Source organism: Arachis ipaensis, chromosome B7, assembly GCF_059453495.1.
Source record: "Arachis ipaensis isolate K30076 ecotype BB chromosome B7, ASM5945349v1, whole genome shotgun sequence".
Classification (NCBI taxonomy): domain Eukaryota; kingdom Viridiplantae; phylum Streptophyta; class Magnoliopsida; order Fabales; family Fabaceae; genus Arachis; species Arachis ipaensis.
The window spans coordinates 32,763,838-32,835,926 of record NC_142442.1 but is presented as its reverse complement, the minus strand read 5'-3'; the positions used below and the strand labels follow the sequence as shown (position 1 = coordinate 32,835,926).

The 72,089-nt window shown below is 35.2% G+C and overlaps 2 protein-coding genes, 1 long non-coding RNA gene and 2 other non-coding genes across 7 annotated transcripts; 3 read left to right on the top strand and 2 right to left on the bottom strand.

Moving 5' to 3' along the window:
* Positions 1-3,953: 3,953 nt before the first annotated feature.
* LOC148550778 (small nucleolar RNA R71) lies at positions 3,954-4,059 on the top strand. Its single transcript, XR_015892858.1, has one exon. It is a non-coding gene; the product is annotated as a small nucleolar RNA R71 (small nucleolar RNA).
* A 4,411-nt stretch (positions 4,060-8,470) lies between these two features.
* On the bottom strand, positions 8,471-8,577 carry LOC148550777 (small nucleolar RNA R71). Its single transcript, XR_015893937.1, has one exon. It is a non-coding gene; the product is annotated as a small nucleolar RNA R71 (small nucleolar RNA).
* Positions 8,578-24,216: 15,639 nt separating this feature from the next.
* Positions 24,217-24,839, top strand: LOC107606914 (uncharacterized). Its single transcript, XM_016308917.1, has 2 exons — positions 24,217-24,683; positions 24,767-24,839. Exons 1-2 carry the CDS (start codon positions 24,217-24,219, stop codon positions 24,837-24,839), a joined length of 540 nt encoding a protein of 179 aa, XP_016164403.1.
* Positions 24,840-36,739: 11,900 nt separating this feature from the next.
* On the bottom strand, positions 36,740-39,559 carry LOC110264937 (uncharacterized). Its single transcript, XR_002351337.2, has 2 exons — positions 37,280-39,559; positions 36,740-37,015 (listed from the first exon to the last, which is right to left on the bottom strand). It is a non-coding gene; the product is annotated as an uncharacterized LOC110264937 (long non-coding RNA).
* A 6,454-nt stretch (positions 39,560-46,013) lies between these two features.
* Positions 46,014-68,428, top strand: LOC107609913 (protein ADP-ribosyltransferase PARP3-like). 3 transcript variants are annotated; one of them, XM_088493668.1, is made up of 7 exons: positions 46,014-46,337; positions 46,740-47,032; positions 47,151-47,233; positions 48,105-48,232; positions 48,299-48,373; positions 48,454-48,623; positions 67,925-68,428. In XM_088493668.1, exons 2-6 carry the CDS (start codon positions 47,005-47,007, stop codon positions 48,455-48,457), a joined length of 318 nt encoding a protein of 105 aa, XP_088349794.1. In that variant the 5' UTR covers positions 46,014-46,337; positions 46,740-47,004; the 3' UTR covers positions 48,458-48,623; positions 67,925-68,428. The 3 variants fall into 3 exon arrangements, 2 of the variants coding, with proteins under 2 accessions (XP_088349794.1, XP_088349793.1); XR_015892236.1 differs by lacking the exon at positions 46,740-47,032 and having other exon boundaries at positions 47,033-47,233; XM_088493667.1 differs by having other exon boundaries at positions 46,014-47,032.
* The last annotated feature ends 3,661 nt before the right edge of the window (positions 68,429-72,089 follow it).

Genomic DNA, 72,089 nt, shown 5'->3' with positions numbered 1-72,089 from the left:
TCTTTATACTTCAGTTTAATCCTTGAACAAAGAAGATATCCTTTAATCCTTAGTGAATTGGTGCTTTGCACCTTGAGCCTAGCCGTGACTTTAAATATTTTGTCTCAAGCTTCACTTGACACAAAAACACCACAAGCACTTGACTGGGGAACTCTCTTTAAGTTCTGATTTTTCTTTCAGTTGCTCCTAGACAGTGGTGCTCAAAGCCTTTGGCATACTCTGCTAAATGCATTTGGTCTCGACGCTAAATATTTTGTCTCAAGGGTTGCTTGACACAAGAATACCACAAGCATATGACTAGGGAAACAACTCTTTGAGCTTTTAATCATGTTTGACCTTCCTAGTCATTGATGCTCAGAGCCTTGGACCTTGCTTTTTATTTTTCTTTTGCTGTTTCTTTTGCTTCAAGGATTAAGCTTTCACTAATTTCAGAAAATTTATAATAGTTCTCTGAATTCTTGTTCCTTATACATCAACATCCCTTGATTCAAATTCAAATATGCACTGTTCATATCATGCATTCAAAATCACAAAGAACACCACCACATTTAAGTAAATAAGACTATTCTTTGTTATAAACTCTATTTCTCATGCACTACATCTTTCTCTTTTTCTTTTGAATTCAAGCTCAGTGAGCAATACATGAGACACTTTTCGAAATTACAAACAAATAACAGAATAAAAATAGCAAATTAAACTAGAACCTAGAAATTGAAATAACAAAGAATCATGCAATAACTAAGACAAAACAGCAGAAAACAGGGACATAACATAATAAGAACGGGAGGGAATATAGAATGAAAGGAGCTCAACCACCCTAGTTATCCTAGTGGCCGTTTCATTCTTCAGGTTGTGCTCCTCTGTGAAGATGATTCGCCTCCCTTTGGTGCCATTAAAATGAACAGAAAATTCACAAGCGAAGCGACATGCAACACCAAACTTAAAAGTTTGTTTGTTCTCAAGCAAAGAAAAACTGAAAAAAAAAAGACAAAGAAAATGTATGAAGGAGTAAAAATAAATATTAATGCAAAAGAAGTCGAATAGAAAAAAGACAAAAAAGATAAAAATTAAAACTTGTATATATATAAAAAAGGGGGGGAGGTGTTACGTTGGTGGGAATATATATATAAAAGAGGGGAGGGAGGGTGGGGAGGTCACGGTTGGGAAGGGGGCTAGGATTATATATAGATAGATATAGATATGAGGGGATGAAAACGTGTGTGTATATATATGTTATATAATAGGGGGAGGGGAACGTATATATATATGTATATAAGGGAAGGGGGAGCGTATGTGTGTGGAATGGTAAGAAGGGATTCATTCTCCACGTTGAATACACTAAGTTCGGCGTGAACCCAAGAATTTTTTTTTAACCCCCCACGCTGAATTTGGAGAATCCTAAGTTTAGCGTGGACCTGGCAGTGGCAATTTGCTTTTTGTCTCGCACATCTCATGCTAAATTTGAGATATTTTAAATTCAGTGTGGAGTCTTGCTTATTTGCTCTCTTTTACGTCGTTTTTCACGCTGAACTTAGGATTTCCCAAGTTTAGCGTGGGTCTTCTAACAAGTGCATGCTATTTACGTCGTTTTCCACGTTGAATTTGGGATTTTTCAAGTTCAGCGTGGACTTGGCAGAGGCAATCATCACTTTCGCATGCACACTCCACGTTGAACTTGGAAAATCCCAAGTTCGGCATGGACTTGGCAGAATCAACCTTTTCCAAAGTGGGCAAAAATTTTTCTAATTGTTCGGTTCCTGATCTAAAAATTTCTGCATGATCAAAACACACGTAAAACAAAGAAAAAACAGTAAAAACTAAATAAAAATCAAATAGATAATAAAACTAATGCAACGAAAAAATAACTAAGGATACAAAATTATCGGGTTGCCTCCCGACAAGTGCTTCTTTACCGTCACTAGCTTGACGGTCAGCTCCTCTAAGGAGGAGGATCATAAGGGCTCAGCTCTTCACCTCTCATTGTGAACTTCTTTCCTGTGCTCCCATTGATCAACTCTATATGCTCAAGAGACAGGATCCTGTTCACTGTATGAGGCAAGATTGGACATGCAGTGAATACCACCTTCATTCCTGGGGAGAAGTCTTCAGTGGGAATCTTTTTGTTTCTCCATCCCCTGGGTACTTTCTTCTTTTTGGAAACCTCCGCCTTGGTGGATGATGCATTCCCGACACCAAACTTAGGTTTGATGTCAGGAGAAATTTTATTGATTGTTACCAAAGGAGGTTTGAGCCGCAAATTCTGCTGTGCATCATCAGGGGGTTCTTGAAGGTTTGGATTAATAAGCTTAGTCTGCATGCACCTCTCTTCTTCACTTGCTGAATGTATATCTTTGAAGACATGAAAGACCAGTTGCTCATTATGCACTCTAAGCACTAATTCACCTTCTTCCACATCAATTAGAGCTCTTCCAGTGGCTAGGAATGGCCTTCCTAGAATTATAGAGACATTTTCATCCTCCCCCGTGTCAAGAATCACAAAATCTGCTGGGAGAAATAACTTACCCACTTTGACCAGGATATTCTCCACTAGTCCGTATGTAGGCTTTATAGATTTGTCTGCCATCTGTAATGCTATCCTTGTGGGTTGTGCCTCTTGGATTTGCAACTTTTTCATCACAGACAAGGGCATTAAATTTATGCTTGCTCCCAGATCACATAATGCTTTCTCAAAGGTTGTGCTCCCAATGGTGCATGGAATTTGAAAGCTCCCTGGATCCGACATCTTCCTTGGTAAGTTATTCTGAATGATGGCACTACATTCCTTAATCAGGACCACTGTCTCATCTCCCTTTAAAGGCTTCTTCTTTGACAACAACTCCTTCATAAATTTGACATAGAGAGGCATTTGCTCCAAAACCTCAGCAAAAGGAATATTTATTTGCAATTTTCTGAAGACTTCCAAGAACTTTGAAAATTGCTTGTCCTTGGTCTCCTTTTGAAGTCTCTGAGGATATGGCATTTTAGACTTGTACTCAGGAGCCTTTGGCAATGTAGGATAAGTGTAAAGAGAGTCTGGGAATGGGTTGTCCACACGATTTGGAGGGACGTGCTCTACTTCTTCCTTCTTCTCCTCTGGAGCTTCTTTTTCAACAGGCTCCTCATTAACTTGTGCTTCCGTACTTGCCACTTGTCCACTTATCAAGGCGATAGCCTTGTATTCCTCTCTTGGATTTGAAATTGTGTTACTAGGAAGGCTATTAGTGGTCCTCTGATCAATTTCATTAACTTTTGTGGCTAATTGACCCATCTGAATCTCCAAGTTCTTGATTGATGCTCTGGTTTCCTATCTAAAACTTTCCAATATTGCTTTCAAATCATTGTTTTGCTGGGGTTGAAAAGACTGAAACTGATGGTTATTAAAATTATTCTGTTGAAAACCACCCTGAGAATTATTATTAAAATTTTGTGGCCTCTGAGGTTACTCTCTCCACCCAAATTTTGGGTGATTTCTCCACCCTTGATTGTAGGTCTTAGAGTAGGGATCATTATTGGAATTTCTAGGAGCACTCCCCATGTAATTGACCTGTTTAGAAGAAGATTGAGCATAATCATAATTTTTATTTTGCATAAAATAACCTGTCATGTCATAAGGGACCTCTTGATGTGCATTTTGAGTGTTGACAGCTGAAACTTGCATTCCACTCAACCGTTGAGTAATCAGATTTATTTGCTGAGACAAAAGCTTATTCTGAGCAAGAAGAGCATCAACAGCTTCCACTACCAAAACGCCTCTCTTCTGAGGGGTCTCAGAGTTCACAGGATTCCTGTTGGAGGAATATAAGTATTGATTATTAGCAACCAACTCAATAAGCTCAGTAGTCTCCTCTAGTGTCTTCTTCATGTGCAAAGAACCACCTGCAGAATTATCTAATCGCATCTTGGACATTTCACATAAGCCCTCATAAAAGATATCCAGCTGAGTCCATATAGAGAACATGTCCGGAGGGCATTGCCTAGTCAGTAGCTTGAATCTCTCCCAAGCTTCATAAAGGGTCTCACCATCTTTCTGTCTGAAAGTTTGAACCTCCACCCTTAGCTTAGTCAGCTTTTGAGGTGGAAAAAAATTAGTCAGAAATCCGGTGATAACCTTATCCCAAGTATCCAGACTCTCCTTGGGTTGAGAATCTAACCACAACTTTGCTCTATCCCTCACAGCAAATGGGAAGAGCATGAGTTTGTACACCTCAGAATTCACTCCATTAGTTTTCACAATATCACAAATCTGCAAAAAATCAGAAATAAACTGATTTGGGTCTTCCTGAGGGAGTCCATGATACTGACAATTTTGTTGCACAAGAGTAATTAGCTGTGGCTTCAGTTCAAAATTATTTGCAGCTATTGGAGGCACCACAATACTTTTGCCATAAAGGTCTGCATTAGGAGCAGTGTAAGAGCCAAGCACTCTTCTAGGTTGCTTATTGATGAGCAGATAAATTATACGCTTTTTGACATTGTTTTTAGTATATTTTTAGTAGGATCTAGTTACTTTTAGGGATGTTTTCACTAGTTTTTATGTTAAATTCACATTTCTAGACTTTACTATGAGTTTGTGTGTTTTTCTATGATTTCAGGTATTTTCTGGCTGAAATTGAGGGACTTGAGCAAAAATCAGATTCAGAGGTTGAAGAAGGACTGCTAATGCTGTTGGATTCTGACCTCCCTGCACTCAAAGTGGATTTTCTGGAGCTACAGAACTCAAAATGGTGCGCTTCCAATTGCGTTCGAAATTAGACATCCAGGGCTTTCCAGAAATGTATAATAGTCCATACTTTGGCCAAGTTTAGACGATGTAAAAGGGCGTTGAACGCCAGTTCTACGCTGCTGTCTGGAGTTAAACGCCAGAAACAAGTCACAAACCAGAGTTGAACGCCAGAAATACGTTACAACCTGGTGTTCAACTCCAGAAAGAGCCTCTGCACGTGTAACATTCAAGCTCAGCCCAAGAACACACCAAGTGGGCCCCGGAAGTGGATTTATGCATCAATTACTTACTTCTGTAAACCCTAGTAGCTAGTTTATTATAAATAGGACCTTTTACTATTGTATTAGACATCCTGGATTGTATTTTGATCCTGTGATCTCGTTTTGGGGGCTGGCCATTCGGCCATGCCTGGACCTTTCACTTATGTATTTTTAACGGTAGAGTTGCTGCACTCCATAGATTAAGGTGTGGAGCTCTGCTGTTCCTCAAAGATTAATGCAAAGTACTACTGTTTTCTATTCAATTCATATTATTTCACTTCTAAGATATTCATTCGCACTTCAACCTGAATGTGATGAACGTGACAATCATCATCATTCCCTATGAACGCGTGCCTGACAACCACTTCCGTTCTACCTTAGATTGAATGAGTGTCTCTTAGATCTCTTAATCGGAATCTTCGTGGTGTAAGCTAGAATGATGGCGGCATTCAAGAGAATCCGGAAAGTCTAAACCTTGTCTGTGGTATTCCGAGTAGGATTCAATGATTGAATGACTATGACGAGCTTCAAACTCGTGAGTGCTGGGCGTAGTGACAGACGCAAAAGGAGGGTGAATCCTATTCCAGCATGATCGGGAACCTCAGATGATTAGCCGTGCCGTGACAGGGCATCTTGGACCATTTTCACAAAAGGAGGGGATGTAGCCACTGACAACGGTGATGCCCTTGCATAAAGCCAGCCATAGAAAGGAGTAAGACTGATTGGATGAAGACAGCAGGAAAGCGGAGGTTCAGAGGAACGAATGCATCTCCATACGCTTATCTGAAATTCTCACCAGTGATTTACATAAGTATTTCTATCCTTCTTTTATTAATTATTTTCGAAAATCCCATTACTATTTTATATCCGCCTGACTGAGATTTACAAGGTGGCCATAGCTTGCTTCATACCAACAATCTCCGTGGGATTCGACCCTTACTCACGTAAGGTATTACTTGGACGACCCAGTGCACTTGCTGGTTAGTTGTATCGAAGTTGTGACAAATTATGAATTGAGATTAGAGCATCAAGTTTTTGGAGCTATTACCAGAGATCACAATTTCATGCACCAAGTTTTTGGCGCCGTTGCCGGGGATTGTTCGAGTTTGGACAATTGACGGTTCATCTCGTTGCTCAGATTAGGTAATTTTCTTTTTGTTTTCTTTTCAAAAATTTTTCAAAAATCTTTCAAAATTTTCTCCTTTGTTTTCGAAAAAATTTTAAAAAAAATGTTTTCAAAAATATATTTTTCTTCAGAATTTTTAAGAATGAATTCTAGTGTTTCATGAAGCATGTAAAGTCTGGCTGGCTGTAAAGGCGTGTCTAAATTCATTTGGACTGAGGCTTCCAATTTGTTATCAAGAGCAAGCTAGTTGTTGCTAATCCACCTGCTGCTGTTCCTGATTTACATACTAAAGCTTGGCTGGCTATTAAACCATGCCTGACCCTTTGATTGGAGCTTTAGACTAAAGAGCATAAGATTCCTGGAATTCATATTAAAAATTTTGGAATCCTTATTTTTGTTTTTCAAATAATTTTCAAAAAAAATACAAAAAAATTAGAAAATCATAAAAATCAAAAATATTTTTTGTGTTTCTTGTTTGAGTCTTGAGTCATGTTATAAGTTTGGTGTCAATTGCATGTGCATCTTTCATTTTTCGAAAATAATCATGCATTCATAGTGTTCTTCATGATCTTCAAGTTGTTCTTAGTAAGTCTTCTTGTTTGATCTTTGCATTTGCATGTTGTGTCTTTTCTTGTTTTTCATATGCATTCCTGAATTCTTTATGTCTGAGCATTAAAGAATTCTAAGTTTGGTGTCTTGCATGTTTTCTTTGCATTAAAAATTTTTCAAAAATATGTTCTTGATGTTCATCATGATCTTCATAGTGTTCTTGGCGTTCATCTTGACATTCATAGCATTCTTGCATGCATTCACTGTTTTGATCCATAACTTTCATGCATTGCATCATTTTTCTTGTTTTTCTCTCTCATCATAAAAATTCAAAAATAAAAAAATATCTTTCCCTTTTTCTCTCTTAAAATTTCAAAAATTAGATTTGACTTTTTCAAAAATTTTAAAATCTAGTTGTTTTCATGAGTCAAATCAAATTTTCAATTTAAAAATCTTATCTTTTTCAAAATCTTTTTCAAAAATCAAATCTTTTTCAAATTCTTTTTAGTTATTTTCGAAAATTTCAAAAATATTTTTCAAAATCTTTTTCTTAATTTTACATCATAATTTTCGAAAATAACAATAACAATTAATGTTTTGATTCAAAAATTTCAAGTTTGTTACTTGCTTGTTAAGAAAGATTCAAACTTTAAGTTTTAGAATCATATCTTGTGATTTCTTGTGAATCAAGTCATTAATTGTGATTTTAAAAATCAAATCTTTTTAAAAAAAAAAACTAATTTCAATCATATGTTTTCAAAAATATCTTCTCATCCTATCTTTTTCAAAATTTGATTTCAAAATATCTCTTCTAACTTCTTATCTTCTTATCTTTTCAAAATTGATGTTCAAATTTGTTTCAACTAACTAACTAACTTTTTGTTTGTTTCTTATCTTTTTCAAAACCACCTAACTAACTTTCTCTCTCTAATTTTCAAAAATATCTCCCTCTTTTTCAAAAATTCTTTTTAATTAATTAATTATTTTAACTTTTGACTTTAAACTTTCCAAAAAATTACTAACCTTTTTCAAAAATTATTTTTCGAAAATTACAAACTCTTTTTCAAAAATTATTTTTTTCGAAAATCCTCTTCCTCTTATTCTATTTATTTATTCATCTACTAACATCTCTTCCTCACATCACTCACCAAATTCGAACCCCCTTTTTTATCTGTGTTCGAATTTTTTCTTCTTTTCTTCTTCTACTAACAATAAGGAACCTCTTTACTGTGACATAGAGGATTCCTCTTCTTTTCTTTTTCTCTTCTCTTTCTTATGAGCAGGGACAAAGAAAAAGGCATTCTTGTTGAAGCTGATCCAGAACCTGAAAGGACTCTGAAGAGAAAACTAAGAGAAGCTAAATTACAACAATCCAGAGACAACCTTATTGAAAATTTTGAACAAGTAAAGGAGATGGCAGCCGAACCCAACAACAATAATGTAAGGAGAATGCTTGGTGACTTTACTGCACCTACTTCCAATTTACATGGAAGAAGCATCTCCAATCCTGCCATTGGAGCAAATAATTTTGAGCTGAAACCTCAGCTAGTTTCTCTGATACAGCAGAACTGCAAGTTTCATGGACTTCTATCTGAAGATCCTTTTCAGTTCTTAACTGAATTCTTGCAGATATGTGATACTGTTAAGACCAACGGAGTAGATCCTGAAGTCTACAGGCTCATGCTTTTCCCTTTTGCTGTAAGAGACAGAGCTAAAGTGTGGTTGGACTCTCAACCCAGAGATAGCCTGAACTCTTGGGATAAGCTGGTCACGGCTTTCTTAGCCAAGTTCTTTCCTCCTCAAAAGCTGAGCAACCTTAGAGTGGATGTTCAAACCTTCAGACAGAAAGAAGGTGAATCCCTCTATGAAGCTTGGGAAAGATACAAGCAGCTGACCAAAAAGTGTCCTTCTGACATGCTTTCAGAATGGACCATCCTGGATATATTCTATGATGGTTTATCTGAGCTATCAAAGATGTCATTGGACACTTCTGCAGGTGGATCCATTCACCTAAAGAAAACGCCTACAGAAGCTCAAGAACTCATTGACATGATTGCTAATAACCAGTTCATGTACACTTCTGAGAGGAATCCTGTGAGTAATGGGACGCCTATGAAGAAGGGAGTTCTTGAAATTGATACTCTGAATGCCATATTGGCTCAGAATAAAATATTGACTCAGCAAGTCAATATGATTTCTCAGAGTCTGAATGGAATGCAAACTGCATCCAACAATACTCAAGAGGCATCTTCTAAAGAAGAAGCTTATGATCCTGAAAACTCTGCAATAGCAGAGGTAAATTACATGGGTGAACCTTATGGAAACACCTATAATCCATCATGGAGAAATTACCCAAATCTCTCATGGAAGGATCAAAAGCCTCAACAAGGCTTTAATAATGGTGGAAGAAACAGGTTTAGCAATAGCAAGCCTTTTCCATCATCCACTCAGCAACAGACAGAGAACTCTGAACAAAATACTTTTAATTTAGCAAACTTAGTCTCTGATCAATCCAAGGCCACTGTAAGTTTCATGAATGAAACAAGGTCTTCCATTAGAAATTTGGAAGCACAAGTGGGCCAGCTGAGTAAAAGGATCACTGAAATTCCTCCTAGTACTCTCCCAAGCAACACAGAAGAGAATCCAAAAGGAGAGTGCAAGGCCATTGACATAAGCACCATGGCTGAACCTCTAAGGGAAGGAGAGGACATGAATCCCAAGGAGGAAGACCTCCTGGGACGTCCAGTGATCAATAAGGAGCTTCCCTCTGAGGAACAAAAAGAATCTGAGACTCATCTAGAGACCATAGAGATTCCATTGAACCTCCTTATGCCATTCATGAGCTCTGATGAGTATTCCTCTTCTGAAGAGAATGAGGATGTTACCGAAGAGCAAGCTGCCAAGTTTCTTGGTGCGATCATGAAGCTGAATGCCAAATTATTTGGTATTGAGACTTGGGAAGATGAACCTCCCTTGTTCACCAATGAACTAAGTGATCTGGATCAACTGACATTGCCTTAGAAGAGACAGGATCTTGGAAAGTTCATAATACCCTGTACCATAGGCACCATGATCTTCAAGGCTCTGTGTGACCTTGGTTCAGGGATAAACCTCATGCCTCTCTCTGTAATAGAGAAACTGGGAATCTATGGGGTGCAAGCTGCTAAAATCTCATTAGAGATGGCAGACAATTCAAGAAAACAGGCTTATGGACAAGTAGAGGACGTGTTAGTGAAGGTTGAAGGCCTTTACATCCCTACTGATTTCATAGTCTTGGATACTGGAAAGGAAGAGGATGAATCCATCATCCTAGGAAGACCTTTCCTAGCCACAGCAAGAGCTGTGATTGATGTGGACAGAGGAGAATTGATCCTTCAATTAAATAAGGACAACCTTGTGTTTACAACTCAAGGATCTCCCTCTGCATCCATGGAGAGGAAGCAAAAAAAGCTTCTCTCAAAGCAGAGTCAACCAAAGCCCCCACAGTCAAACTCTAAGTTTGGTGTCAAACCCCCATATCCAAACTCTAAGTTTGGTGTTGGGAGGTTTCAACAAAGCTCTGCACATCTGTGAGGCTCCATGAGAGCCCACTGTCAAGCTATTGACATTAAAGAAGCGCTTGTTGGGAGGCAACCCAATGTTTATTTATCTAACTATATTTTTCTTAGTTATATGTCTTTATAGGTTCATGATCATGTGGAGTCACAAAATAAATATAAAAATTGAAAACGGAATCAAAAACAGCAGAAGAAAAATCATACCCTGGAGGAAGACCTTACTGGCGTTTAAACACCAGTAAGAAGCATGTTTTGGGCATTCAACGCCAGAACAGAGCATGGTTCTGGCGTTGAACGCCAGAAATGGGCAGCATCTGGGCGTTTGAATGCCAGAAATGCACCCTGGAGGAGAGCTGGCGCTGAACGCCCAGAACAAGCATGGTTCTGGCGTTCAACGCCAGAAATAGGCTACAAATGGGCGTTCAACGCCCAGAACAAGCACCAACCTGGCGCTGAACGCCCAGAGTTGTGTGCAAGGGCATTTTACATGCCTAATTTGGTGCAAGGTTGTAAATCCTTGAACACCTCATGATCTGTGGACCCCTCAGGATCTGTGGATCCCACGGGATCTGTGGACCCCACAGGATCCCCACCTACCTCCACTCATTTCTTCTCACCCCTCTTTCACACAATCCCATAAACACTCTTCCCCAAAACCCTTCACCAATCACCTCAATCTCTCTTCCCCATCACCTCTTCACCACTCACATCCATCCACTCTTCCCCATAAACCTACCTCATAAACTCCACCTACCTTCAAAATTCAAAATCAATTTCCCACCCAAACCCACCCTATATGGCCGAAACCTCACCCCCTCCCTTCCCTATATAAAGCCTTCCATTCTTCCTCATTTTCACAAAACACAACCCTCTCTTCTCTTCTTGGCCGAAACACACCTCCCCCCTCTTCTCCATCTTTTCTTCTTCTTCTTCTTCTTCTTCATCTTTTCTTTCTTCTCTTGCTCGAGGGCGAGCAAAATTCTAAGTTTGGTGTGGTAAAAGCATAAGCTTTTTGTTTTTCCATTACCATTGATGGCACATAAGACCGGAGAATCCTCTAGAAAAGGGAAAGGGAAGACAAAAGCTTCCACCTCCGAGTCATGGGAGATGGAAAGGTTCATCTCCAAAGCCCATCAAGACCACTTCTATGATGTTGTGGCCAAGAAGAAGGTGATCCCCGAGGTCCCTTTCAAACTCAAAAGAAATGAGTATCCGAAGATCCGATATGAAATTCAAAGAAGAGGTTGGGAAGTTCTAACAAACCCCATCCAACAAGTCGACATCCTAATGGTTCAAGAGTTCTATGCTAATGCATGGATCACTAGGAACCATGATCAAAGTAAAAACCCGAACCCAAAGAATTATCTCACCATGGTTCGGGAGAAATACTTAGATTTTAGTCCGGAAAATGTGAGGTTGGTGTTCAACTTGCCAAACATGGAAGAGAACGCACGCCCCTACACAAGGAGAGTCAACTTTGATCAAAGGTTGGACCAAGTCCTCATGGACATATGTGTAGAAGGAGCTCAATGGAAGATTGACTCAAAAGGCAAACCGGTTCAACTAAGAAGACTGGACCTTAAGCCTGTAGCTAGAGGATGGTTGGAGTTCATTCAATGCTTAATCATTCCCACTAGCAACCGGTCTGAAGTTACTATAGATCAGGCCATCATGATCCATAGCATCATGATTGGAGAAGAGGTGGAAGTTCATGAGATTATACCTCAAGAACTCTACAAAGTGGCTGACAAGTCCTCCACTATGGCAAGGTTAGCCTTTCCTCACCTCATCTGCCACCTATGCAATTCGGCTGGGATTGACATAGAGGGAGATATCCTCATTAAAGAGGACAAGCCCATCACTAAGAAAAAGATGGAGCAAGCAAGAGAGCCCATTCATGGAGCTCAAGAGGCGCATGAAGCTCATCACCATGAGATCCCGGAGATGCCTCAAATGCATTTTCCTCCACAAAACTATTGGAAGCAAATCAACACCTCCCTAGGAGAACTAAGCTCCAACATGGGACAATTAAGGGTGGAACATCAAGAGCACTCCATCATCCTTCATGAAATTAGAGAAGATCAAAAAGCAATGAGGGAGGAGCAACAAAGACAAGGAAGAGACATAGAAGAGCTCAAGGACATCATTGGTTCCTCAAGAAGGAAACGCCACCATCACTAAGGTGAACTCATTCCTTGTTCTTACTTTCTCTGTTTTTCGTTTTCTCTATGTTAAGTGCTTATCTATGTTTGTGTCTTCATTACATGATCATTAGTAGTTAGTAACTTTATCTTAAAGTTATGAATGTCCTATGAATCCATCACCTCTCTTAAATGAAAAATGTTTTAATTCAAAAGAACAAGAAGTACATGAGTTTTGAATTTATCCTTGAACTTAGCTTAATTATATTGATGTGGTGACAATGCTTCTTATTTTCTGAATGTATGCTTGAACAGTGCATATGTCTTTTGAAGTTGTTGTTTAAGAATGTTAAATATGTTGGCTCTTGAAAGAATGATGACAAGGAGACATGTTATTTGATAATCTGAAAAATCATAAAAATGATTCTTGAAGCAAGAAAAAGCAGCAAAGAACAAAGCTTGCAGAAAAAAATAGGCGAAAAAAAAAAGAAAAAGCAAGCAGAAAAAGCCAAAAGCTCTTAAAACCAAGAGGCAAGAGCAAAAATCCAATAACCCTTAAAACCAAAAGGCAAGGGTAAATAAAAAGGATCCCAAGGCTTTGAGCATCAGTGGATAGGAGGGCCTAAAGGAATAAAATTCTGGCCTAAGCGGCTAAACCAAGCTGTCCCTAACCATGTGCTTGTGGCGTGTAGGTGTCAAGTGAAAACTTGAGACTGAGCGGTTAAAGTCAAAGTCCAAAGCAAAAGAAGAGTGTGCTTAAGAACCCTGGATACCTCTAATTGAGGACTTTAGCAAAGCTGAGTCACAATCTGAAAAGGTTCACCCAATTACGTGTCTGTGGCATTTATGTATCCGGTGGTAATACTGGAAAACAAAGTGCTTAGGGCCACGGCCAAGACTCATAAAATAGCTGTGTTCAAGAATCATCATACTGAACTAGGAGATTCAATAACACTATCTAAACTCTGAGTTCCTATAGATGCCAATCATTCTGAACCTCAATGGATAAAGTGAGATGCCAAAACTATTCAAGAGACAAAAAGCTATAAGTCCCGCTCATCTTATTGGAGCTATGTTTCATTGATAGTTTGGAATTGATAGTATATTCTCTTCTTTTTATCCTATTTGATTTTCAGTTGCTTGGGGACAAGCAACAATTTAAGTTTGGTGTTGTGATGAGCGGATAGATTATACGCTTTTTGACATTATTTTTAGTATGTTTTTAGTAGGATCTAGTTACTTTTAGGGATGTTTTCACTAGTTTTTATGTTAAATTTACATTTCTAGACTTTACTATGAGTTTGTGTGTTTTTCTGTGATTTCAGGTATTTTCTGGCTGAAATTGAGGGACTTGAGCAAAAATCAGATTCAGAGGTTGAAGAAGGACTGCTAATGCTGTTGGATTCTGACCTCCCTGCACTCAAAGTGGATTTTCTAGAGCTACAGAACTCAAAATGGCGCGCTTTTATTTGCGTTGGAAAGTAGACATCCAGGGCTTTCCAGAAATGTATAATAGTCCATACTTTGGCCAAGTTTAGACGATGTAAAAGGGTGTTGAACGCCAGTTCTACGTTGTTGTCTGGAGTTAAACGCTAGAAACAAGTCACAAACCAGAGTTGAACGCCAGAAATACGTTACAACCTGGCGTTCAACTCTAGAAAGAGCCTCTGCATGTGTAACATTCAAGCTCAGCCCAAGCACACACCAAGTGGGCCCCGGAAGTGGATTTATGCATCAATTACTTACTTCTGTAAACCCTAGTAGCTAGTTTATTATAAATAGGACCTTTTACTATTGTATTAGACATCCTGGATTGTATTTTGATCCTGTGATCTCGTTTTGGGGGCTGGCCATTCGTCCATGCCTGGACCTTTCACTTATGTATTTTTAACAGTAGAGTTTCTGCACTCCATAGATTAAGGTGTGGAGCTCTGCTGTTCTTCAAAGATTAATGCAAAGTACTACTGTTTTCTATTCAATTCATCTTATTTCGCTTCTAAGATATTCATTCACACTTCAACCTGAATGTGATGAACGTGACAATCATCATCATTCCCTATGAACGCGTGCCTGACAACCACTTCCGTTCTACCTTAGATTGAACAAGTGTCTCTTAGATCTCTTAATCGGAATCTTCGTGGTGTAAGCTAGAATGATGGCGGCATTCAAGAGAATTCGGAAAGTCTAAACCTTGTCTGTGGTATTCCGAGTAGGATTCAATGATTGAATGACTGTGACGAGCTTCAAACTCGTGAGTGCTGGGCGTAGTGACAGACGCAAAAGGAGGGTGAATCCTATTCCAGCATGATCGGGAACCTCAGATGATTAGCCGTGCCATGACAGGGCATCTTGGACCATTTTCACAAGAGGAGGGGATGTAGGCACTGACAACGGTGATGCCCTTGCATAAAGCCAGCCATAGAAAGGAGTAAGACTGATTGGATGAAGACAGCAGGAAAGCGGAGGTTCAGAGGAACGAATGCATCTCCATACGCTTATCTGAAATTCTCACCAGTGATTTATATAAGTATTTCTATCCTTCTTTTATTAATTATTTTCGAAAACCCCATTACTATTTTATATCCACCTGACTGAGATTTACAAGGTGACCATAGCTTGCTTCATACCAACAATCTCCGTGGGATTCGACCCTTACTCACGTAAGGTATTACTTGGACGACCCAGTGCACTTGCTGGTTAGTTGTATCGAAGTTGTGACAAATTATGAATTGAGATTAGAGCACCAAGTTTTTGGAGCCATTACCAGAGATCACAATTTCGTGCACCACTTATTCCCAACTGGATTTACCACATTGGCATTAACAGCATTATTATAATCCATAGTGGACTCTGCAGCCTTGTAAATATTTGCTTGTTGCAAACGCCGCCTCAAAGTCCTTTCAGGTTCAGGATCAAAGTCTAAAAGAGGTTCCTTGTCTCTGTTCCTGCTCATAAACAGACAGAAGACAAGAAAAGATGGGACTCTCTACGTCAGAGTGTAGAGAATTCCCAGTGAGATAACCTGTGTAAAATAAATAAAATAAAGCAACTAAATAAATAAAAAAATTAAAACTTTCGAAATTTATATATATATATATATAGGTAAATTAAAATAAAATTACTAGGTAACCCCAAACTTAATTTCAGAACTTAAGAAAAAACTAATTGATACAAAACATGAAAATTAAAGCCAAGAAGCAATTAAAACTAATAAAATAGAAAATTAAAAATTAAAATAATGCAAGGAGCAAATAAAACTAAAATGAAATAAAAATAAAAAAATGAAAAAAAAGCTACGAAAATAAAAGACAAATAAACTAAACACAATAACTAAGTAATTTTAAGAACTAATAAGCAAAAATAAAAATTGAAAAGGGAAATAAAAAGAAACGGACGCAAAGGGGTGTGAACAAAAAGAAAGAAAAATAAGGGAAAAAATGGAAAACAAAATGACTAATGTAAAAAGAAAACTAACCAAAGAAAAGAAAAAAAATTATATAATCTAAGCAATCAAACAACGAGTAGTTGTCAATCACAGTCAATCCCCGGCAACGGCGCCAAAAACTTGGTGCGGAATTTATAACTCACAAACTAACCGGCAAGTGCACCAGGTCGTACCAAGTAATACCTCAGGTGAGTGAGGGTCAATCCCACGAGGATCGATGGATTAAGCAACAATAGTTAAGTGATTTACTTTGTTAGACGAACAGAAAATAGTGTTTGGATCTCAATTGCATTAAAACAGTAAATTCAGAAAATCAGAAAGCAAGCAGTAAACAAGTTGTGAAATATATGGAGAAAACAGTTAAGGTTTCAGAGATATCTATCTTCCGGATTGACTTTTCTTACCAACTATTTTAATCATACAAGATTTAACTCATGGCAAACTATATGTGACTAAACCCTAATTCCTTAGACCTTTTTAGCCTCCTCTAACTCTTATTAACCGCCAATTCCTTGGTCACTTAATTCCAATTAGAGGGTGAAGTTCAATTCTAGTTATATGCCACAGAAATCCTAATTACCCAAATATAAGAGGATTATATATCACGTATCCCGTTAAGTCCAGATAATTAGAAATTTAGGAGAATTTGTTTTCAAACTGTTGTTCAAGTAAAGAGCTTTTCCAAGTTATACAAGAACTCAATTAGAACAAGGGTCATACTTCCATTCTACCCAAATTCATAAGATAAAAAACGAAAATAATTCTTGAAATATAAATCAATACATGAATTAAAACAGAAAAATAATAGTATCAATCCATACAATAGACAAAGCTCCTAACCTTAACAGTGGAGGTTTAGTTGCTCATGGTTCAGAGAGAAAACTAGGATTCTGAAAAACTGTAAATTGCGGAATAAGGTAGAAGGGAAGAGAAGAGCCCGAAGGGCTGATTCTTTTTCCTTTTATATCTAATCCTAATTAATATAAATTATAATTTTTTAAACTAAATAATATCTTTTTCTATTTTAAAAAATAATTTTAAATCTTAATCAGAATAAATAATGATCTTCACAAGCCTTCAAGTGGAGCGTGGGGACCATGTGCTCATTAAGGTCCATGCTGAACTTGGAAATTCTCAAGTTCAGCATGGATGAGGTAGTATGTTTTCTTTGGTGCGTTCGTTGAGTCCACACTGAACTTGGGAATTCTCAAGTTTAGCATGGAGTGATGTGTGATTCTTCCTTTGGAGCTTTTGATCTGGCGCTGAACTTGGAGTTCCTCAAGTTCAGCGTGGGGTTGTACGAATGCAATAGAAGAAAAGGGTATACTATTATATACCGTTGGAAAGCTCTAGAAGTTAACTTTCCAATGCCGCTGAATTCACATCAATTAGACCTCTGTAGCTCAAGTTATTTCTGTTTGAGTGCAAGGAGGTTGGGGTTGATAGCATCATTCGCTTTCTTTCTTTTCTGCTACAAAACTCTGTCAAATCCATCCGAATGCTATCTGAAATAAACAGAAATTACAAACAACTCAAAGTAGCATTCATAGTGGCTAAAGGTAATTAAATCTTGATTAAACTCAACAATTTGAATGCAAATTCACTAGGAAAAGATAGAAAGGATACTCACGCATCAGATGCAAGAAGTCCAAAAAAAAAGAAGTAAGATTGAAGAGAAAATTGATATTGAAAGACAAAGAAATACAAGGTGGAGCACAATTCAAGGTATCTTTCATAAAAAAAAATTAATTATTTTACAATCTTTGTTTTTAGGTTAGAATACTATATTTTTTATTTGGTATTTTCTATTATATCAGTACCATATATTTGGTTTTTATTGAGTTTACCAAATAGGTAGCATATCATGAGTATTTTGGCTGAATGAAAACCCATAAAACACAATATTTTCTATACATTATTTAACTGTTCACAAGTGATAAATTATTAGTTTACATTGTCTTCGTAATATGTTACTAAATTTGTTTATGAAAAAATTATAGGAAATTCGAGTGATAGTTCCAATAGTGTACATTTTGAATCGGTATTGTCCGACATTACAAATAGAAGTACTCGTATAAGTTGACTTTTGGATAAATTTTTTTGGAACTTGCTTATGTGAATATGCATGCACTTTATGTATTTTGATTTTTCTACTATTTATTCAATTATAAACTTTAACAAAAAATATATTCAAAACTAATGTCTTGAATTATCTTACCTAGATAATAACTCAACACCATATCGACCAAGGTCTACAAATATTAATCCACACTCTGCAGGTGAAAAGGAAGAACAATTTCCCAATATTAGTGGTGCTAGTAATTCGAGTAACACAAGTAAAGCATATGATAGCCCATGTCACCAGACAAGTCAACAACAGTTTCAAAAAACATCAAACAATATCCACCAGTTACAAAGCCAACATATGTTGTTAATATGCTTTTATTTCTTAAAGACCAAACATTTATTTTTTTAATTCGTCTATTAAATCAATCTTTGATATATGCTATAAACTTATTATAGATTCATAGGAGTACAAAATCGAACTACATTGCAAAAGGATGCAAGACTGAAGAGGAAGATTATGCTACTTCAAAAGAGACATGGTAAGATAACCATTATAGATTGTAATTATCACAAAGCTAAAGTTTCACTTCTTCTACCTTTAATACTACCTTCATAATATATATTTATAATTCAGCTGGTTCAAAAATTTAACCAAAGCATGATGCTTTCAGCAGGTAATACATCAATACAAGGGCATTTTACAAACATGATGATGACATGTAGCAACATTACTAACAAAGCCAATAACAATGGTAATATAATGTAATTTGCTTTTGAATCTATGGATACATTATTTTTTTATAATATAAAATAATTGATGTATTATCTCTAATGATTACAGGAATAATTACATCTAATTCTAATTTAAATACCAAAGAATTAGAAGAAGTGTGCATAGTTGAAAAAGGAAGATACTTAAGACAAAGAAAATCATTATTGAAGGAATTGGCTATAAATTTTTCAAGAAATTTTGAAGAAGTTGAGGATATTACTGAAAACACAATTGTATTAGATAATTCTGTGCAAATTGAATGCCCAGCCATATTCGATGTTACTGAGAATACATATAATCTAAAAAGTAGCAATATCAGCACTTTATTATTTACTATTGTTATGCTTTTTATAAACAAAAAATTATCGATTAGTGTACACATTTTTAAAATTTTGACAAAGATATGGTTATATATTATATTTTTTTGTATTTGAACATTGATTTATTGTAATTCTTATCATTTGATTGGTGTGCATGTAAAACTTAAACCTTGATCTTGGTACAATGAAACCGTATTATATGATCTCATCTTTTTAATTTATAAGTTGCAGTCATCGGTAATTTTTTGTAGATATTATTTTTATACTTCACATGCTGAAAGAAAGGTATATTTTTATATAAAGTATTTGTTGTAGATATAACTGAAACAAAATTTATTATCTTGGTGATTATTAGATGTGATAGACATTGCTGACCTAGAATTTTTTTGTTGGCATTGCGACACTATGATGTGGTATAAGGAGAGATCAGAGAAGTCCAAAATAGGATCCAATATTGAGTTCTCAATATATTGTATGTGAGGGAAGGTACAATTGCCATTTTTGCGATGTCCACCTCAGCTCTTGCAAGATTTAATATCTGGAGCAGACCAAAGAAGCAAACATTTTAAGGATAATATGAGAAACTATAACAGCATGTTTTGCTTCACGTCCCTGGGAGGTAAAATTGAGACCTCCATCAATGATGGGACAGATCCTCTCCAGTTCATTGTGAGTGGACAAAACTATCACAAAATTGGAAGCTTGGTTCCAATTGAGGGACAAAGACCAAAATTCGTGCAGTTATATATTTATGATATAGAAAATAAGGTCTCAAACAAGATAGAAATTTTCAGGTTTGTATCATGCATTCCAAACTGATTAGATCCATATTAAGGTAGTTCATACTTTGATTTTGGTTAATTATGAATACTAATATTTTTCAATTAATGTTTTATACAGTTCAAGAGCAACCAACAACAACATTGAGCAATCCTTGGTTCTAGACCTCAAGGGCATGATCGATCAACATAATATTTTTTTTTCTCATACATTTAGGACAATAAGAAACTACCTAAATCAAGGAGATATCACAAATATAAGGCTGCGTTATACCGGAAAAGATCAAGGACGCGAAAGTCTATAATTTACCATCTTCTAATGAGGTCGCAGGTCTAATAATAGGAGATTTTGATTCTGGAGATGCAAGACGTGATATTATAGTTCAATTAAAGTCTGGACACCTACAAAAAATTCATGAGACACACACTGTATTTATTCCTCTTCAGTATCTGATGATGTTTTCTTACGGTGAAGATGGCTACCAAGAAGACATTCCTTTGCGAGAATCTCATAGGGCTGATGAAAATAGAAAGTGACAATGTATGAGTTTAAGGGAGTTCATAGCATTTAGAATACAAGAGAGAAGGGTCGAGTATGCAACCATTGTCAATAGTGGAAGACTATTTCAGTAATTCTTGGTTGATTATTTTTCTATGATTGAAGCACAAAGGCTGACCTACTATCGAAACAACCAAAATAAGGTGAGGAGTGATATATACAAGGGGATTCAAGATGAAGTTGTTAGGGGTGAGACTCGTACTTCCAAAGCAGGTAAACGTGTCTTCCTACCCGCGTCCTTCACTGGTGGCATGAGATACATATTTAATAATTATCAAGACACTATGACAATTTGTAAGAAATATGGATATCCATACCTCTTCATCACAATGATATGTCACTCGAGTTAGCAAGGGATTGATAGAGTTAACAATCTAAGAACTGAAAGGTTGAAGACTGGCCGGATATATCGTGTAGAGTGTTTAAAATTAAGCTTGACACGATAATCTCGGATCTTAAGTAAGGAATTATATTTGGAGTGATAGATGTAGGTATTGCCCATCATTCAACCTTATTTTTAGAGAAATGTTCCTTTAGATTGTTATAAAATAAATTGTAAACTATTTTTTTATTTAATATATTGTTGATTTTTTATTATCACCCTTAATTTATCAAAGCACATATATAAAATAGATAGTTTATTTATAACATTATTTTTTTTGCCTTTTGTTATAAGGGATGTATATGGTGAAATTTCAAAAAAGAAGTCTACCACATGCCTATATTCTTTTATGGTTGAGTGGAGACCACAAGATAACAACGACAACTCAAATTGATCGGTTAATATCTTCAAAGTTGCCAGATCCTATTCGGCATCTAAAATTGTTTAGAGCTATGTCTACATATATGATTCATGAACCATGTGGTAGAGATTTCTCAAAATCTTTCTACAAGAAAGATGGGTACAACTGCACCAAATATTATCCTAAAATATTCAGTAGCACCACAGTTATCAATGATTGATAAATCACAATTTTATTGTTTATCTTGTATTGAATTAGGTGGATTTTATCAACTTTTTCCACATTTATTCACTAAAATAGCATGATTTTGTGAATTTTTCCTAATTTGTGCTTAAAAGTGAAAACACACTTTTTAGCCCTTAAATTGCCATATTTAATTCACTTTGATTTCACTCGATGCCTTGATGTGTTTGTTGAGTGATTTTAGATTTATAAGGCAAGTATGGATTGAAGAAGTGAAGAAAAAGCATGTAAAGTGGAGAATTCATGAAGAAATGAAGTTTTGAAAATCTGCCATGCGAGGCGTACGTGTGACACTCAGCACGTGACCTCATTTAATGCAAAACGCTGGGGGCAAATTCTGGGATTCCAGAGCCCAATCCAACTCATTTCTGAAGCTATTTCAAGCAGAATTCAAGAGTAAACAAGGGGAGAGCAATTAGGATAGTTTTAGTAACATGCTTTAGGTTATATTCTAGAGAGAGAAGCTCTCTCTTCTCTCTAGAATTAGGGTAGAATTAGGTTAGATTTTCTTTAGATTTAGGTTTAATTCTTGTTTTCATTTACTTTTCCTTGCACTTTATTGTTCTTGCATCTTTATTCCTTTAGTTTTACTTGTTATTTCCTTTATTTTGTTGCCTTTATGTTTATGACTCTTTGTTGCTTTTAATTTCAATTAATACAATTTATGTTTTATGTTTGTTAATGTTTAATTAAATTGTTATTGTTATTTTCTTGCATTAGATAGTTGTAGAATTTATATTTCTTGGCAATTTATTATGCTTTTCTTTTATGCCTTCCAAGTGATTGATAAAATGTTTGGTTGGATTTTAGAGTAGATTTATGTATTCTTGGCTTGGATTGAGTAATTTGGAGACTCTTAAGTTGTCAAAGTCTCTTGTTGATTGGTGATTGAAAGTTCCTAGTTGGCTTGAGCTTCACTAAATCCAGTCTTTGATTAGGACTTGTGAACTTAAGTTGATTTTGCTCACTTGACTTTCTTTCAATTGTTAGAGGTTGACTAAGTAAAAGCAATTTACACTTACCATCACAATTGATGATGATAATGAGGATAGGAATTCCAATTCTCAACCCTTGCTAGGACCTTTCTTAGTTGTTAGTTTTATTTTCTTGTTCATCAAACCCAAAAAACCCCAAAATATACCCCATAACCAATAATATGCACACTTTCCTGCAATTCCTTGAGAGACGACCCGAGGTTTAAATACTCTCGGTTTTTATTGAGTTTGCACTTATGACAAACAAATTAAACTTTGATTGAGGATTGTTTGTCGGTTTGGATCTATACTTCAATGGAATTATTTTGGAAAAATTCGTAACCAACGATTTCCTCACATCAATGATAGTGGATACCCATCGTATAGAAGACAAGACACATGAGTAGTTACTAAGAAGAAGGGAGTCCATATGGATAATAGAAATGTGGTTCCATACAATGCATATCTGCTAATGTCTTATCAAGCACATGTTAATGTAGAGTACTGCAACAAGTCAAATGTTATCAAATATTTATTTATGTATGTGAATAAAGGTCCAGATAGGATAGTAGTTGGAGTTTCAAAGGAAACTTCCAGTGGAGAGGATGCTCAAGTTATTGATGAGATCAAACAATTTATAATTGCAGATATTTGTCTGCATGTGAGGCTGTATGGAGAACTTTGGCTTATGATATTCATCAGAGGTGGCCTTTAGTGGTGAGATTAACCTTTCATTTGCTTGGAGAGCAAAATATAATCTTTAAAGATGATGACGATCTTGAGAAAATCATGGAAAAAGAGGAAGGGAAATGTATGATGTTCTCAGCATGGATAGAGGCCAACAAAAGATTTAAAGCAGGTCAAACTTTGACGTATCCTGAGTTTTCAAATCAATTTGTTTATGATAAAGAAGCAAAGGAATGACATCCATGCAAAAGAGGATATTCTATCGGGAGGTTAAACTATGTTCCACTAAGTACATGTGATATCTACTATATGAGAATTTTGTTAGCTGTTCAGAGAGGTTGCACAACATATGAGTCTACTAGGACAGTTAATGAGATTACATATTCTAGCTTTCAAGATGCTTGCTATTCCATGGGACTACTGTGTGATGATAGGGAATTCATTACAACTATTAATGAGGTAGCTGAACTTACATCTAGTTATCAATTGAGAAAACTATTTGCGATACTACTGATATCTAATAGCATTAGCAAACCAGAGCATAATGCAACTTGGACATTATTAGCTGACGGATACTATATGAGAGGAGAAAAATATTAAGAAACTAAGGTATTTTACTATATTTTTTTTATGAAGATTGAATTCTCGTATTACTTTTATTTTTATTAATAATATTAATGTTTTTATTTTGAAATTACTTATTAAATATTTTATAAAACCATCATGTGCTTTTACTATGACTAAACATGACTGATGACGAATTAAAAAATCACTGCCTTATTGAGATTGAAAAGATACTCAACAGCGATACGAGATCTTTAAGAGACTATCAATCAATGCCATATCCTGTGATGTCTGATGTTCGCCTTTTTCAGAATAAGCTAATAGAGGAGGAATTAGCATATGACACAAATGAGTTGACTCATATAAACTTATATATGGAAAAAAAGATGACTCATGAGCAAATGTTAGTATTCGATGAGATACTCAATGTTATTATTACAGACTCTGGTGATTTTTACTTCGTTTATGGGCATGGTGGGTGTGGTAAGACATTTATTTGGAATGGACTTTTTTCTGCTATTCGGTCTAGAGAAAAGATTATTTTCAATGTCACATCCAGTGGAATTGCATCTTTACTCTTACCTGGTGGCAGAACGACTCATTCTAGGTTTCCAATACCCTTACAATTACTGATGAATCTACTTATAACATCAAGCATTGTAGTTTGAAGGCTGAGCTGCTTATCCAAAGTAGCTTAATAATTTGGGATGAAGCTCCAATGCTCAATAGAATATGCTTTGAAGCACTTTGATCGGATGCTCAGGGATCTTATGTCAGTTACCGATCAACATAAGATACATCAACCATTTGGTGGTAAGGTTGTTGTTCTAGGAGGTGATTTCAGACAGATACTTCCAATGATTCTAAAAGGGAGTATACACGATATATTGTCATCAGCTATTAACTTATCCCATCTGTGGTCGTTCTGTAAGATTTTGAAGCTGCATACGAACATGAGGCTTCTAATATCTTCTTTAGATCAACATGAAGGTGAAATGAAGAGATTTGCTAACTGGATACTTGATATTGGAAATGAAAATATTGGTTCTGTTGCTAGTGATGAGTCAGAAGTTGAAATTCTAAATGATCTATTGATTACAACTACTGATGACCCTCTCTCACATTTGGTAGACTTTGCATATCCAAATTTATTGCAAAACATGTCAGATTACAGGTATTTTCAGAATAGGACAATTCTTGTACCCACGCTTAAGAGTGTCAAGAAGGTAAACGATTTTGTCTTGCAATCTTTTCAAGGATGAAAAAGGAGTATCTAAGTTCTGACACAACATGTCAAACTGATGAGAATGAAGATGTACAACAAGAGTGATTCACAACAAAGTTCCTAATCACAAGTTGACTTTGAAGCCAGAAGTCATTGTAATGCTACTGCAAAACATAGACCAAACTTTAGGTTTATGCAACGGGACAAGGTTAATAATTAACGAACTTGACAACAACGTAATTGGAGCGACGGTAGTGACTCGTAGAAAGATTAGAGACAAAGTGTACATTCATATCTTTCTAACCGCTTATTAGTAACCGCTGCCACGTGCCCATCTTATGTAACTAACTCTTTGACAGGAAAATAGGAAATGCTGCTGACTCGTCCTCAAGTGGCATTTGCTTTGCTTGGCCCAATTTGAATATCACAGCCTCGTTAATGCACGTAACATTTTATTATCAAGGATGCCGCATGACTCTGTGAACTAAGCCTTACTGATTAGGAGAAAGTATAGGGGGACAATGCAGAAATTAAATAATGTAAACAACAACCTAATAAAGCAATTAATTTCAAATTAATTATTAAAATTAAATTCTCAATTAATTAGAATAATATATTTTTGAATTTGAATTATTAGGATTAATCAACGTAACATCCTCTCATCTCAACACATGATCACACCATGTTGTCATTCCATTTTAACTCTCCTCCACCTCTACCACTCACACCACCGTTCAGCCCGACGCTCCTCTCCCTCCGTCGTTCAGCCCGATGATCCGGGCTGATCCTCTCCCTCCGCCGATCAGCCGGACGTGCTTTCCCATTAAAAATAATTGAAAACAAAAATGAATATAATAAATCCATCGCTAGAGAAACCTATATATTTTCAAAGTTCCGATATAACTAAACTAAGGACAAATGTAAAAGTATATATAGATGAATTAAAAAATTCAGATATATTAATTTAGAGAAAACAACATTAAAGGTTAACTGAATATCTTTCAAATTCCAAAATTATCCTAAACTTAAGAATTCCTATAAGCGACCAACACCGGCATATGCGACTCTTGAAGAGTGAATGCAATTAGCCCAAAATAGTTTCACAGGTTTTGACTTAGTAAAATAGAATTTGTATGTATCTAACCAAGTTGGGTTGGTCTAGTGGTTAGCTCACTAGTCCGCTTAAACAAGTGTCGGGGGTTCGAATCCCGCCTTGTGCATGCAGCAACCCATTGGCCAGCGGCAAACCCTTAAATGGAGCTCAGTACCGCGACGGATTAGTCCTTGACCTGCCGGGTTGGGGGATACCGTGGGAAACCAAAAAAAAAAAAAGAATTTGTATGTATCTACTATATGAATAAAATATTCTAGATTTAATGTGTAATATGACTACAATAACAATTACTTATAAGTCAAAATGAGTTCTCGATAAAGAAACAATAATTATGATAACTCAAAGATTTATAAGGTAATTAAAGAATGGCGGAACAATTTTTTTATTCTAAAAAAAATTAATCTTTAATAGTATTAAACTAAAAAATCAATCACAAGATTAGGGGTGTGTGATAAACGGACTTAGCTCGTCTCGTCCCGTCAAAATTCTGCTATTTGGCGGGCCAATCTTGTCCTCCCTAATGAGGCAAACTTGCCTAACAGCAAATTAATGGGTTAATGAAATATCATGACAACACTAATATTTATAATTATAAAAAATTTCTTACAAGATCCAAACATTTTTAAAAATAGAATTGGAGTCCAATTAATGAATCTAAGATACTTAATCATGTTTGATTTTAGATGGTATGAAGATAATTCATATCTAAATTATTCATGATGATGAGACGACGATGCATCATCAATCCTCATGAGAAAAAAAATTCATAGCTACCTTACCTAAATTATTTGCAAACAAAGTTTTACAAAGATTAAAATCCTATTTTGATCCTCAAATATTATATGAAGAATTAATATTTGGACAAATAAATAATATTGTAGTACAAATAATAGGCGTAAAATTTATTTATACACTGAGTTGCAAGAAAAATTAATTAAAAAAAAACCATTAGTACGTAGTAAACGAGAATTATAAGTTTTCTGTCAATAATATAGAATCGCCCAAGAAAAATCTCCCGACAATCAAAATAAGCTTTTAAGAAAATTTTATCTAACAACAGATCCACGTAGAAAATTTTATATAACAGAATACAAACCTAAATGTAAACTAAAAGAAAATTATAAGAAAAGGAAAAGTGAAACATAAAAAAAAGAGAAAGAAGAAGAAATAAATAATTGTCAAAAATGTAAAAAATAGGCCACTATGTGAATAATTACAAAATAGAAGAAAATTTAAACAAAACTAGTAATGAAGAAATAAAATAAGCAGTAATAGCCATATTAATTGATATGGAATCAAAATCAAAGACAGAATATGATTATTCGTCGAAAAATTCTAAAAATTTCATACGACAACTTCGTCAAGTTCTTTGAAAACAAAGGATATTGTCTAGGACAAGGAATATGTAGCTTTAATAATTGTATAAATCCTAATAATATAAAAAAAAAAGAGGCCTGCTACACATACAAGTCTTTTTGGCTTACAAGTCTTACAAGTCCAATAAAACACATGCATTACACTTAATTAACGCATTACACACTTCCACATTCAAGAGTAAATAAAACGCACGTTATTCATCAACTTCCTATTTCCAAAGCACGCTACTCACCATGCATTATGAACGACTCTTCTTCTTCTTCCTCCATGAAAACAATTTTCTTGCCAAATTTGAAGATAATAGAACTTCAGAAATACACCCAAACGATTACAGAAATACACCCCAACGATTACAGAAATACACCCAAAAGATTACAGAAATACACCCAAACGGTTACAGGAATTCACCCAAACGATTATAGAAATACACCCAAAGGATTACAAAAATACACCCAAAGGATTTAAGAAATACACCCAAAATTCGTTGAAGAACACCTTATGCATATTTCAGAACTCTTTCTCTTTCTCCTCTTCATCTTCTGCTGCTTCTTCTTCTTCAAAAACGATTTCAGAGCTTGATGTCAAAAAACAATGGAAATCAAGAATAACGAAGAAAGAAAACAGAGAGAAAATACGTAAATGAAGAAGAAGAACGTGCAGTAAGAAGAAGAAGAAGAAGGAGAAAGAGAAGGTAAGAAACGAAAGAAAAGAAGAAGAAGAGGAAGAGGAAGAAGAACGTGCAAAAAGAAGAAGAACGAGAAAGAAAAAGCAAGAAACGAAAGAAAAGAAGAAGAAGAAGAGGAAGAGGAAGAAGGAGAAAGAGAAGGCAAGAAACGAAAGAAAAGAAGAAGAAGAGAAAGAAGAAGAACGTAGACCTTGCATCGCGTTTTTGGGATTTATTCGTTAATTAACTTGTAAAGCATACAAGCCCTAATGACTTGTATGCAGAGCTTTTCTATAAAAAAAATCAAAATCTATTAATATATTAACCGAAAATTAAAATAGACAAAAAAAACTCTTATATTCAAAGTAAATAACTAAAAGATTATTTGTTAACGGATGAGTTTATATTACATCTTAATGATTTAGTAAAATAAAAATATACAATTCAGTTATATATCCAAGTATTTTTAGTAACTAAATTCAATTAAGTTGGTCCAAACTCAACAAAAATAATTCTCATCACACCATCGTGTATCACACATGCGTTTCAATAACGTAACTTATTCGTCTTCGTTTTCGTCTTCTTCTTTTATGTTTCCTCCTCCTCCTTCTCCTCCTCCTCCTCCTCCTCCTCCTCCTTTTAAATTCGCGCACGTAGGTTCCTCTTCTTCCCTCCTCCTCCTTCTTGTTCTTTCCCGATGCTGTATCTTCTTCTTTTTCTTTCCTTTTTTCGTTATCTTTCTCTTTTATTATCGTCATCACTAACAACACCAATATTTTGCTAACATCTTTATTGATTCTGATTCTCTGTAGTGACATCATTAAATAATTTCGAAACCGAAAATATTATCAAAACGAAACTGTTGTATAATACCAAATGAACCCAAAATTGTCCATTATATAAATTCGAATTCAAAAACACCTGCATCTCAAATGAACCAAAAATATTATCAAAACGAAACTATTGTATAATACCAAATGAACCGAAAATTGTCCATTATATAAATTCGAATTCAGAAACACCTGCGTCTCGAATGAACCAAAAATATTATCAAAACGAAACTGTTATATAATACTAAATGAACCAAAAATAGTGTTTATAAACAATTGGATTTAGCGATTGCATTCCATTCCATTCAATTCAAAATTGATTAATCCAAACCTCGTCTACTTGATTCGATTCAGAAGAAAAATCCAAATCACTCTTATTCAACTGATTTGAACTTGAATTTTCATTGTTTTGAATTCCGCCCGATCTATTTTAAATTTCTGCTTCTGATTTATTAGTAATTCGATTCAGATTTGAACAAACAGTTAAAAAATTATTTAAAGAATAAAAAGAAGAAGACGCAATATTAGAAAAGAAGAAGAAGCTAAGAAGAAGAAGGAGGAGAAGAAAAAGGAAAGAAGAAGAAAGACGAGGAGGAGGAGAAGAAGAAGAAGAGACAAAGAAGGAGAAGGAGAAGAAAACAGAGAAGGAGAAGGAAAAGGAGAAAAAGACGCGTTAAATATTTTGAACAGACGCAACATTTAAAAAGTTATTATAACAATTTAATTAGACTTAGTTAAATATTTTGCTTGAATATAAAGCTTTATTAAAAAATATAAGTTCGGTAAAAATTAAAAAAATATATAATAAATTTAAAACCCTAAAGAAAAAAACATTTTTAAAACATTTTAAAAAGAAATATAATTTCTAAATAAAAAATTTATAAATTAAAATAACAAGATATTTTTCTTAAATATAGAATATTAAAACTAGAAGGAGAAATATAATACAGGCACAAAAGACCAAAGATAGGCTAGAATTAACAGAAAAAACAAAAGGCATTATAACTTTAAAAATTTATATCGAGAATTATATTAATGAAGTTATTTTATTAGTCAGTAAAAAATGGTACACTGCTATTATAATTATAGTTGGAGAAAATTTTGAGTTTATAGTTACGGTATATTTAAGAACACATTATCAAAAATAAGGGATTTAGCCATGAAGCTCTAAAAAAATTGTGGCAATTATGTTTTGGCAATAAATAAACATCTATGGCTAAAAAAAGCAACACGTTTTTAATTAGTCATGCTTTTTATTTCATTAGCTATAGTCTTAATACTCGTAAAGATATTTTGTTAGTCACAACTTTAACACATTTAGACACGTTCTTTTTTATGACAAAATAAAAGGATGTATAACGAAATAATTGTTTCTGTCACATTTTATCCGTGACAAAATTGGTCAGGCTGAACTTTTTTGCAACACTTTTTTCCGTGGCTAGCAATAAAAGTTAAATTAAAAAAAAAACTTTATAATAAAAATGCTCCATAATATAAAATTTCATCAGATAAGATTAAAAAAAAATAATAACATTCCTATACGTATTATCCATAGTATAAAAATATGAAATTAACTAATACTTAGTATTAAAAAGCAAATATCCTGGATTACATGGGTTTAATGTTAAAAAAATATTTAAATATAACTATTACAAAATAAATATCAGACTTTGCTAAAATGACACAAAAAACTGAAAGCCTAAAAGTACCAAGACAAAATGAATTTATCAATCTCTGCATTTTTTATTACACATACAACCCACATGCAAAAATATTTTCAGATAAATAGCAAAAAGGACATGTAACTTCAGCAACTGAATTATACATCCTGTCGATACTCCAATTGCTTTGTGTGCTCCAATAAAATCTGCTAAGTAAAACAAAGATCAGGAATCAAGCTAAGAAATTAATAGGCCATGATTTGACTTCTTCGAGGATGATCAGAAAAATTAAGGTACAACACTTACTTCGAGGATGTAATTTGTAATTGCTTTGCAACTTTCAATTGTTAGTTGCATAACATTTTTCAAAATGTCAATTGGTAATTTAGAATTTATCTACAGCCAGTAAAAAAAAGAAAGAATGCACATTGGGATAACAAAAAAGAAAGATCTAACATTAATTTACATTGTTGACTAAAAAAAATACAAAAAATAAAATGATGCCAAAAAAATTAACATGAAGAAGTGCCATTTTATTCAACTTTGGCAGAATTCTTCTACTTAGTTTAAATTTATCCATATTCATACAAATTTCAATAATTACAAAGCCACAAAACTAAATCAAAAATTGAACAGTTTAAAAGAAAACACAAACTTGCATGGGACCCCAGCATCGACAAGAGCCAAAGTCGCAACATTGATACATGCAGATCTAGTTTCTACATAAGAAATATTGGGAAGAGTTAGTGAATGGTCAAAAAAATAGTCTTTTAAATAAAAAAATAAAGATCCAACAAAGAGAGAATATTAGATAAACATAAAAAAGAGCTGCTTAGGATTTCTTCCAAATTTTTTGTGATTTAGAATTGCCTGTAAAATCTTGATTTCCGCTATTTTGGGACCTTCTTTGGTGACTCAATGCTGAATTTACTAAAGATACAGAAAAACTGAACAATAGTCTGAACCTGTGAGGGAGTTCTTTCGATTTTCTAGTGAGTGGACTTTACTTTGGTGCTAAGTGAAAGTTACTTTTAAGTTTTCTGTCCAAAATTTCACTTGTATTATTGTAAACGTTCATTTAAATTTATTTCAGTTAAGTAATTGAGATTTTTAATTTAAATTAATATTTAACTATAATAAAAAAATATAGAATTATAATATATACCATATTTCAAAGACGATACATAGTAATTAGGATTATGAATTTTGGTCCGTTGGATTTAAAAAAACAAAAAAAAATTGCCGGAGAAAGAAAACATTAAAATTTTGTAACTGTTTCAAAAACAAACCTACGTTAATTTATGTTGGATATTTCTTTTTACTAAATTAATAAAAGGATAATAAAAAATAGAAAAATAAAATTTAGGAAAACTAATGCATATTGTGAATTAGGAAAAAAAATGTACTTTTTTTATCATGAATTTTATATATACTTTTAACGTTCATTCCCAGTTAATTAAAGTTATAAGTATGTACTCTTTTTATACTATTTCAAGTAATGCATCTTCGGCTACTCAATGCTGAATTTACTAAGAATACAGAAAACTGAACAATTCTTTCGATTTTCTAGTGAGTGTGCTTTACTTTAGTGCTAAGTAAAAGTTACTTCTTTTGTTTTTTTCGTCCAAAATTTTACTTGTGTTATTTTAAACGTTCATCGATGTTTTGGACAAGATTCGGAGAAGGCTAGCTAGCTAGAAAGGGAGATTGCTTAATAAGGCAGGCAGACTCTGTTTGCTCAACTCGGTAGTGACTGCGATTCCTACTTATCGCATGCAAGTATCTCTCTTCCCTAAAGGGGTAACTAATAAAATAGAATCCATGATGCGAAATTTTCTATGGAAGGGTCAAGCTGATGGTAGAGGCCTGAATCTAGTTAACTGGAAAGTGTTGGTCACTCCTAAGAAGTTTGGAGGTCTGGGAATTAGAGATCCTTTTTGTGCCAATATTGCTCTTCTTGGAAAACTAGTTTGGCAACTTTTTCACCATTCCGAGCTATGGGTTCAACTGTTGACGGAGAAATACCATTCTTCTAAGGATGATTGTTTTAGTTGGTCTCGAGGAAGGGGATCTTATGTTTGGAAGAGTATATGTCGAGCTTGGGATATCCTGAAGGAAGGTTTTAGTTGGTGCATTAGGGATTTGGAACAGAACTTTTGGTTTTCTAAATGGAGAAGAGAGGGGCGACTGTGTCAGGAGATGGATTATGTTCACATTTCTGATTCGGATCTCAGGATCTTGGACCTTTGGTCATCTGGACAGTGGAACCTTGAGAATATCTATTCTTCTCTGAATCAGTCTCTGCAGAGCAACATTAACTCTTACAACCCAGATGTTCAAGCTGGTTCAGAGGTCGGTTGGTGTTGGACTGATGCGGCCTCAAAGGTTTATGATGCTCATAGTGGTTATTTGTGGCTCAGTAAGAAGATGTTTAGTTGGGAGGATAGGGGTAATTGGCTTTGGCTTTGGCGTCAACATGTTCCGGAAAAGCACAAATTTTTGGCCTGGCTATGTCTTCGGGAGGCTCTTCCTACTGCTGCATTTTGTTTTAGGAGGGGCATTTCACACACGGATAGCTGTCCACGATGTTTCTCAGGTCAGGAATCGGTTTTACATTGTATTCGGGATTGTCCAAAAGCCCAACTTGTTTGGCAAGCTTTAGGGATCTCCGATCAACCATTGGATTTGATGAGTTGGTTCTTACATAATAGCAAACAACGCCCTTTTAGATTCTTTTCTGGTCTCTGGTGGATTTGGTGTTCGAGAAATAACGAGATCTGTCATCCTCACGAACATTGGACCACAGACAAGGTGATTGGTATGGCTTTGTCCTTAGAAAAGGAGTTCTGAAATATTTTTGAGTTGCAACGACTATCTATCCCCTCAACCATTAGTGGCTCTTGGATTCTCCCCTCAGTAGGTACCTTTAAGATTAATTGTGATGCTAGCTATCCTGGCAGTGGTGCTCGAGTTGGTTTTGCTTGTGTTAGCAGAGATTGGAAGGGAAGGTGGCAACGAGGCTGTCTGGGAACAATTGAGAGTCGTAACATTTTGCAAGGAGAGTTGTTTGCTATTTGGAGAGGCTTTCTTTTAGTATGGAACTAGGGACAAAGATACATTATATGTGAGACAGACTGTGTGGAGACTTTTACTATTGTCAATAATTTACAAAATTGCTCTGGGTTTATTGATCCTTTGGTGTTAAAAATCTGAGATATCATGTCTTGGAAATGGCGTGCTGATCTTCGGTTGATCTTGAGAGATGTAAATACAGTAGCAGACATCATGGCAAAGACTGCAATGAGGACTATTTCTTCCCAAGTGGAGCTTCCATTGCCTTGGAAGGAGTTTGAGAGTAGTATTCAGCGGGACTGCCTTTCTTAAGCAGTTTCTTGTTTTTTTTTTCTTTCTTAGTTTTTGTTTATTTTCTTTTAAGTCACAAAAAAAAAACGTTCATTTAAATTTATTTCAGTTAAGTAATTGAAATTTTTAATTTAAATTAATAGTTTTTTTTTTTTACCAAAGATAGGAGACTCGAACCCGCAACCTCTTAATTGAGTATGGAGAGACTATGTCATTTGAGCTGTTACTCATTGGCATTTAAATTAATAGTTAACTATAATAAAAAAAATAGAAAATTATAATTATATACCATATTTTAAAGACGGTACATACTAATTAGGATTATGAATTTTGGCTCGTTGGATTTAAAAAAATAGAAAAAATTATCAGAGAAAAAATATTAAAATTTTGTAACTGTTTCAAAAATAAACCTATGTCGATATTTTTTTATTAAATTAATAAAAAGATAATAAAAAATAAAAAAATAAAATTTAGAAAACTAATACATATTGTGAATTAAGGATAAAAAATGTACTCTTTTTATCATGAATTTTATAGTTTTAGCATTTATTCTCAATTAATTAGAACTATAAACATGTACTTTTTTTATACTATTCAAACTAATACATATCTTATCAATTGAAAATGGCTAAAAAGAAGAGAGAAAAAACTAACTATTGGCAAACTGGATAAGCATGTACCTTTAAAAATTAAAATTTATTACTAAGGTTTAAATTAAAAAAAAAAAGTAGATAAAATTTTTGAAAGGAAGAAAAGTAGATATCCTTTGATTTTGCCACGGTGAGCATGCGGTTTGTAGTAACAATTGAGAGAGTCCAGCTTAAATTGACTACAGATAAACAAAAAATTAATACCTACTAAATATTAAAAAAATACCACCAAAACCATTGTTAAAGCTAAAAATGATAGGATAACTATAAAATCTATTTTTCAACTACATCTTTCTTAGCTAAGATATTCCAACAAGTTATATTGGCCAACATCCCGTTAAAATAGACAAAGAATGAAGAAGTTATTGTATATTATATACTAAATCAACCTATCGAAGAGAAAGAATTGAATTTATTACACCAAGTAACAATTTCACATATTAATATAATAGAAAGAAAAAGAAAGTAAATTAACTTTTTAAACCAAGAGATAATATATAAAAGAGTATAAAAATAGATAAAAGTCCTAAAAATTCAAAAAACTATAAAGGATTCAAAAAATAAAATTAAAGAGTTATGCAGTATAAATACCAAAATATTTTATCATAGAAAATTTTATGAAATATCGCTACTATATAAAGATGATTTCAACAAAAAGAACATTTCCACCAAGACAAAATCCATCCAGATGAATAAAAAATCTCTGAAGTATAGTAGGAAAGAAATACAAAATTACTTAGCTAAAAGACTAATTAAATCATCAAAGACTCCAGAGAGTTGTATAGGGTTTTTTTTGTATTGAAAGCTTTAAAAATTGAAAGACGAGTCCCTAGACTAATAATGAATTATAAATTAAACCTTTAAGTAAGGCTTTAAAATAGATAATATATCCGGTATCTAATGGGTTAATAGTCAAATTAGTCTAAGAAAGATAAGATATTCTTTAAATTTTATTTTAAAAGATTTTTTTCAATTAAATTGGTTCTTCAAAGATTACGAATTAATCATATTTGTCCTTCAGTCACTCTATTAACAATTTTCTTTAAAAATTGATGTTGTAAAATATTAATTGATAACATATATAATACCTAATATGTCTAATTGGATATATATTGACCAATTATGGTTATGAAAATTTATTAATTTAGTCATTTTTCTAATAACAAAAATCCTATTTCTAATATGACCTAGTGAATTGATAGATTCTCCTAAATGTATTTAGTCAACGTCTAATTAAACATGTTATGTGTCATGTATGCTATCAGTTAACATTTCACATCATCAATCATTGACGAAAATTATGAGGTGAGTAACTGAAGGACAAATATGAGTAATTCGTAATCTTTAAAGGACCAATTTGATTGAAAAAATCTTTTAAGGACGAATTTAAAAAATGCCTTATCTTTTAGAGACTAATTTAACTATTAACACATTATCTAATAAAATTATAAAAGTGATTTGATCAAAAGATTAAATTATGCTATTATCCTTCACTACAACGCAGGCATTTATTACTGACGGCCATTTTAACGGCTCTTTGAAAAATAGAAATGACTGTTTATAAATTAAACAACCGTCGCTAAATTGGATGAGCTTTTATTTTTTTTTTTTCCAAAGGCAAGCATTACCAAAACTTTGGCGCAAGGTATGCATCATTCTACTCGTTAAATATTAGAAACATGTGCTTCTTACCAACCTAATTAAAAATAAATTAAATTTTTTAATATAAAAATATATACCAACAGACTGTTAGTAAAATAATTTAACACATTTTTTATTTTTAAAAATATTAAATATGTCATTGAACAAAAAATTTTCAAATTTTAAGATATTCTTGTTAAATAATATTACTGACAGTATGATCGTTAGTAACATGAGTTTAATCAAACACAGCGTTAAGAGATGTGCGTAATTATTTGGTATTTCTTAGTAAAACCCTAAATTATAATTTAAAATGGTGAAATTCAATTTTAACTTATTTTAATACATTTTAAGAAATCACTACACTGAGCTACATTATTTTCCATATAATTTTTTAGTGAATGGGTGTAAACCAATTCCAATTGATTAAATCTGAATTGGATAAGTTCAAATAATTAGGTATCAATTAAAAATATAATTCAAAAATTATAAAAATTAAAAAAATCATCTAAATACTATAAATATATAATAATAATAAAAACATTACATGATCGATTCAAATTCAACTAACTATTATAATTTAATAAAAGACATTAGGATTAGAAGATAAATTGTATACATATTATTAAATTTTATTTTATTTTTTAATTAATATTAAACTAATTGAATAATTGATTTAGTTTGAATTTTGTGATCTCAAAATTAATACCCAAATCAATTAAGATTGAATTATGATCCAATCATACCTAATTATCCATAAAGTTTATAACCAATATAATCGAATCGGGTCGGATCGGTTTTGATGGGTAATTGAGTTACCCAATCCTGTGGACACCCTCATTTACAATTTCAAGTCATAAATTAGACCAACCAAATTGCTTATGAAGCAAACATGTTCTGTACAATACCTCGCGGAAAGAAAAAGGAGTGGAGTACTCGGTGCATAGGAATGAGATATGTTGTCGCTGCTTTTGAGCTCACCTATATTCAATATCAATGAGTATTATGATTCTATACAATTTCACTTTCAATAATTAAACATTTCACAAAATGATATTCTATGCTAATTATGCTCATGAATTACATCAATTACAAGTAAAATTAAAACTCATAACATATAATAATGTTTTTTAATATAATGGCTAGGATTACTATATATTGTTAGTACATTTTGAAACTTTATTTAATACAAGGAAATTTTCTTAGCATGTTAGTAAAAAAAAAAACTCTATATATACTACTTACCATCTTTAACCAAAACCCTCTAGCTAAGGGGGCACTGAATTATTTGGCATGGAAAATAATACCATATAAAGTTTTGATCTAATAATTATCCTTGGTTGTAATAAAAAAGTTCACAATCTGATTGCTTTAATTTCCAACCTGAAAATGTATGGAAAGATATAATGAAGTAATAATGGTCAAACTTGTACTAAATCTGAAAGGGAAGTAACACACTGCTACTATGCTGATCTGCTTCCTGAAAATATGTTTATGAATAAAGAAAGCAATAGCCAGTAATCACATAAAGTTGTTCAAAGATATCTCCATTTTATATAGTACCGGCAATCATAGTTTGAAATTATAATTAATATATACACATTTTTATTTTTTGGTCTCACAATTTTTGTGACTCAAAACCATGCAAGCAATTATTCAAAGATTTCACAAAATCCAAACTACTATATATCTCTCGTGTGATCAAGCTATATATATTGGAGTTAGTTCATGAGTTGTTTTTTCTCCCTGCCAAAGTGAAAAAAGAAAAGTACTACCAAGTGGGTCACATATAGCCATTAAAACTCACAAATGCAACATTGTTCAGATGATTGCTGAATCTTGTGCAGTAAAATTTGGTACAGATATATTAATACTTACAAAAGGGTTACTATTGAAGAAGATGATGTGTAACAATCAGCTACAGTAGTTGTGTACTGGAGGCTGCTGCACCTTTTTTTCTGTTCAAATCATATATAAACATGCATAGCTGTTTTTTTTTTCTTTTCTTTTTTTTTCCTTTTTTATTTTTTTTTAACAAATGAAGGCAACAGAAAGAAGGAGCTCCCTTCAGTCCAACAACATAGAAAAAGAGGTATAGTTTTTTTTTATTATTAATTTAACAAAACAATATTCGTCTTTTTCTAATTTGTAATTGGACTGGAGGAAGCTCCTTCACTCTTGTTCCCTCCTAATGTGAGCACATCTCCTTCCTTGTAGATGACTTTGATCTTCTTGATTGACACGATTGAATACTAAGAAAATGAACACAAATCATATACCCTAAATTTGAACACTACTTAATTTGGTTGGGATCTAAATTGTGGTTTGACACTTATAGTAAAAATAACAATCTCTTCCACTAGACTTAATTATAATTCATGTTGAATTTTTTTTAATGTAGTGATAAGTAGATGCAGAATGTGTAATTCTAGAGCAAGCAAACAAATAAGAAATCAATTAATTAAAAAACTTTATTTTATTGGGAAGTCATGTATCATTAAGAAAGGATTGTATACATACAGTAACCACAATTAATAAACCAAATTAAAAGCTTTCCCAAAAATAAAGGAACAGAAAAGAAAAGAAGAGAAACGTTTAAGCAAACACGATGATGAGGGTAATATCTACATAATTATAGTATATTTATCATATCTTTTACTTATTTATTTATTGAAAAATCATGTATTCAGACTTTGTCAATTAAATCAATGGTTGCAAACCAGCTGCTAAGAAAAGAGTTTCAAAAGTTGGAAAATGTTCATCATTTTGATCTGAAAAACCAAATCCGATGTTAGTGCAAAGCCAACTAACTATAGCTATACTTATGATTAGTTAACATGAAAATTAAACAAACACAAACTAAATTAAATTAAATATATAAGTAGAAAGGGATTTAATTTGTTGGCACAAAATTCGACAAGGTTATATAATAAGTTTCAGCAAAAAAAGAACTTTAAACAAGAAAACGGGAAAAGAAGGTGAGTTTTCGGAATGAGAAACTAGCTACCATATATAGCTGCAAAAACCAGATGATGATGATTTATTTTTCCATGCAAGAGTATAAATAAATAAATTGATTAATTAATCTTACTAAGTAATATATATGCAACCAAAATTAAATTTAATTTGCATAAAAATTGGCATCAATTAAACCTATTAGGCTACACTACAAAATAAAAATCTAACATCTAGAAAAATTATAGGTAGCACAGATCACTAAGAAAAGGATCCGAAACCCTAATTTCCAGGAACATAGGGCTAAGAATGAATTAAGAAGACGAGGAAGAAGAAGCAGACAAATTAAATATCACTGGAAAATAAAAATTGAAACTGAAACTGAAGAAAAGATATCTGAAATCTGAAAAGGCTTTCCTTATTAAAGTTTGGGTAACAGAGAGAAAACGATCTTGAAGTTGAGTAACTAGGAGAAGTGCCAGAAGAAACCCTAATTCCGATATGCTTTTATTGATTTCTGCGCTATGAAGTTGAAGCTAAGAAAGACTATTGTGGAGTTATAAAGAATTGAGTCACTCTAACAATATAGTGGCCAAGAGAGAGAAAAAAAGATGACATTAATTAATTATATAATTTTTTTTTTGTTTTCCACCGTATTTTTCAACTCGACAAGAACTAATTTCTATTTAAGGGTTTGCTGCTAAAATCAATGGGTTGCTCTGTATGCATAAAATGAAATTTGAATCCCAACATTTACTTAAAGAGACTAGTGAACTAACCACTAGACCAACCCAACTTGGTTAATTAATTATATAATTTAGTAAACATTATTTGTTTTTCAATGAGAGAGGATAAAGAAAAAAAAAATTTCTTGGCCATAAACGAAGGGTCGTTGTCTTCATGAGAGTCACAGACAAGAAATTGAATCCAAGATGTAAAAAAATATTCCAGGGCAAGAAGTTCCAGGTGAAAAAAGTGACTAAATTTTACCCACGAGTAATAATGCTACATTATGAAATATGATATGTATATTAAAAATCAGACACATTTGTATATTTTAATTTACATATTTTTTAATAAAATAATTACTATTAAAAATATGATATGCTAATAAATATTATTTTGTAGCAAAACTAAAAAGTGACTATATATAATTGAAAGATGAGAAAACAAACGTAATAATAATATATACTTTACAGTATACAAATTAAAAGAAGTAATCACCGTAATCTATTTACTATGAAAATCCTAAAGAAAAACCCGCATAAATTAAACCTGCTATCAGTGTGGTTCATATATGTTATTTGCATTGCAATTACTACTACTACTGTTCGATATGCTGGCATAATAAATAAATAATGTATACTACATTTTATAGTTCAGATTTTTAATATATCATGGATGATCCATGTCCACTAATTTATTCAGATTTATTTAGTTTTAGGTGAATTGCGTATGAATTATATTTATGCACTTTTAAACAAGTGCGATATGCCACATAGTTTGTGCACTTAAATTTGCGAGCCAGGGAATCCCTGAAACGAGTCAATGATGCTTCAAAAAAAAAAAAAAAAAAAAGTACCACCATGCATGCTCTTATTGCTAGCTAGCACTGAAGTCTGTAATTAATTCGATATTGCTTAACGTTATTTGGAAAAACTACTGTTCAAACGTGAACTACTGCCTCCCTTAAAAAAACGTGAAAATAAATCCATTCTTTATCTTTTCTGCTTTAAAAATTTTCATATTTGTATATAAATAACTTTTATTATTAATATAAGTATAAACAATTTTATATCATTTTAGCTGTACAACAAAAATTGTTCACCTAATATTACTGTTTTTTAAATATAAAAATTAAATGTCAATTAGAGAAAGAATACCACAACAAATTTGAAAAGAGAGAGACTCCAAAGAGACAAGAGAAAGAATCCCTTGCATATTACCGGTTTTACTTTTATATACGAGTATGTGATAAAATAGCAAATAACAATAATTATAATAATGTCAATAGTAAAAGCAATATAATATGAGCCTAAAATTAATGTGTCTCAAATCTCAATGATATGGTTATATAATAATATAATAGATTCATGTATAAATAACTGAAGAACTCAAATTAAATATCCTATCAACAATACAAGAGATGCGACACTACTAATTTTAATCAAGTTGGATTAATTAAGTAATTATTTTATTCGTTCGCTTAAATAAATATCAAGAGCTCAAATTTAATTGATAAAATTAAACAAAGAATGAAATCAAAGTTTATATATTTAAATGAATAAATTGTATTCATAAAAAATTATTAATAAATTGCAACTATGAAAAGAAATAAGTGATTGATAAATTATTAACAAATTCAAAAAAATTAATAGTAATAATTAATAAATTATTAATTAATTCAAAAAATTAAAAAGATTATCTCAAAAAATTAATAATAATTAATACTAATTAATTCGAAAAATTAACTCATATAACAATAAATTCAAAAAAGTTAACAATAATTAACTTATAATAAGTCAATAATTAACTCAAAAATTAATAAGTTAAAATTAATTTAGAAAATTAATAACAATCAACACTAATTAATTCAAAAATAATTAACTTAGACAATAATAAACTCAAAAAAATTAATAATAATCAATATATAATAAGTCAATAAGTAACTCAAAAAATTAACAAGTTAAAATTAACTCAGAGAATTAACAACAATCAACACTAATTAACTCAGAAAATAATTAACTTATACAATAATAAAATCAAAAATATTAACAACAATCAACAATAAGTCAATAATCAATTTAGAAAATTAATAAGATAAGATTAACTCCGAGAATTAACAACAATCAACACTAATTTACTCAGAAAATTACTTCAGACAACAATAAACTTAAAAAAATTAATAACAATTAACTCAGAAAATTAACAAGCTAATTATAACTACTCAGAGAATTAACAACAATTAATACTAATTAACTCAGAAAATAATAAACTCAGACAATAATAAACTTAAAGAAATTAGCAACAATCGATAATAAGTCAATAATTAACACAGAATAAATTTAATAAGCTAAGATTAACTCAGAGAATTAACAACAATAACACTAAAATTAACTCAAAAAATAATTAACTCAAACAATAATAAACTCAGAAAATTACAATAAACCAAAATACCATCAACACAGAACAAACCATAAATTACACCCTAGCTAACCTAAAATTATTTAATTTCTAATTAGTATCAATCCCTAATCACACACTTCATTAAAAAATTTAATCAAGAATTTAACAAAAAAAAAACTTAATAAAATCCTAAACAAACAAAAAAATCTGGAAAAAAAAACAAAAATTATAGAAAAATTACTTCTAATGGCACTACAAGAAATTCGTCAGATACCATCGGATTAACTGGTGAATTTACCAAAAAAAATCAGTCGGTAATGTATTTACTATTGGAATAAATCTAACTATATAAATTTTTACCGGATAATTTTTTCGTCCGCCGATAATTGTAACATCCTACCACACAGAGTTTTACATCTAGGACGTAAATAAGGGGTAACGAGGCACTACGACCTCTAAAAGTAAAAATACTTATATGTGTGGCAAGAGCAATATAACTAGGAGCCTTCAAAAAAACGGTATGATAAAAATAAAAATGGAGGTACAACGCTCATGGTTAATGATAAGATGGAAAGCTTATACAGAAAATCAAGAGACAGATATATACAAGATTCTAACCGGTAAATATAATCAAGCTCTAAACTCGACCTGCGAAGCAAAGGCCGGCCAAAGTATACATATACATATAAAGAATACTCTAAACCCAAGCTACAAACCTTTTTCTCCAAGTCAACCTCTAGGAGGGACAAAATATAATATATACAAGGTGGAGAATCTATATACATGTGTAAACATAAATAAAATACAACCCTGAGTCCCAAGAGTTCTTTGCTTTCACAGACTCTAGAATGTTCAGTGCGGTGCTGCCCGACCTGCATCTGAAAAATAACATGTATGGAATGAGAACCGGAGGTTCTCAGCATGGTAAAGGTGCCCGCATAGTTAATATAAAAGGTCTCGGAAAACGCAAAGGCAATCCTAGAATTTCGACACTCAGATATAAAGCTTAGAGTTAAAGTTTAAAACCATAATACAAGGTGGGCTATCTAAGGTTCTTAAATCTAACTCAATTTTACTTATTTCACTACTACAAAAATAGAAGATAGCGGCGGACAATTAACAGCTATTTTGACAATCGCCGCTATATGATGGTTTTCCAGAGGTTTTAGTGGTGAACGCTGGAAAAGCAGCTAATCTACCTTTTCTTTGGTGACATTTCAATCTCCCCTTCCCTTAGTCTCATTTTTTCATGTGTTACCACTTTGACGCCGCTACCATCAGACACACCTTTTTCCCTCTTTCCTCTCTTTGGAAAAATATTCTCAAACCAAGCTAACCCTAACCTTCTTCCATGAGGTACCATCGGTGATAGATTCCAGCCTCCGTCACCTCCAACCTTCATCGACGCACCCATCGCAGGTTCAGATCTGTTCTAGGTACTTTTCCACGTCTGCTTCTTCTGATTCAGATCCTCTGCCAAAGCTCCATGTTGGACGAGCCTTTCGTCTTTGGAGCTGCAGATTCAGACTCCGCGCCTCTATTCTAGCTTTTGCTTGCTATTGGTGCCTCTTTTCTTCTGCTCTGCTCATTACTTCTAGATTGTTCTTTTTGGTTTGATTTATTCTGAACTTTCTTTCTATGCACTTTGAAATTGGTCTTGCACATTTTTTGTACCCAGTAATTGCTTTGCTTCATCGATGGTATGTCTTGTTTGCTTTTCAAATTTAATTTTGCTGCCTGCTGACAATGACATGGGTATTGTACAATTTATTGATTTGTTATTTTCTTAGATATGTTGTACTGGCACTTGATAAACTTGTTCTCCACCATGAGGGTGTTGAGATATTATACTCATTAAAACAAAGGTAGATTTCATTACTTGCTTTCTCTAATTTGATGGTGTTTACCTATGTGGGATTGTGTCGTGTTTGCTTTTCAAATTTAATTTTGCCCATGCTCCAAGTTGTAACAATAATGAACATTATTGGTATGCTAGAGGCCTAAGGTATTTTATTAATTTTTTCATGATTGTGCTTGTAAGAGGATCATTTGATTTCAAACTACAGTCAAGTAAGTGCAATCATGTAATTAGAATTAATGTGCCTTAGGATAACTTAGTTATTTTTATGATGGATATGAGAATATTAAGTCATGATTAGCCTTTGCATCCAATGTGAATGGTCCCAATTGAACCTTCTTTACAAGTCAGGTTCTTTCTAGCTGATAAATGTTGTTTTTCTCTTGGGAAGTTGCTTATGACGAGTATTTGGAGTCAATGTGAACTCAAACTTCATTTGTTGCTATTGGATAAGTTTCTATTATGTAATCTTAGTTGCTCTATTCTTGAAAAATCTACACTGAGCATGTAAAATGGATGATTTACAGGAGAGGTTGAAGAAAAAGCAGCAAGAAAAAGAACACAAAAAGAAACAAAGCCCATCTTTTACTTTTCTTTATTTTTGATTAATTCAGTTTAATTGTAGCTGTTTAGAGTTAAGGATTTTGATTCAGATTTTGTTTATATATTTGATTAATTTTGATTCAGATTATACTTTATGTTTAACTGGGTTAAGAGAATACCTCAACAGAATGTTAATTGTGAGAACATGACACTATGAAAGGTCTTATTATTTGGTATTGAGATAAATCATATTTGGAGGATGAGGAGTTGATGGCTATTTCCACACATTCCTGCCTACCTTTTTTCGTGGTTATCTTAGCTGTACCTAACAGTGTTTATTTAATATTTTTTTCATTGTCATTGATACACACTTAGCTTAGATGAATGCTTTCTCTTTTGTCAGATAATAAATTCAGCGGAAAGCGATATAGTTATTGATTATTGGTAAGCTGTCAAATGCTTGTTCAGTATAAGTTTTTGCATTCATCTTCCTATCCATTAACCCATCTTTTGAATCTTTTAATATTTCTATTTGCTATGTGCTATATAGTTATGTGAAATGTACATCAACCTCTCTGCAAGCATTGGCATCATTTTGAAAATTATATCCCATGCATCGCCCGGAAGAAATAAGCCGTTGTATTAAAAAATGCACTGCATATATTGAAAGCGTTCAAGCTTGGATGGTTCATGGTTTGCTGCTCCCCTTTTGGAAACCACTATTTTCAAGTTTTTTCTATTGATTTGATAGTCGATTTATGCATGTTGTGGTTTCGCTCTCTTACTTTTAGCATGAATGGAACTTTGTTAGTTTAGCAAACCTCTAAACCACCTAAATCTACTTAACAGATATGGTTCATGGGGAGTTTGCTTCACCTATGCCACATGATTTGGGATAAATGGGTTGATTGCTGCTGGAAAGAATTACAGTGATTCTCCAGCCATCCGTAAAGCTTGTGAATTTTTGCTGTCTAAGCAGCTTTCAAATGGTGGCTGGAGAGAGGGTTATTTGTCTTTGAAGGTTATAGAAGGCTTAGAGAAGGGATGTTAAATCTATGGCCTTCTTTTACTTTAATGGATTAAGCCTTTAATACCCAACTTCAAAATTGATTTCTATTTGAACTGTGCAGTGGAAAATTTAAGAGGTAATTTCGTTTTGTCTCATAAAATTTAGAAAACAGAACAACAAAAGAAATGAAGAAGTTGACACAGTCATGTATCCTGGTTCAGTTACCTTCAATGCAACCTACATCTAGTCTCCACCACAACTGTGGTGGAATTTTCACTATTGTCAAAGTATTACACACTAATACATTATAGACATTTAGTAACATTTATCTCTTAATATTTATTAAAATGTTAGTAATTATAACAAAATTACATTTTAAGTAACATTTATGCTAAAATGCTACCAAATACATTTAATTTTTTTAAAAATGTTACCTATTCCTAATCATTTATTCACATTCACAGGAACAAGTAAAACTCCTTGGTCATTAAATCAAAATCTCTCACTCCTCACATTCAAATCTCGCTCACGCTGTGATCTAATCACTTATTCCTTCGCGCGTTTGCTTTGATCTCGATCTCGCTGGATTTCAATCCCAATCTCGCTCTTGCTCTCACTCGATTCTCGATCTCTCTCGCTCTCGCTTGATCTCGATTCTCGATATCTCTCCGGTGAGACTGCAACCTTTGAATTTGTTGCTGATCTGCTCTCCTAAGTCATTGTTGCCTCTGTGATCATTGCTGCTCCTCTGTCCTCTTCATTGTAAGTGTCTCTGCTTTCTGCTCCCAGTCATTGTCACCATTGCTCTGTAGGTAGGTCATCCTTCCATCCTCAATGAGTTCATTTATGTTATAAATTCGTGGCCAATCCCTAATTTAGTGCTTTTTTATTACGGAATATGTTAATATATCAATTGATTTTGATTACTGTATTTGTTAATTTTTGTAAATTTTGATTACTGTAGTTGATTTTCAGGAAATTAAATTCCCTATGTTTAGCACTATGAAATTCAGACAAATTTTAGTTATCGACTTCATCATTTCACTTCGGAACCAGAATAGTGCATTAGCAGTTAAAGGACATTAAAACCCAATTGAATGTATTTCTCACTAATTAATTGTATTTCTCACTCAACTGATTGAAACTTCTCATGATCTGCAGTTGAAATTACTCATTTCAATCTGAATGCATGATGTTGAAGCTTCTTATTGCAGATTGAAGAAGAGAAACTTCAATTACACAAGTAACTTTTCTTATCTTTCACTGAATTGGTTTTTTCATTTGGCTTTTCAATTATAGCTAAAAATTATAGTTAAAGATTTTCATTGTTATGAAAATGAATACATATGTTGTATTTGACAATGAATCTAAATTTTTTTAGTATAATTTTATTTATAAAAGTTCTTTGAGTTTTTGAGAGTTAATTTAAGGTGTTTGAAGAAATGCCTCAAAAAACTTTGTGCATTTGGGAGTGCATTTATGAAAGTTCCTACCTTGGCTATTTCAGGTACAAACATTTTGTTGTGATTTGTTTGCCTCACCGGGTAATCTTCAACTACAGCAAGGCATTCCAGTTATTTTCAAGTGGTTAATCTATAATCAATTTAAATTTGTTGCTTCTAAAGGAATCAAACTTGGAGGGATTGGGAGTGTGCGAGGCTATGGTAAACGAGCAATAGGGTCTGGAAGATCTTGTCCACTTCCTTTGGTAAGCGATAGCTTTATAAGCAACCATTTAAACAAGAAAAATTTTTTAATTTCTTTACCTAAAGATCTATGGTATTTGTATCCATTATAAAAACATAGTTGCTGCTTTAGTTATAGATTCTTATACACTAATTCTTTAATAATGCTTTCAAAACTTCATATCCTTTATCTTCCCTTTAGATACTTAAATAATGTTAATAATCTATTACTGGATTCTGGAGAGAGGCCTTGAGTTAGATGACATTTGGATTCTTGATTTTTGAAATTATGACGAGTATGATTTTAAAAACTGTACCTCTTCTACCACATCAAGATGATAAGAATTTATTGGTTGCATGATAGTAATGCTTACATTTATTAGTTGTATCTGTGTTCAGATGTACTTTTGTAGAATTGATTTAGTTAGAACTAATTTTGAATTAGAGTGATTTGTATTTGATAGTTTCTTTTCTCCCAGAATCAATTAATTATGGAAGTTATATAAAGTTCTTTTGAGTTTTTGCATAATCTTCTATTGATAATAATTTTTTAAGTTTACTTTGCTCACCAAAACTGTGCATTTAAAGCCTGCTCACTTTTCTATATTTATTCATCTCTTAATTTGCTACTCAAATCAAATTACTTGAGACTCAAACAATGGTTATTTCCATCATTTAAATAGAGTTATTTATCTAGGGGAGATCAGAACATAGAAGAACATGGCTTGGTTGTGATGATCACTTTGATAGAAGTGAATACATATCTTTTGTTTGTAGCACATATCTACCCCATTGATATGGTATGTTTCTACTGCTACTTCTAAGCATTAGGTATGCCATTGCTACCACTTTTGAGATAAAAGAATGCAACAATCTTCTTGGAACGTGGCTTAGGATGATGGAGTAGAAGTCTGGCATGGCGCACTAGGACTACGACAACTGGGGATAGCAGCGACACACTGTAAACTTGAGCCTATGGTTGCCAATTTCGTCAAGGTTTTATGCAGCCAGGAGATATACAGGTATAAACACTGCCTTTTATGAGTTTCTGCTACTGCTGTTTAGAAATAATCGGATATTGAAATCAGGTATGCGCTGATGGAGATGGGTTACGACTCACCAGACATTCCCATAGGGATGGTTACAGCTTCACTTGAAAAGATGTATGCAATTTGGCAATATTTTTTTCCCTGATTATTTCTGTCAAGTACTTTAAATGAGACTGACAAAAGAGGTACATCAGGTGAGGAAGCACTGTTGGAGTTCATAGAGAAGGTTAAGTCATCGAAGGAGAAGGAGTAGAATGGACCAAAGGCTGAGGCTGTCTGGCCAGATATTAGCCAAAGATGGTTCACTATGATGCACTCCACTAGGCCTTTCTTTTTCAGAGATTAACAAGAGATTGTAGAACATGTAAGCCTAATGGTAATTTGCTTTAAATTATTCACTTGTGTTAACGATGATTCCATATTTTTTGATATATTTTAGCTCAACTTGGATGGATTTCGTCACATAAACTCACACTTAAGCACCAAAATAGCATACTTTTGTGTTATCTCCCTAATTTGGACATAAATGTGAAAACATGCGTTTTTGTGTTTAAATTAAGTAATTTAATTCCACTTTTATGCTATTCGATGTCGTGATATATTTTGTGAGTGATTTCAGGTCATTTTGGCAAGATTGGCTAAGAAAAAGTGGAAGAAAGCATGTACAAGGGAGAACACATGAAGAAAACAAGGAAAAGCACACACAGACAAGTATGCGTGCGCACCAGTACGCGTGCGTACGCACAAGAAGGAATTTGTATGTGTGCGTGCGCACAACCTTCTGTGCGTATGCACAGGTGGACATTCAGCAATGTGTGCGTACGCACAGAGGACCCTGCACGTGATTTCATTAATGAAACACGTGTTGCGCAATTTCTGAAGGCTTTTGGCCCATTTTGGAAGGCTTGAAGGCTGAATTTGGATGCTATATGAAGGAGATATCAACACATATTAACACATTAGCTTACATTAGGTTTAGTTTTAGTTTTTCATTAGTTAGGAAGCTTCCATAGGAGTAGGACTAGGAGTAGAGTAGAATTGCTCTATTAGGGTTTCATTTTCATCTCCATTTTAGCATTCTATAGCAAGCTTTAATTTTGGATTTTTCTCATCTTTTGTAAGTACTCTCAATTTCCTCTTTAATTTCACTATTTTTACTTTCATTTCCTTTTGGTTCAAGTTACCTTGTTCATATTTGCAATTTTGAGTTTCTTGAAGTTTTGATTGATGAATTTAATGTTTTATGCTCTCTTTATGTTTGATTGCTTGTTTATATTTAGTTTTGTGGATAGTTGGTTATAGTTTTCCATTTTCCTTTGCAATTCCCCATGTTTTACTTTTATGCACACAAGGTGTTTGTGAAAATGCCAACCTTAGATTTTGAGTAGATTTTCATACCTTGGCTTGGGATTTGAGTTCCTAGGATACTAAAGTCATAATGTTCAATATTTAGTGGTAATTCTTGGGTAGTTAGTTGACTCTTGTTTCCATTGACGCTAGCTTTTTATCAACTAGTTTGGTAAGTTAGCTAGGACTTATGGATTAAGGTCAATTCTGCTTGCTTGACTTACTCCTCGATGTTAGGGGTTAACTAGGTGAGATTGACTCATCATAATTATCATAGTTGTGGTTATGGCGATGATAGGATTTCTTGGACTCTCATTCCCAAGTCAAGGCTCTTTATTGCATTGATAGAATTTTCACTAGTTTTGATCTCATTTTCTCTTTACTTGCATTAATTCCAATTTTGATCATCTCTTAGTTCTTTTATTGCTTAGTTCTTTTAATCTTTAGTTCCTTGATTTCAAAAACCCCCTTTTGCCTCTACAACCAAAAGAGTAACACTTCCAATTGCATCCTAGGGAGAACGACCCAAGGTTGAAAGACTCTCGGTTAATTATTGATTTGAAAATTAAACTTTGATTGAGAGGATCCATTGCCGATTTGGACTATGCTACTGATGAAGTAATTCTTATTTTGATAAAATTCCGAATTGGCATAATCCTCTCTATCAAGTTTTTGGCGTCGTTGTCGGGAATGCAATCGAGTGCTATCTTTAGGTTGTTGTAAATATGTTGATAGTGTAAATATCTTACTTTTTGGTTATTTGTTTGTTTTTGTTAATATCTAGGTGTTTGTTTTTCTTGTTTGTCGATGTCTTTTGTTTTTATTCCCTACTTTCTCTATGAGCTATCACCCTTGTTGCTTGGAGCTTGGTTGTGAGTATTTTGTAGGGTATGATGAATTCAAGTTTGGATTGCTTCATGAAGTGGGATAATCAATTTAGGGAGGAACCAATTGCGTATGAGCAACACTCATGGCAAACACCTCCCTCATACTACAACGAGCCAAACTCTCCCCTATGTGAATACCAAATCTAAAGATATGAAAGATACCCCCTACATGACCCCCAACCACCAAACTTTCAAGTACTACACCCTCCACCTCCATGGAATCAAGATACTTATACACCTTACCATCAACCATATGAACCACCATATTCTTACACACTATATGAACCCTCCCCTATGTGAATACCAAATCCAAAGATATGAAAGATACCCCCTACATGACCCCCAACCACCAAACCTTCAAGTACTACATCCTCCACCTCCATGGAATCAAGATACTTATACACCTTACCATTAACCATATGAACCACCATATCCTTACACACCACCTCAATACCCTTACCCACATAATGCACAGTCCAACTTTACAACCTTTCTTCCAAACTTTGAACCTTCTCTTCCATCAAATTGTGAAGTTCTCCAACCTTTGTCCCAAGAAAAACAAGACCTTTAAGCATTCTTCCAAGAGCAAGAAGGGTTCCGAAAGAAGCAAGGAGAGTTCATTGCTACCATAGCCGAAGCGGTCAATCGCTTGGCCTCACTACACTCAACTACTCAAGACATCCCCCTTGAAGAAAGCAGAAGATCAACTAAGGAGTGTAGAGAAGAGGGGAACATGGAGTCTCAAGGAAAGGAAGAGGAGCTAAGGCTTGAATCACAAGAGGAGGAAGATAGAACTAGTGAATCGGAAGAGTTAAATAGAGAATTAAGGGAGTTTAATCAAGAAGTGGATTGCATCATCAATAATTTTTTGTCCACCTTGGTCACCCCCCTTAATGATCTTGAGGACACCTTCCCCTTGGAGTTTGAGATAGAAAGGGAAGAGCTAGAAAAGAGTGGTGAGGAAGAGGTGATCATCCAAGAAGTGGAGGCATACATGCAAGAGTTTACAAGAGTGACTCTGATCCAAGGGCAATATGAGTAGGTAACAATCTCTTCCATGAGCTTCATAGGCCCATACCAATATGCTCTCTTGGAAACAGACCACCAACTTAAAGTGCTTCTTAGAGTGTTAAATGGTGAAGGAATGGGTATTGGTTACCAAAGGAATTCAAGGTATAAATGGTGCAAGGTCCACTTGGGAGGATTCCAAGATTCGAGTGGGTGCTCAAAAGGTGCTTGGAGAGGTTGTTTATCCAAGGGTACAAGTGAAAGTCAACAAGAGGATGATAGAGAAACCAAAGTGTGGGATCCGGGCATACAACTCTACTACCAACAATTTTGGATTCCAATTTCTTGCTTGAGGTTGCTTGAGAGCTTAATGTACTTCGTTTGGGATCCCGGAGGATTTTTGAAGAGCAAGCATGGTTGGTGACTCAAGGATGGATGGAAGCACAAGCCTCCTTGATGTGAGCTTCGACCAAGAGTCCAACTTGAGGACTTTAAACCAAAGTGCTAGGTGGGAGACACCCCACCATGGTAATATCCTTTCAACCCCTCTTTCTTTTAGCTTTTGTTTATTGAATTTTGTCTCTTTGATTAGCATAGTTTGATTGTATTCTAGGCTTGAATTAGTTGCATTTTATGTTTGATCATGTGTTTTTGATGAATGATATGTTTTGGACTTGAAAAACTTTGATTGATATTGTTCACACCCTGGTTCGAGCCATCCGATCCGGGATGTTCAGTAATAAAGAGACCGACCTCTTCAGGTCAGGCTATCCGACCTCTTCTCAGAAGAGGTCGGTCAAATCGACAGAAAGGCCCAGTAAAGGGCCCAAATAGAGGAACACGATCCAAATCCAAAGGCAGTCCAAGCCTATAGAGATAAGGGCGGTTCCCTTGAAGATAAGCTGACCTCAACTCAAAGATAAAGATAAGATAACTAACTTATCTTATCTAACAAGGTCACTCTACAACCATTATAAATACACTAGAGCACCCAGGTATAACTCATACTCTGATTCTACTAAAAACCTATTTAATACCCATGCCAACTTAAGCATCGGAGTCTCTTGCAGGTACCCCCCACCCTCTGGTGACCAAGGATCAGAAGTATAGCCAGTCCAACAAGTCAGACCCGACCGCCCCGGCCGCTACCCACCAGCCGGACCCGTCATCTCCGACCAGTATAGAAGATCTCGTCCAAGATCGACCTATAGTTTCAGGTAACCCTCGGAACATTGGCGCCGTTGCCGGGGAACCTGGAAGTCATCCCATCACCATGTTGGACGACCATGACAACGACCACGATTCAGATCTAGAGGATAGAACACCGCACAAAAATGCAGACATGACGCCGAAAGATACCTCGGAATCTAATGGAGACAAAAACTCATCAAATCTGGGAGTAATAGAAGCACTTCAAGATCGTTTAAAGCAACTTGAAAAAGAAAGCCAGCATCAACGAGAAGTTGGCAAGGATCTACAAAGAGAGGTAAGGCGACGTCGAGAATTAGAAGATAAACTCCTACAACTCGAAGCCAATCTCAAAGCAAAAGCTACCCGGACCACCCCTGAAGACAATTCACGCAAAGATCAAGATCCATTCACTAGGGAAATTATGAAAACTAAAATTCCTAAGGACTTCAAACTCCCGGATATGACTTTGTATGATGGCACTACAGATCCCAACCATCACCTCAGCAACTTCAGAAGTAGAACGTACCTCACCGACGCCTCGGATGCCGTTCGCTGCAAAGCTTTTCCAACGACTCTCACGAAGACAGCAATCAGATGGTTCGACAACCTACCTCCAAAGTCCATCTCAAGCTTTGATGACCTAGCCAAAAAATTTCTGGCCAGATTCTCCATCCAAAAAGACAAGGCTAAGCACGCTCCCAGTCTACTAGGGATCAAGCAAGGAGATCGGAAAAGTCTTCGCAACTACATGGAAAGATTCAACAAAATATGCCTAGATATACAAAGCTTGCCAACAGAGGCCGCCATCATGGGCCTCATCAATGGCCTACGAGAGGGACATTTTAGCCAATCTATATCAAAGAAATACCCCACATCTTTAGATGAAGTACAAGAGCGAGTGGAGAAATACATCAACATGGAAGAAAACTCTCGGTTAGGAGAAACCTTAAAGTCTGGATTCCCCTACCGAGATACAGATAAAGAGTCCAACAAGAAGGAAGATCGACAAGGGGAAAAAATTAAAAAATATCATAATTACACCCCCTTCGGGTGTCTCTTGTGGATGTGTACAAAGAAGTCTGCCACACAGAAAAAATACTACCAGCTCGACCACTCAAATAGACCAAGGGAGCTCCGCCGACATCTTATTCAAAACTACCTTCGACAAGCTCGGCTTAGAAGAAAAGGAGCTTAGAGCATACCCGAACAGCCTGTTCGGACTGGGAGATACCCTAGTACAACCACTGGGATACGTGTCACTACATACAACCTTCGGAAAAGGGAACTAATCCAGAACACTCAAGATAGACTACATCGTGGTCGATGTGAGCTCAGCCTACAATGCCTTAATAGGTCAGACAACACTAAATCAACTCGGCGCAATAGTCTTAAATCCACATCTATGCATGAAATTCCCAACTACAGAAGGGATAGCTACGATAAAAGCAGATCAAAAGATGGCACGCCGCTGTTATAACGAAAGTCTAAACCTCAGAGGCAGAGGAGAATAGTTCCATACAATTGAGCTTCGGGGAGTTCAGAGACGAGAAGAACTCCGTCCACAGCCCGAAGGTGAAGTAGAGAAAGTTCAGATCGGAGACACCTCGGACAAAACAACTAATATTGGCACGATCCTAGAAGGAGACGCAAAAGAATTACTAGTACAGTTCTTACGAGATAATGTCGATCTCTTTGCATGGAAAGCTGCAGACATGCCAGGCATAGACCCCAAGCTAATGTGTCACAAGTTGGCGGTCTATCCAGGATCTCGGCCGGTACAGCAGAAACGAAGAAAACTTGGGCCAGAATGATCCCAAGCTGTGGAAGAACAGGTACAAGCACTACTGGAGGCAGGATTCATAAGAGAAGTCAAGTACCCACTATGGCTAGCCAACGTCGTCTTGGTGAAAAAATCAAATGGAAAGTGGCGAATGTGCACCGACTACACCGATCTCAACAAAGCCTGCCCAAAAGATCCTTATCCGCTCCCAAGTATCGACGCTCTGGTGGATGCCTCATCCAGATATAAATACCTCTCGTTTATGGATGCATATTCTGGATACAATCAAATCCCCATGTATCCACCAGATCAAGAAAAGACCTCGTTTTTAACACCAAAAGTAAATTACTGCTACATTGTGATGCCTTTTGGTCTCAAGAATGCGGGAGCTACTTATCAAAGGCTAATGAATAAAGTCTTTTTAGATCATATCGGAAAAATCATGGAAGTCTACGTAGACGATATGTTAATAAAGACACAAAGTGAAAAGACATTATTGTTCGACCTGGCCCAAGTGTTCGACACTATAAGGAAGCATGACATGCGACTCAATCCGGCAAAATGCACCTTTGCAGTAGAAGCAGGCAAATTCTTAGGTTTTATGCTCACATAAAGAGGAATTGAGGCAAATTCGGATAAATGCCAGGCCATACTCAACATGAAGAGCCCAACTTGTATCAGAGAGATACAATAACTCAACGGGAGATTGGCAGCCTTATCCAGATTCTTAGCAGGATCAGCGATAAGATCTCTCCCCTTCTATGCTACTTTAAGGAAAGGAAAGAAGTTCGAATGGATAATAGAGTGCGAGCAAGCCTTCCAGAATTTCAAAAGTTTCCTGGGACGACCACCTATCCTAACTCGACCACGAGAGGGAGAGCCACTAGTATTATACCTTGCGGTAGGAAGTCGGGCAGTAGCTTCAGCATTGGTTCGAGAGGACGACAAAGGGCAACAACCTGTATACTTCATTAGTAAAGCGCTGTAGGGATCCGAGCTGAACTACCAAAAAATAGAAAAGTTTGCCTATACTCTCATACTGACATCTCAACGACTTCGCCCGTACTTCCAGGCTCACACCATTAAAGTTCGGACCAACCAGCCCATAAAAGGAATATTGCAGAAAACAGATCTAGCAGGCAGAATTTTACAATGGGCAGTCGAGTTATCCGAGTTCGACCTCTAATATGAAATTTGGATAGCCATCAAGTCACAGTACTTAGCCGACTTTATTGCAGAATTCACAGATACCCTGAAAACCCCATAGAATAGAATCTCTACATGGACGGTTCCTCAAATAAGACTGGAAGCAGCGCAGGTGTGATAATCGAAAGCAACAAAGGAACCCAAGTTGAACTTTTCCTCAAATTTAGGTTCCCGGCCTCAAACAGCCAGGAGGAATATGAAGCGTTACTAGCTGGTTTGAAGCTGGCTAAGGAGGTTGGAGCTCAAAAACTCAACATCTTCAGCGATTCACAAGTAGTCACCTCACAAATAACAGGAAGCTACCAAGCCAAAGATCCCACCATGAAAAAGTATTTGGATAAAACTAAGGAACAGCTCGGACAACTCGGGGAATATAAGATCTGCCACATACCCCACGAACAAAATGCCCGAGCTGACGCACTCTCAAAACTAGCCAACACCAAACCAGGGGGCAACAATAGAAGCCTCATCCAGGAAATGCTATAGAACCCGTCAATCTCGGAAGAGGAAAAAGTCCTAGCCGTAACAGGTCAGGATCAAGAATGGATGACCCCCATAATTAACTACCTTAAAACAGAAACACTCCCCGCAGATGAAAAGGAGGCAAAGAGGTTAAAACGGGAGGCTCAGTACTACACTATCATAAACAACACCCTATATAAAAGAGGGATTTCAATACCACTATTAAAATATGTGCCAACCTCTAACACATGGGAAGTTTTAGAGGAAGTACACAATGGCATTTGTGGTAATCATCTTGGAGCACAAGCTCTCACCAAAAAAGTACTCCGGGCGGGATTTTATTGGCCAACTCTACAAAAGGAAGCTACAGAGTTTGTAAGGACATGCTCACCATGCCAGAAACATGCCAACTTTCACATCGCCCCGCCAGAAGAGCTCATCAGCGTAACCTCACCTTGGCCATTGGCAAAATGGGGACTCGATCTTCTCGGACCCTTCCCCCAGGGATCGGGACAAGTTAAATTCCTCATAGTAGGGGTAGACTATTTCACAAAATGGATCGAGGCAGAGCCCCTAGCCAACGCCACTGCTCAAAGAAGCCGGAAATTCCTATATAGGAACATTGTCACAAGGTTCGGGGTTTCATACTCCATCACCACAGACAATGACACTCAATTCATAGACGCAGGCTTCAGAAAATTAGTAGCCAACTTGAACATAAAGCACCAGTTCACCTCCGTCGAACATCCTCAAGCCAACGGACAAGCCGAAGCTGCCAACAAAGTCATATTGGCTGGGTTAAAACGGAGATTACAAGACGCAAAAGGAGCTTGGGCTGAAGAGCTTCCACAAGTCCAATGGGCATATCGAATGACGCCACATTCCACCACAAAGGAATCACCCTTCCGATTAGCATACGGAATGGAAGCAATGATCCCAGTAGAGATCGAGGAAGGGTCGCCTAGAGTGGTTTATTACAATGAAGAAGCCAACTCCCAACTTCAAAAGGAAGAGCTCGACCTACTTCCTGAAATCCAAGAAAGAGCTCGGATCAGGGAAGAAGTACTAAAACGTCGAATGGCTTCCAGATATAATTAAAAGGTAGTGCCAAGAGGTTTTGCTGAGAATGATCTCATCCTGATCCAAAACGATATTGGAACAACTCGACCCGGAGAAGGAAAGCTAGTAGCAAACTGGAAAGGACCCTACCGAGTCATAGAAGTACTTGGGAAGGGCTACTACAGACTATCCGAACTCGACGGATGAGAGCTTCCCAGATCATGGCACACCTGCAACCTAAGAAGGTACTATAGCTAGAGAAGGTAAAAGATCTCATCATAGGATGCACTCTTTTTCCTGAAAAGGTTTTTTAATGAGGCACCAAGTTGAGATCCAAAAATTGTCCGACTCAAAAGGATAAAAGCTCTATATGTACATATTTTCATTTTCTTTTAAATAAAATATATTAGACGTTCTACAAAGTTTTCAAGATGCATTAATCTGAAACATTCATCGTCCGATTATAAAGCGACAGATTGGCAAAAAGTGAAAAACAAATTCACTGCACAATCACGATAAAGACCAACAGAGATGAAAACCAGATTCATCTAAAGGTCGACTAAATGAGGATTTAACCCACCTTCTACAAATCGGCAAAGATGAAAACAGAATAATGCAAGAAGTTATCGAAAGTGATCCGGAGAAAGGACCTGATGAGGTCCTGATGGATTGCTAAATAATAACTTAAATAACTGGCCGACGTTAAGAAGTCGGACCAAGTCAAACCAAGTTATAAGTAAACCCTGGAAAGAGGTCTGGCCAACCCTATAAAAGAGGATTACTTTAACTTAGAAGGGCCCGACATGACAAAGTCGGCCCAAAACATAAAGTTATAGAAGTAATCCCTGAAAGAGACCTGAACAAGGTCCAAGAAAGAGGATTACAAAAATAACTTAGAAGGGTCCGACATGACAAAGTCGGCCCAAAACATAAGGTTATAGAAGTAATCCCTGAAAGAGACCTGAACAAGGTCCAAGAAAGAGGATTACAAAAATAACTTAGAAGGGCCCGACATGACAAAGTCGGCCCAAAATATAAAGTTATAGAAGTAATCCCTGAAAGAGGCCTGAACAAGGTCCAAGAAAGAGGATTACAAAAATAACTTAGAAAGGCCCGACATGACAAAGTCGGCCCAAAACATAAAGTTATAGAAGTAATCCCTGAAAGAGACTTGAACAAGGTCCAAGAAAGAGGATTACAAAAATAACTTAGAAGGGCCCGACATGACGAAGTCGGCCCGCAAATTATAAGTAATCCCTGAAAGAGACTTAAACAAAGTCCAAGAAAGAGGATTACAAAATAATTTGACCCCACATGGCGAAGTCGGTCAACATGAGGAAAGGCCCAACATGACAAAGTCGGCGCAAAACATAAAGTTATAAAGTAATCCCTGAAAGAGACCTGTACAAGGTCCAAAAAAGAGGATTACAAAAATAACTTAGAAGACACTAACATTCTCAAAAACCTAGAAAGGTGCCAAGACAAGCGCAAACAAGCATAATATTATAACCAGCTCCAGAGGCCATCAAAGTCAGCCCCAAAAGCACGAAAGCTACTTGTTGTTTTTCAAAATAAAAGTTGCTAAACAAGCAACTAAGAAAAGTATCAACAGTCACCAAAACATCATTTACATAATAAAAGAGTTTAAAAGCCCACAAGCCGGGCTATCTGCACAATCAAGATAAAGAGTTCAGTTAAATATCAGAAGCCTTCTCAATAGCATCAATACGGGGTGAAGGAGGGCGAGTCTGAATAGGCACAGCATCCACGGTCCCATCATCTCGATTCAGGATTTGACAATTCGGATCGGATACGGGATGACCGACCTCAGCCGAAGGAACTATAGAAGTGGACACTTTGACAGCAGGTGCAGGGGGAGGTTCGACATCATCATCATCCGGGTCGTCAGGAACAATCTTACCATCCCTCACAATATTGTCCAGGCTGAAGAGAGAAAGGTCGACCTCGGGAGCCAGAATTCGAACCTGCTCCTTTAGGTTCTCGTAAGCAGCATTCACGCTGCCAACAAGATGACCTTGGAGCTCGGAGTAATCAGCTCGAGCAGACTCCAATTCCTCCCTCAGACGCATCACCTCCCGATAGGATATAACATAGCTGTCTTTATGCCTCAATGCCGTGTCCTCGGCCAACCTCACAGAAGCCGCTAAAGCAAGGGAGCTAGCCTTCTCATTCTTCAGCTCCTTCCAGTTTGGACACTTTCACCTCAAGCTCCTCCTTCAAGCCTTTCATCCGATTAAACTCCTATTTAGCCTCTTCCATGAAGGCTTTGGTCGCATGAAGAGGAAGATTTTGAGTAGTTCGGTACAGGACAGCCCCCATATGTGCCATTTTAACACTACTTCGAGTTATAAAGTCCAAATGGCGAAGGAGCGATACATCATCTATAGGGAGGACACCATAAGGACCGATTTGTTGATCAACAAATTCCACCGCATCGAAGTCAGGAGCATCAAGGTTAAAAGGCTCAATTGTTTTTTGTTTCTTGTTGAGAGGAGCACCAGAAGTAGTGGCAGAAGTCTGTGGAGGGTCGGCCAGACGAACCCGAGGAGTGGGGATCACCTTCTTCAGCCCAGGAGAATTCGGCACGGGCGGCTTCACCAGAACTTGAGAAGATCCCCCTCCTGTCGCCTTGGCCGAGATATTTTGAGCAGCAGCAGCCTCCTTGCCTTTTTGAAGGCCTTCATGGAATCATTGTTCTTAGACATCTCTGAAAATACAGAATCAACCACAATAAGGGGTTACAATCACAGAAAGAGAAAGCAAAGCTAAGAAACAAGTATAGAAACAAGTCAGATAGTACCCAAAGCAGTTCGAACCAGGGACGGGTCACTCAAAAACTTTTTTGTATCAAGATGGGGTGGCTCCCCCTATAAATCTTCAAGAACAATTACAAAAGCCCGCTCAACCTCGTCAAGCATCTCCCATGTATAACGAGACACTCTCACATCCTTTTGCCATTCTAGAGGAAAAGCAGGCTCGTCATTCTCATCAAGAAAAAAGGGGTGGACCCCCTCAACAGCACGGACTCTAAAGAAATAATTCTTAAAGTCCTTAAAAGATTCATCGTACATGGAAAAAACTTTATGCCTCTGGGCAGACCTAAAAGAAACCCAGGAAGCCTTCTTTTTAGAAGAAGCTCCAGGCTTGGCAGAAACAAAAAGATAGAGGAGAAGAGTATGAGAAGGTGTTACGCCTAACTCTCGGCAAAGCAGCTGAAAGATCTTGATAAAACCCCAGGAATTTGGATGAAGCTGGGATAGGGCAATGTTACACGACCACAACAAATCGGTCTCGAAAGCAGTAAAAGGAAAAGTAATGTCCAACTGGCTGAAGAAATATTCATAGGCATAAAAGAAAGGACGCTCTCCCTCGACCGAAGTAGGAAAATAAATCCTCTCGTCAGAGTCGGGCGCTACAAGCTCATAGTCCCTCTCCCGGGCACCGCCACCACAAACTCTATGACGTTTCCTCAGCTCTACACAAAACCCAGCATCCACCACAGAGACACACATCAAGACAAGGGAGTCCAGCCAATCGGACATCCCTTCGGAAACTTTAGAAGACATCTCTACAATGTTATTGCGAGAAGACATGGCCAAACTAGTCCTACAAACAAGAAAAGAAGATTGGATAACTAAAAAAGATCCTGGACGAAATCAGAATAACTCGGCTAATATAACCTAGTACAGAACAAGCAGCAAAAGGAAATCCCAAGACCCATACCAAAAAGATCCAGGGGCATCCTTTGGAGGCAGTTAACAGGACAAGGATTCAGGAAAACAGGCATACATCTCGACACAAGAAAACAACAAAACCTCTCTGTTCTATAACCAAAACGACACCTCGAAGGCAACGAGCCACAAATCAAACACGGCCATCCAAACGAGCTACCTCCCAGACTCACCATCCCAGTTCAAAATAAAAAACGAAGGCAGATAGCAGCAAAATGTTCAGGAGAAGTAGTCATCAAAGAGGCACCCTAAGCAAACAAAGAAAATCTTAACAAGCGACGAGGAAAACTATCAACAGGGCAAAAGTCAAGCTATTATTTTGAAAACTACCATTATTGCAAGATACAGTCTTTTCAAAAGAACAAGCCAGAAGCAACAGTAGAACATGCAAAATCCTAGGAAGCATCAACAGAAACACTAGGGGTATACGCAAAAACAAAAAAGGCAAAACCAGAAAAAAATACGCCACAGTAACAAGCAAGCACAAGGTTACAAAAAGGATCAAGCTTTTCCAAACGTACATTCAAAATCAAGGCATTATCAGAAAAAAGGATGAGAACAAGAACCAACCTGAACAAAGGAAGAAGTTTTCGAAGAAGATCGAAGACGTAGAACAGAACTGCCTTTTGAGCGAGAAGAAACACCAAGAAATCACCAAGTGACGTCGCAGGGAAGAAAGGTGAAAACTACAAACTCCAGGAAACAGAAAGGGAGAAAGAAAGGGGAAGTTACAAGTAAAAACGGAGAAGAGAAACCGTTTCTGTGTGTAAAGGTTCAAAATAAAAGGGAAACGGAGCATTAAAAGCTAATTAATGAGGGTATTAAACCCTTGCGCCTTCCCAAGAACAGAGCGCTAATACGAAGCGCGCGCTTTTAGAGGAAAACGTTCCACATTAAAAAAGGTTCTACAAAAGGAATCGACAAAATGCTCGAGTTCAACTTCACTATAGAAAGTTCGAAGTCAAAGACTCGACCTCAAAGCAGAAGACCGAGCTCAAGCAGGGGCAATGTTCACACCCTGGTTCGAGCCATCCGATCCGGGATGTTCAGTAATAAAGCGACCGACCTCTTCAGGTCAGGCTATCCAACCTCTTCTCAGAAGAGATCGGTCAAATCGACAGAAAGGCCCAGTAAAGGGCCCAAATAGAGGAACACGACCCAAATCCAAAGGCAGTCCAAGCCTATAGAGATAAGGGCGGTTCTCTTGAAGATAAGCTGACCTCAACTCAAAGATAAAGATAAGATAAGATAACTAACTTATCTTATCTAACAAGGTCACTCTACAACCATTATAAATACACTGGAGCACCCAGGTATAACTCATACTCTGATTCTACTAAAAACCTGTTTAATACCCATGCTAACTTAAGCATCGGAGTCTCTTGCAGGTACCCCCCACCCTCTGGTGACCAAGGATAAGAAGTGCAGCCAGTCCAACAAGTCGGACACGACCGCCACGGCCTCTACCCACCAGCCGGACCCGTCATCTCCGACCAGTATAGAAGATCTCGTCCGAGATCGACCTACAGTTTCAGGTAACCCTCGGAACAGATATCATGGTTGGTGCCTTAGAGGCTTTAAAAATATTGCAGAAACAGAGTTCTGTGTGTGCGCACAGCCTTGTGCATACGCACACTTCCCCTGTTTTTCTCCATCTGTGTGTGCGCACCGATGTGTGCGTACACACACTTGGTTGCATGCGTTCTGTTCGCAGCGCTCACACCCTCTATGCACGCGCACCCCACCACATTTTCATTTTGTGCGTGCGCACACATGGTCATTTTGCCTTATTCAAAAAAAAGGGGGAGAAGAAGAGAAAAGTGTTATGTGCGTCCGCATAGGCCTGTGCGCATGCACGGGTCTTGAGACCCCCTCTGCCAGCAGCGCTCGCACGTCTTGTGCATATGACCCCCCCCCCCCCATTTTTGCTAATGTGCATACGCACGAGTCGTGGTCTGGGCAATAATGAGAAAGGGTGCCCTGTTGTGCCAGTTTCTTCCACTCCTCACCCCTTTTCTTCTTTCCTTCTTTCTTCTTCCACCCCCGCCGCCGGAACCACCGCCGCCACCACATTTCTCTCTCTCTTCCCATTTCTTCTCTCTTCTTCTTCTTCTTTTCCTTCTTCTTCCTTTTATTTCTTCTTTATTCTTTCTTTTTTCTTCTCTCTTTCTTCTCCTCTCCGGCGAAGTTCCATCGCCGTGAGCCTCTCAGTGGCTATCACAAGTGCCACTGTTGCCTTTCCTTTTCTTTTCTATTCTTCATCTTTTCAATTTTATTATTTTAATCTTCTTTGTTATGTTTATTTGCTTGTTTAATTTTTGTTTTCTTTATTTAACTTTGGTTATTTCGTTTAAGTTTGCTTAATTATTGGTTTGTTGCATTGCAAGTGTTTAATTTTTGATTTATGGGTTGTTGATGTTTGAATCTTTGTTCGAATTTGTTGAATATGTGCACTGCATACCATGTGTTTGTTTAAATGCTTGAATGAATTTTTTTTTGGTTAATTCATATGTTGTCATGACCATATGTGTTAGACTATATCCTTGTTTGGCATTCTAATCGAGTATTGTGCACTCTTGGATTGAAATTTCAATGATGTACTTGTTGTTTAATGCTTTAAGTGGCTAGCACCAAATTGATATGAACATTGACATTTGATTTCTTATTTGGTGCAATTTTTAACAAGTGCATATTGAATTTAGTGAATTGAATGGAATTTCTTGTTCATCATGGTTTTTAAGTCAATATAACCACATCACAAGGTCCTTGTTTCTTGTTAATGCTCTGCATTTTATTTGAGTTGAGTTGACTTGGTTCCTATCAAGACTTGTCACTTTTTATAACAAACACCTTAATCATGTGATTATTTGATTATTCCTAAGGATGAATAAGTAATTTTCGTTTCATCATTGCATTGGTTATTATTTGTTGTGCTATTTTATAACAATTTTACTCTTTCACTTGCACAACTTCAATATCCAATAATTCCTACATTCAATTCACTCTTGTTGTAGTTGCCTAAGTTTGCATATGCTTAAATGTTGCTCATCCATTACTTGCATCTTAGGCCATTTAGTTGAGAAACTCATGCTTATTTTTTCATCGTGCGGATGCCATTTTAACCGGCCATTGTGTGTATTCTAACCGCGCGCATAATTGGAATACACACATGGCTCATCATTTTCATCATTCCACACCACTATGCAAAATTCCTCAATTAGATACTTATTTACTCTCTCCTTTACCCTTTTGTGCTACTTGCCCTATGATTCCTAATTATACTTTATTCATTCTTTTTTAGGATGAGACATGAAGGCAAGAAGCCAGGAGAGGAGGAGGAAACCGAGGGTGGAGATGCCGAGAATACATTGGACGTGGCGGTTTCCACACAACCCAAGCCCCACATCTGCCAACCTAAGGTGGAGCACTCGAGAGACATTCTCCCCGGATCATGTTCGTGCACGGAGGACCGTGCAATGCTTAAGTGTGGGGGAGGATTCACCACTTTTGGGGCATAAACTCTCTTTTCCGAACACTTGGCACTTTATTTTTGTTTTCTTTTATTATATTTTTTTTGTAGATATTTAGAGTGTTTCCGATTGTTGCATTGCATTTTCTTTTGGTATATATATCTTAGTTTAATTCTATTTATTGCATTTTTTCATTTTTAGTTGGTATATATTTTATATATGTTACATTTTTTGCATATTTTGCTTAGTATATATTTTATAGATAGAAATTGTGATTGGATGATGTGAATAGTATAGTACCTAGTTCAATCTTGTCCTAATTGTTCACGTTAGTTTTTGGTTGTTGAAAATTAGGAAAAGAATTAGGAAATTTTGAACTTTGCATCCATCATAACATACATACATATAGAAAATAATTTTGGTGAAAAACAACAAAAATTTTCAGGAATTTTGTTTCAAGGGTATTCTATTGAATTGATTTGAAAAATTGTTTTTTAAACTTGCTTGAATGATTTTTTATGGAACATAGAAGAGGAAAGAACAAATACCTTGTGAGTTTTTGAGCTTGAATGAGTGGTTACACCTTTTAACCATTAATTTTGTTCATTGTGTGCTATATCTCTTCTATGATTGTAATCTTGGTTTTGCTTGATTCTTTATGTCCAATATTTGATGTTTTGATTGCATTTAGCATGATTGAGGCCATCTTTGATTAAAGCTTACTTAACCCATATGGCCTACCCTTTGCATCTACAATTGTTAACCCCTTTGAGCCTTATTTACCCGCATTGTTTTAATATTACCACATCACAATCCTAAGTGGAAAACCATACTTTACCTTGGATTGTATCCTTGATTAGCTTAAGTTGAGGTGTGTGTGTCATTTAAGTGTGGGAGAAATTTTTGGGAAGCATTGGTAGAGAAAAATTTTATTTTGGGTAATTATTGAAAAATTTGGGAAAATGGGTACACATTCATGTATCACTTTGCTTTAACCATATGCATTTGTTGTAAAAAAGAAAAATAAATAGAAAAGAAAAAAAATAAAATGAAAAAAAATAGTAATAAGATGGGAAAAAAGTTATCCCAAAGAAAAAAATTTGGAATAAGAAATGCATATGTATTTTGAATAGAAACTAAGGCATGAATGTGTGTGAAAAGAGATAATGGGTGGCTAGAATGCATTTTTGTGATTAGATTGATATAGGTTGAGTTGGATACTTAAGCTAATCAAAGATTTAATCTTTTAGTCCATTTAGCCATATATTCATCTTACCCTTACCCCAACCCCATTACAACCTTCTAAAAACCTCATGATACTTGCATACATGCATCAAATACTTGTTGATTGTTAGATGAAAAGCAATTTCTTGAGAGCATGATTAGAGAAGACTTGAGTGATTAAACCCTAAACACCGAGCATTGAGAGTGTATACACACCTAGTGAGGGTTCGATCACTCAATTCTATGTTTCCACTTTTCTTATCATGCATTCTTGCAAGTTGTTTCTTTTGGATGAGTTGAATCAATTATTTAGGTTTTTGATTGCATTAAGCTACTTCTTTGCTTGGCCCTATATGTTTATACTCCTGCTTGGAAATTTGACTGTTTGTTTTTACCAAATCAATAGGATACTATAGATAGATAGATAGACATAGATAGTAAATAGTATACTTGCATACATATAGATAGTTGCATTCAATAAGTTGATTACCCCTTTGATTATTATTCTTGTTTGGTTTAGCATGAGGATATGTTATTGTTTAAGTGTGAAAAAATTGATGAGTCCATATTTTTCGATATATTTTAGCTCAACTTGGATAGATTTCGTCACATAAACTCACACTTAAGCATCAAAATAGCATACTTTGTGTTATTACCTAATTTGGACATAAATGTGAAAACATGTGTTTTTGTGTTTAAATTGAGTAATTTAATTCCACTTTTATGCCATTCGATGCCATGATTGTGAGTGATTTCAGGTCATTTTGGCAAGATTGGCTAAGCAAAAGTGGAAGAAAGCATGTACAAGGGAGAACACATGAAGAAAATAAGGAAAAGCACACACAGACAAGTGTGTGTGCGCATAAGTACGTGTGCGTACGCACAAGAAGGAATTTATATGTGTGCGTGCACACAACCCTCTGTGCGTACGCACAGGACTTTGCACGTGATTTCATTAATGAAACACATGCTGCGCGATTTCTGAAGGCTTTTGGCCCATTTTGGAAGGCTTGAAGGCTGAATTTGGATGCTATATGAAGGGGATATCAACACATATCAACACATTAGCTTACATTAGGTTTAGTTTTAGTTTTTCATTAGTTAGGAAGCTTCCATAGGAGTAGGAGTAGGAGGAGAGTAGAATTGCTCTCTTAGGGTTTCATTTTCATCTCCATTGTAGCATTCTATAGCAAGCTTTAATTTTGGATTTTGCTCATCTTTTGTAAGTACTCTCACTTTCCTCTTTAATTTCACTACTTTACTTTTATTTCCTTTTGGTTCAAGTTACCTTGTTCATATTTACAGTTTTGAGTTTCTTGAAGTTTTGATTGATGAATTTAATGTTTTATGCTCTCTTTATGTTTGATTGCTTGTTTATATTTGGTTTTGTGAATAGTTAGTTATAGTTTTCTATTTTTCTTTGCAATTTTTCATGTTTTACTTTTATGCACAAAAGGTGTTTGTGAAAATTTCAACCTTATATTTTGAGTAGATTTTCACACATTGGCTTGGGATTTGAGTTCCTAGGATACTAGAGTCATAATGTCTGACATTTAGTGGTAATTCTAGGGTAGTTAGTTGACTCTTGTTTCTATTGACGCTAGCTTTTTATCAACTAGTTTGGTAAGTTAGCTAGGATTTATGGATTAAGGTCAATTATGCTTGCTTGACTTACTCCTCGATGTTAGGGGTTAACTAGGCGAGATTGACTCATCATAATTATCATAGTTATGGTTATGGCGATAATAGAATTCCTTGGACTCTCATTCCCAAGTCAAGGCTCTTTATTGCATTGATAGCATTTTCACTAGTTTTGATCTTATTTTCTCTTTACTTGAATTAATTCCAATTTTGATCATCTCTTAGTTCTTTTAATCTTTAGTTCTTTGATTTCAAAAACCCCTTTTTGCCTCTACAACCGAAAGAGTAACACTTCTAATTTTATCCTAGGGAGAACGACCCGAGGTTGAAAGACTTTCGGTTAATTATTGATTTGAAAATTACACTTTGATTGAGAGGATCCATTGCCGATTGGACTATACTACCGACGAAGTAATTCTTATTTTGCTAAAATTCTGAATTGGCATAATATTCTCTATTAGTTAATCACTCTTATCTTCTTAGGATGCAGACCTGGAGGGTGTTAGGGACATAACTGTGGCTTCTCACCTGATAGGAGATATGAGTGGCTCTACCATTGATATTTGATTATCATGTATCTATGTTTTTGAATCTCTTCATTTAGTTGCTGACGTTAAACTTATTAATCTGTGGTATAGATACTAACTATCATGGTGGACAATATTGAGAAAATATTGGAGAGAGGTGATCGAATTGAGCTTCTTGTCGATAAGACCGCTACAATGCAAGACAACGCATTTCACTTTAGGAAACAATCAAAGCGCCTTCGAAGAGCTCTTTGGATGAAAATTTTTAAACTCCTGTGAGTTTAATTTCTTTCATATGCTTCATATTATAGTAATTTATAAAGTATACGAATTCCAAAATCAGTAAATCTTAAGGTAGAGGGCACCTTTTCCTTTTCCTGGAATTCTTGTCTTGATTGTATGTGTCTTTGGTCTTCAACAGGAAGTTATTGACTTGCTTGATTGTTCTCTTACTTTACCTTATTATCATTGCTTGTTGTGGAGGCATCACTCTACCATCATGCAGATCCTAGTTGACGGTTCGACAGTTCTCAAAATAAATCATATCAATGTATGAATCGGAGTATTCCAAATTCGAACTTATGAGCTTGAGCAGGAAAATTGAGAGTCTAAAAACAGTTACGTATTTGTTGGCATATGTTTTTTCTCATTGTTGTATTATAAAAATTAAAAATACAAGCTGGAGCCTGATGAAGTTCTATGCCATTATTGTGAGCTACCCATTTGTAAATGTGGATTATTGTAATCTTTTATCTAGGTTTAAATTCTTTTAACTTTATATTTTAATTTGTATACGCTATGGCCTTTTTCAGTGCTTTTGCAGTTTGATTAATTGGTGAGAATATGCTACTTGGTGGAAGTTAAGTATGAGAAGAAGGAAGCAGTAATGGACACCACAGAGTGAAAAGACTAACATTTTGTGATGGTGAAATTAAAGACCATGTGTTTTGGCTGAAGCTCCTTCAAGTTTAGAAAGAAGTTTGGAACCATTGGTCAGGCATTAAATATTTGTTCTCTTATGTGATTGGTAAAATATTTGTATCACTTTTTCTTTTTTTTTTTATATGGAATGTTCATAGAGTTTAAGTTCTATAAGTATTTTTTTTCTTTTCTTATTTTATTTGCATCACGAAGCAAACTTGTACAACGATTATTGATTAATCAAAGAGGCTATTCATTTTGTGAATTTGTGAATTTAATGAAATATTTCATGTTGTAGTAATTATTTTTAGTATATTTATATTGTGTATAATATAAAATAAAAAATAGTATAATATAACTAAAAAACTATTACTAAAGATCTTTTGTAATATTTTTTAAGTGTTACAAAAAATATCTATAGTAATAATTTTCGAAGTGTTACAAAAAATATCTATAGTAACATTTTTCTAAGTGTTACATAAAATATCTATTGTAACATTTTTTAAGTGTTACAAAAAATATCTATGATAACATTTTTCTAAGTGTTACAAAATATATCTATGGTAACATTTCTTTAAGTGTTACCAAGAAAGGTCTATTGTAACATTTCTCATAATATTACTATAGAAGATCTATTATAACATTTTTATTAAATGTTATTAAATCTTTAAAAAAAATATTAGTAAAACTCTTTAGTAACATAGAGTATATTTAACATTTGTTAAAATGTTACTAATGTATATAAGTAACATTTTAATATGATTTGGTAATATTTTTTAAATGTTAGAAAAAGTCAAGTATGTAGTAGTAACATACATCAATTTCCTAGGATTCACCCAATCTTATCTGGACATACAAGTTTCTCCCTAAACTTGACTTGGCTATGCTAATACCTAAACTCTTTACACTAAGTGTTTACCCAACTTAGCAAGGGACACCTCACAAGTACTTGACACAAGACAGAAACCAAAGAAAATCTGAAATCACTCTTGGCTTTTCTCTCAAGTGTTTCACTCAGCCTTTTTCACTCTTAAGATTTTTCTCAATGTCTCTCTTTCAGCCTTTTGCCTCTCAAAAGGGACAGAATGATATACATTGAAACTAAAATACAAGACAGTAAAACATGAAGGAGATTGATGATTCACAACTTTAACTCTATGCATTGAACCCATCATTTGAACTCAGTAGTGAGAATTTCACTCTACTTCTTCATCTTGGCGGAGTGCTCCCTTTAGTGTAGGTGCAATGATTCCAAGACTTCAAACTCAGTAGTGAGAATTTCACTCTACTTCTCAACTCGGGTTCTCTCTCCTTGTACAAAATAGAAAAATATTTTTCCTTTTGTACCTTGTGCAGAGTCACGATTTAGATTTTTCTCAAGTCAACTTTTTGGACCTCTCACTTTCCTAGCTTGTCACCTCTCTTTCTTCATTTAGCCCCCAAATTAGGGATTTCAAAGCTGGTCCTTTTTGCTTGACCGAAGACCTCAGAGCAGCAAAAAAGAGCTTGTTCAGTGGTAATCCCAAATCCAAACCATTGAAAATGTGCTTTGGTTTCAAGTAACAATTTGAGCCAATGATTTTGAGAAGAGATAATCCATCACCATTTTCTTCTTTTTTTACAAAAATGGTGTCACAGACAATAGGAGAAGAAGTGAAGAAATCAACTTGCATGCAAATGGAAGTTATTTACCTTTAACCTCTGACTTAGCTAAGCGTGCTTTGAATAGGGCAATTAGACATTTGCTTTTGTGATTTACCTTTCTCTTTCTTTCTTCTCTGGTGAATGAACCAGGAAGAAGAAACTCCCTCTCTCTCTCTTTCTTCAAGAATTTGACCGAAGCAAGCAATGTGAACGTTGTCTTTGGAAGGCTTCAATTTGGTTGAATCAACATGGGCTTGGAATGGCTTGACTTTCCATTTAGTCCATTTGATTTCTTTGCTTCATTTCTTTAGGCTTTGTTTGAGATTTAAAGAGCCTACCAATCACCGTTGTTTCTTGGTTCCATTGCCTTGGGCTGCTACTTCTTTAATTTTTGGCCTGCAACACTAACTAAAGCTTATAAAAAAATAATTGGGTGTTTAACCCAATAAATTAATATTTGTCATCATCATTAAACTAATTGTATTCTTATCTCAACAATCTCCTCCTTGATGACAAACATAATTTCAAGTGATAGAATCAAGGTAGTTGATATGGACAAAATAATGTACTTCCCTTTGATGTTATTTAGCAATTTTGATGTGCTCCCCCTATCTTTTCCAATGACTACTCCCCCTGACTTTGTGCTTCTTCTTTGATTTTCTATTCACATATTGACATAGAGAACACAACTATTCATAGCATACAAATAGCACAAATCTTCACATTATATACACGTTTTGTGCCTGATGATGGTTTAAAGAGACAAAAATTACACTTCTAAAAAACAGAGCATGTAAAATCAAGGAACAAAATAGAGCATATCATCAAAAACTAAAAGACAGCACAAAACAGAGAATATCATCACATGTTTCAACTCATAAAATTAAACAAAATTAAACTACTCTATCTTACTACTCCCCCTTTTGTCATTAAGGGAGAAACCAAAATGCAAACCACCCCTGCAATAAGCTTAGTTAGAGTTCCAGGTTCATATATGTCCGATTAAACCAAGAGCAAAATAAAACATTTGGTAAGGATTACAGTCATCCAAAATAAAATAAAGTCTAAATCAAACTACAATAGTTTCATGAGACAATTATCCAAAAAATAGAAATCATCAACAAAGGATCTTTTCAAGCATCTGAACCAACCTCTTCAGAATTAGCAGGTTCTTCAGGGTCAGAGGCCATATTATCATCCTCAAGGGTGGTTTCAATGAATTTCATGAGAACTGCCACCCTGTCTCTGGACTTTCTAAGGTAGTTTTCATGCTTGGCAGCCAGTTTTCTCTGCTCATTGCTTAATGTGATCAGATGGTTGGATTGAGAGACAAATTTCTGTACCACATCTTTCACCACTCCATGTAGAAGTAATTTATGTCCAGTGGAAGCTGAAGTCCCCAAGGCAGAGGGAGGATGAGATTCCTCAGGCTCATAATCATCATCATCATCATCATCATCATCATCATCATCATCATCATCATCATCATCAAGGACCAGCTTTTCAGTTCGAGTTAGTCCCTTTTTCTGCTGTTTTACTAAACCTCCTTTTTTTAGATATGAGTGTTTATTTTTATATGTCTCATTTGATATGTCAACACCAAGATGTTCAAAAATACAAGTTAAGAACATGCCATAGGGAAGAGTTTTATCTTTCTCACTTCTTATGCAATCAAACATATGTCTTACCATTAAATATGCAAAAGAAATTT

Coding starts and splice junctions, on each gene's coding strand:
- LOC107606914 (XM_016308917.1), top strand. CDS start 24,217: ATGAAGCTCCAATGCTCAATAGAATATGCTTTGAAGCACTTTGATCGG. Junction 24,684..24,766: donor CAAAACATGTCAGATTACAG/GTATTTTCAGAA, acceptor AATCTTTTCAAG/GATGAAAAAGGAGTATCTAA.
- LOC107609913 (XM_088493668.1), top strand. CDS start 47,005: ATGAAAGTTCCTACCTTGGCTATTTCAG. Junction 47,234..48,104: donor GATCTTGTCCACTTCCTTTG/GTAAGCGATAGC, acceptor AACGTGGCTTAG/GATGATGGAGTAGAAGTCTG. Junction 48,233..48,298: donor TGCAGCCAGGAGATATACAG/GTATAAACACTG, acceptor TATTGAAATCAG/GTATGCGCTGATGGAGATGG.